We start from the raw sequence: 72,089 nt of genomic DNA, 5'->3' as shown, positions 1-72,089 counted from the left end.
ACTAATCAATCTTTATTAAGTTTGACCCACTGAATTCGAATATGACAAAAATTTTTGTTGGCTTGCTCTCATTAAAGACATATGAGCGTTTAAAAGATGTGCAATATTTACAGATTTTTGTTCAAAATCTAGTATTTCTGTGCAATAAGTGAGTATTGGAATTAATAGTCAGATGTTTATTCTATTGCTTTAAAATATGTAAAAATATCTAGTAAATTTTAAAAGTCACATAGATTTCAATTCTTACTTTTAGCACAAAAATACTAGATTTTGAATTGAAGACCGCAAAAGCCAAAAATCTGTAAAAATTATCATTTTTTTAAACACTCTTGTATATTTTTAAACATCTTTCATAAGAGAGCAAGCCAACCAAAAATATTGTAATATTCGAATTCAGTGGTTTACATTTAGTAAAGATTGATTTGTCTTTGATCCGGAAGTTTTTTTGTTGTTGCTCATTGTAATCATTAAATCTCAACTCAAATAATAGTACTCGTAGACAATGAAACATTTTCTGCCCTAAAATACAACAAGACAGATTTATATATTATATTATGTTTTACCGGATTTTTTTTAGCTAAGTTTCATATTCATGATCGTGTTCAATGGCGTTAACACCCCATTACGATGGCACTTTATATTCCCTTCCTTTCCCATGAGAATCACAAAAACTGAACATAACTTTCAAGTAATAGTCGCGTACAACCAATCCAATTCATAAAATCAGAACTCTAACAAAAAATACAGATCTTACCAAACATGTCAAAACTAAATATACCCTGGATAGCTCAATTATTGTATTTTTAAGTGTGTATCAACAAATGTACGTATCATACTAGACAAGTACTTGCGTATCAAACGACAATAACAATAATGGGTCAGTTTGTAACGAGACAGAGCCGTCTGCAAAGGACGTTTCAGGGCGGTGAAAGGGTCTGTGGCCGCCCACCTACCCGTGGTCCAGAAGGGGTGAGAACAAGGGTCGAAGAAGAAGTTGGGGTGGAAAGGGGGAGGCATGGGGTGAAACTCGCGCCCGCCATACATCATAGCCGTCCGCGGCCGCCGCCCCAAGGTAATCCTGCAGATTTCCACTTTAAGCAAGCATCACCCGACCGAACTTAAACCAACTTCACTACACTTTCTAAATAATAAGCAGGGGATGAGGGGGTGGTGCTGTGGACGAGCGGCGACAAAAATACCCCCACAGGGATGTCGCACTGCTGAAATCGACGGCTTCGAACGAAATCCTATTCCCAACGGAAGAAAATTCCTAAAATTAGAATTCAAACGACTAATTTTAGAAATAATCAGTCGTTTGAATTGTGAAGAAGATTTTAAACATTCATACATTCGATTTACTTCATATTACAATTCTTTATAATCGTTTCATTCATGATTGGGGAATTATTTCAATTTTTTTCTGGATTCATGCGATGCGTTTTTTTTACTTTATCAACACTTAATACAATATTCATATTCCAAATAACAACACGTACATTAAGTAGGAAAAACATTGCTCATACGAGTAGATTAACAATGTTGTCAGTTGATCTTTGCACCGTTCAGTAGTATAAAAAATAAAAATAGCTGAATGATAAGCAGTTTATTTGCCGATGTTTTAAAGATAATTTGCTGTTTCAAACTATTAGTTGACTTAATCGTTGTCTTACAATCACATTACCAAAGGGTCCAAGCGTCAACTCTATACTATTTAAGTTCACATTTATTTATAGACATGGAAGGAAATGCTCATTGAAATACTGAAAATTGAACTCATTGAAAGCTTATGTTTTTGATGAATGTTATCAATGTATTAAGTTTGACATATCTTAGTAGCAATTTATTTATATGTATGCTCATTTTCATGATATTGCTATGCTTATGTTTTTCACATATGTATATGTATGTACATAATACATATATTTAAGAATCGTATATTACGATATTTCGTCCCGTATCGATTTCGCACAATAGAAACAAAATTGTGAAATATGTATGCAGTGACGGGCGAGTCTTATTGCTCGCCGTCGAAACTTTCGCTAATGTAATATACACAAAAAAAAGTGGAAGGCAATACTCAAGTGTATTTCGAGAAAAATAAAGCAATTTCTTCAGCGTGAATCCCCACGCTTCGGAGGCTTCCGAAACTTTTTCCCGAAGAAGGCAGATAAAAAATTCGCCTGTCGCTATTTTTTCCTCCTTCCCGTCTTATTGTCTATAACGTATTTTCCTTTTAAGCCTCGGTATCGGAGGGAGGGGCGGCAAACGCTGTAGGGAGGACCCACACATACATACATACCCAAAAAAAATTGGGGAATTCGAGTTTGCGGCCCTCTCTCTCCCGCTGTAGAGATTATAACGAGTACCTAATACGTTCCTCAATCAAACCCCAGCAGCCGCGGTCCCTTCTGCGATCAATCACTGTACGAATCTGTCATGTTAGGTTTATGAGAAAAATTGTCTAGGGGTGGAGAGGACCCCGATTCTCTTCCGCAATGGGAGATGTCCCCCCCAAGTCCGATAGAAATCGGGGAAAAACCGTGTTTACCAATATCGTGATTATATGGTGGAAAGGGGGAGGGATGCTGAAGATTCCGACACGCTGCTAATTTTGATGTACTGCGTATAACTAAAATCACACAGAGTGAGAAGTCTTAGTTACTACATAAATACTGTCCTATATATTGAATCAAAAATAAAACTTTGGTATATAAACGTTAGACAGCGTATTTAAAGGCTCGGATTCATACGCTTCTTTGTAGCATGTTTTTGTACCGAAGTACCTTGATTTTAATATATTTTATTTTCATAATTCATACATACTATTATGATTAAAAATACGTCATATTTTAAAAAATAATGAAATTAAGATGGTAAAAGTTTTAGAATATAATGAAAACGCGTACATGCTTTCACACACATATATACGTGTATTTACATATGTAGATTTGTTTGATGCAAGAAATTCTACGTTAAAATAATAGTTACGATTATTTTAGTGATTTATACTCGGCAAAGTATTATTTAAAATATATTTATAATTTAGGTCGTCTACTATAATTAAAAATGAACACTTTGTATGATTAAAATATTAATAAAAAGTTGTTTTACTATAATGTGATAATCTTTTGAAGTAAATGTTAATTATTTAATTGGATTTGCTTTATGAAATATACATGTGTTGAAATCGTTTAATTTACAATAAAAATAAATAAATGTAATATATGAGTAACTACTTCACATTGTAATAAATTGCAATAATTATTTCAAATTATGAATTTTTAAGTGATAAATATTAGAGAACATTCAATAGAAAAATGAGAAATACTTAAATTTAGATACGCTCGATATATTAATTATTTCACTTATTTTTTTTTCTAACGATAACTCAAAAAAATAAAAACCGAGCTTCTGTTTGCCAGGTGTTACAATTCTCATTTCTTTTATGCGATGATTTTTTTCGCTCTTCTACATTCTGCAATCTGTTATTGCTAACAGTTGGCAGATATGAATGCTCGTATAGATGGTGAAGATATTAATTTCGCTCCGTCTTCTATTCACACACGTACTCCTGATATTTTTATTGTATTATTTTTAAATTTCGTTGATTACTTTTATTATTTTCTGTGGATTTTTTTTGAACGGCGAAAAAGGACTGTAGAAAGTACTTAGGCATACGTACAATGGAATATTTTTAAATTTAAGTTAGCGCCACGTCACTCATTCATTTCAGAACGGTCGGGAGGAGGCTGGGGTGGCTCTAGAGGAGGGGTAGTGGAACCCGAGAGACCAGGGGTAAGAGGAGGGTAGACCCAGAACTGAACTGAACACCAAGAAAAAAATATTATTAAAGAAGAGAGACAGTTTTGGACACATTTGTTACTGTCAGTGCGCGTATGATGAAAAATTAGAGGGACGTTCAACGCCAAGTCGAATCGAGACATCTTCCATCTCACTTTACATAGAAGCATATGTACGCGAGCGAGAAAGAGACGCGCATATCGTGTCTTTCGAATGTGTGTAAACTTCATAGAAATCGCAGCAACAAAACCGAGTTTTAATTAAATTTATTTCACTAGTGTTTGCATAAGAGTTTAGCACGTACAAAAATTTACAATACATTCAAATACGTTGTAGTATTATATATTCATTTATATGTGAGGCGATTTATATATAATGTAAGACCTGTGTTAGTTGAGGTTTTGCGTGTGGCTTTCGGATGTATTGTAAATTGTCGCGTTGCATAGAAACAGTTCAGTTCGATTTGTGAATCGAAAATCAATTGTATTTGTAGTAGAATGAGAAGAAGAAGCGTTCGTTATAGCGCGTTCGTAAGTTCGTGGCACAATGAGCCATTTGAATGACAAAAAGGCAGTCTAATGGGCACCACAATAATCGTTGTATGTTTGTCTGTAAATACCTGAGGCAAAACACAGATGCCATCACCCATTGTTAGGCAAATTTGGTTGCGCCTCTATTCAGCCGGGTAACCGAGAGCGCATACGTGGAAACATTACCAGCGTCCGGTCATCATTTAAATACATAGTATGTTTGTAAAAAATAAGTAAATAAATATAAACGCATTCATGAACACGCGCGTTAGTTTTGTCGTAAAAATAAGTACATATTTTCCAGGGTCGGAAAAGTCTGTGAGCGAAATGTGAAAATGCGGAAAAGCGCACGCTGAAACTACGTACCGACGAACGGACTGCTTCTTCTTCTCCTTCTTCTTCTTCTCATTTTGTTCTCGTGTATGTGAATGCGAGTGACGTTGATTCATGCTCCTTTTTATAGTGAACGTTGTGCAGCTTATTTGTTCTAAATTTAAAAAGGCAGGACTTTTACCTGTTACTCGTTGTAAAATAGTGAAATATTCCTGCACTATATTTTACAATGAAGATATTTGCAAAGTGCTATAGATATACATACATACATATATCACGTAGATTAATTCATATAATGTTGGAAATACATATACACAACGAAAATATTGCAGTTTAGTTTATAAAATATTCGTTTTATACATAGTTTATGGTTGAAAATGCATCAAAATTTCGAAAATCAGCAATTGCATAATTGTCCCAAACTATTCCTGTAATCACATTCAAAATGTTGACTGTTGTGATATGGGCTAAGTATATGTTTATGTAATGTATATTACATGATAATGCAATTAAGAAGTATGACAAAGGTGGTTGATATTAATGGTAAAGTTAAAAGATTGAAATGGCAATAGGTAGGTCACGTAGCTAGAATAACGGACGATAGATGGGCGAAAGAAGTGTTCAAATGCTACCCGAGAAAATTTAAAAGGGTTCAAGGAAGGGCACAGGGAAGATGAGTGGATGAAATCAGAAAAATGTATAGCATGAAATGGATGACAGTTGTCCAAAACAGAGACGAATGTAAACGTGCTGGAGAGACCTTTATCCAGCACGAATCCCTGTAAATGATGATGTGTATTTAAAATAAAAACAATACTTTAAATCTACTTATGTATGTACATATATTAGTAAAAAGTAAGAAGTTTTAATTTAAAAACCGAATAAACTTACATAGATTGAAACATTCATTTTTATACATTAATTTTGAATACATAGATATATAATAAAAAAAAATATATATATACACACATATATATATATATATATATATATATATATATATATATATATATATATCAGTGGCGGGCGGTGACTTTTCAAACAAGGGATGCTGTCCCTTGTTTGAAAAAAAAAACCGACCAATTTATTTTTTAAAATTTAATTTTATTCTTCGTTCCTTTTTACAAAATTCATCGATAACCGCATCATAGAATTTTTTATTGTTTTTTAAATTTGACATTATTTTCTTTTCGATTGCAATTAAAGCAAGACCAGAGAGTCTTTCTTCACTTTGACTACTTCTGGTGAACGTTTTAATTCTTTTCATAGTCGAAAATGATCGTTCAGCCGATGCGCTCGTGGAAGGTATCGTACAAATTAATTGTATTAAACTAAATACTTGTTCCAAAACGTCTATTAGATCATCTTTCACAATTAATTCCTTTACGTCATTTATAGATTTCAAATGAAGTACATGTAAATTAATTCGCTTTTTAATTTCATAAAATCAAAGTATTTTCCATAAGTTAGGTGGAGTGATTTAAATAGGAAATCTGGAAAATTATTTTCATATTCTTTAAATTTTTTGACGTTAAAAAATTCGAGAAATTTTAAATTTTCGATATCTCGAAATCGATTGGTTGTATTTACTGAAAGAGTTTCTAAAATTTCAGAATAGTGAAGTTTATACGTTGTTTTCACATCTTCTTCACATTCAGCATATTTTCTTTTTCTATTAAAATTTTTAGTTATTACTTTGTTCCACAATGAATCAAAATCGTCTTTTTTGTTATCTAAATATTTTACAAATTTTTTAATTTCACTTACGCAATACGATATGTCAAAGGTTTTTTTTTGTAAAATTTCAAATAAAAAATCTGCCGAATTAAATATTGCAGAAAATAAATGCAAATTGAAATTGAATTCAAACTCTTTTAAATAACGATGAAGGACTTCAGCATTTATGACAGCATCAGTATCCCATTCGTCTTCATCATTAATTATTTGATTAAATATTTCCATTAATTCTGTTTGATATTCTAATATCATATTTAAAATTTTGCTATTGTAGTTCCATCGTGTAGGGGCAGCAGTGGGAAATCGTTTTTTTATTTGACAATCGAGAAGGGAAATTCTTCTTGAAGACTTACAAAAAAAAGTTGAAAATGACAACATACGGCTGAAAAAACGTTTGCATCCGGATATATGTTTAACAGATTGCGACAAAACTAAATTCAATCTGTGAGCGTAACAATGGACAAATAAAGAATTAGGACAAATATCTCGAATTTTTCGTTGCACTCCATTATGCTCCCCGGACATTACAGCCGCTCCATCGTACGTTTGTGCAATTAATTTGTCCAAACAACCAAATTCTTCCAAGGTCTCACGTATGTGCTGAAAAAGAGCATTAGCTGTTCTATTGGGACTAACATCGACAAATCCAACAAATCTCTCCTGAATTTCATTGTTTTCATCTACATATCTAAAAATAGTAGATAGCTGAGCTTTGCGACTGATATCTGTAGATTCGTCCACAATTATGGAAACAAATTTTGATGCACGTATTTCAGTTTTAATCTCATCTAGCAAGACTTTTGATATTGCGGATACCAAGTCATTTTGTATATGGTTCGATAGTCCAGTAAACACCGTAGAGTTATCTAAATGAGTTTTCAATTTTATGTCTGATTCACTCAACAGATACAGCAATTCAATATAATTCCCTCTATTTTCCGATTCCTGGTGTTCAAAATGTCCTCGTAAAGGTTGTTCTTGTTTTGCTAAAAAACAGATCGCGCTTATTAATTTCGACAAAATGTATCTATTTGCAGTAACTTCTTTGTTGTGCATTTCAATATTTGCTTTAAATTGAGCACTTAAAAAATTTTCTATACGAGATCCCTTTCCAAATTTTTTAAATTGAGCAGCAGAACATATGTGAGCTTGAGAACATTCATGTCTCTTGCGCGATTTACTTAAATTGTTTAGGTCAGAAAATCCAAATTTACTCCAGACATTCACTTCTTGAGAAAATAAAATACATGGCCAACAGAATAATTTCGTTAAGTGAGCACATCCACAAATCCATGAAATTTTTTCGTATGTTTCTGTGTTAAAATACCTTTTAAATGTTTTTGTTTTAGACTGAATATTTAATATTGGTGTGGGTTTGGGGCTCTTAACAATAATCTCCTTTTCATTAAATGGGAGAGAAGCAAATCTTCTTTTCAGCACATTTTCAATTAAACAATTGCAATTATTATTGATCTCGACGACAAGTCCACTCTCATTGTTATTTTCGATATCCATATTAAAGGCAATAATGAAAACTCGTAAGTAGTGGAACAGTAAACTAAAAATAAAGTTAGACGAAACTAATTTAAATGAAAACTTAATTCAAAAGTAAAAAATAACCAACTTACAGTATAAATGATTAACTTCGTCTAAAGAAATGAATCGGCTAGCTTTTTGATAAATAACTTGGGGCGTAGCGTGCGGAAATATCGATCAACAGCGGCTTCCAAGTGAAACTCAATAGATAAGCAAACAGAGAAACCGAATCCACCGTAGAGGTTAAACAAGTGTCAACGCGTCCGCGCGAATAAGACAGCCTCATAGTGCGCATGCGCAAATGGGATCGGTATCGACTCCGAATCCATGACGCGGGCGCACTTCAGTCAGCGTCTACTCGCCAGCGTCACTCGCCTGTGGCCGCCCGGCCGCCCGCCTATGCGAATCCTTAATAAAAATTATCAAAAGATCATATATAATGCATCATGTAACAAAAAACACGTGATATGTGAAATATATATATACTCATATACTAAATCATAATCGAAGCGAAATTCAAATATTTATTAAAAATACTCTTGGCTTTTTAAAGTTATAGGGGATGCGCCGCATCCACCGCATCCATGGACCGCACGCCACTGATATATATATATATATATATATATATATATATATATATATATATATATATATATATATATATATATATATATATATATATATAACATAACATAAAAGGGTGCAAGAGAGGCCACAGGGTAAATTAGTGGATGAAATCAGAAAAAATGTGTGGGATGAGATGGTTGAGAGTTGCCGAAATCAGAGACAAATGGAAGTGTACTTGGAGAAGCTTTCATCCAGAAGTGGATGGTAAATGATGATGATGATTGAATGTAAATGATTGATGATGATGAAATTAAATAATAGTGGAACTTTATAATTATTAATTTAAATATAAATTTGAAATGTGATTGACATCTATGTATGTTCAAAATTTTGCACCCGATCATAAATTAGCACACGTCAATCGATACGACAAAAGACATTCATACATATTGATTTAGCGATTGTTTTAATGTCGTTCGCGAAATTATTGCTTTCGCCCGCCGAAACGGACGGGCGTTGATAATTCGAACGAATTTTTCACACGCAATTTTCGCAAATCTTTCACCGCGTACACTTTCTCTCGTTTGGTTTTTTTTTTCGTGGGCATGTTTTTCTCTCTCCTATTTTCCGCGTTCGTTCGAAAGTCGAAGCGCGCTCTTCAAAAAGTGTGTCTCGAGGTTTTTATCTGACGTCGCAAAAACAATGATAAAAAGTTGCCGAGCAGCCCCCACGAAAAGCCCCGCCATTATCCTTACGATCCCGCCTATCCTGGACGTCCCGACAAGATATTTATATATTGTGTACGTAACCGCCACCAAATGATATGGATTAAAGATAATAGCGAGCCCATTCTCCTTAACAACCATCCCTCCAGCGTTTGAACGAGAACGACAACGCTCTCCTTACACCGATTCTACCGTTTTCCAAACATCCACTTTCAACAAATTTACGAATTGGAAGAATCCTTTTATATAGTTTCAAACTATTTTAAAAAATATCAATAAATTCTATAAGACCTTAGTACATATTTTCACCATAAAAACATTTTTAATTATAATGGAATTATTCAGGTACATCCATTTATATATGTACGTACTTACGAATTCATTTTAATTTACGTTATTTTTTTCGTGCTAATTATCATTAATAAGATTTAAAAATTAAAAAACCTCTTTTGTTAAAAAAAAGTGAAGCTACATAATGTAAAAAAATGATTTTATTTAAAATTATTTTAGTATGAATTAGTAGAGTTCCTATAGTAATATGTTGAATTAATATCTACTTTAATTTATGGTATTTTAACCGTCTCCTTCTGGAGATGGGTTAGAACGGTAACCATGTTTTTGGACATTGGCATTTTATGACATAAGTGTGACACAAATTCGATTAATATGTATTAACGACCCAATTAAAACGAGTCTCGTAAATTGCCAAAGTCATAATACTAACTATATAGTTAGTATTACACTTTATTTATATTAAGCTTATATGCAAATGTTCTTTTAATAATAATATGATACTAAAATTGATTTTGAAAGTGCTTTAAAGCATTAAATATAAGTCAAAGATGGTGAATTTTGAAATGAATCACCATATGGGTGATTTATTTGTATGTAACGTATGAATTATGTTAGGTGAGCGTTACGAATGTTTTCTGCGTGGTTTTTAACATTTTTTTTAATATCACACGCTGTTCAAGCATGCAAAATACAAGTACAAAATCTGTTTTTTTATCAGTGTAAAAAAAGTCAAGAAAATATATAATGTGAAAGGGTTGAAAACCGCACGAAAGCGCTGCTGTGCAAAAATTCGACACGGCTCCACTCGAGATGATCTTCCACTTGTAAAAACGACCAATAACTTATCCAAAATGGCTACCTGTTGGTTTTTCCAACGCTCCGTATGCTGAGTGAAAGGATAAAGATGCCAAAACTGACATCCATCTGTCTGCAGTGGGAGCATCATGCCTTTTTTCCCGCCCTCCCGACACTTCGCGCCGATCGATTTCGACGCACGCACACGACTCTCGAGAAATAATCGATACTTATGGGATTTCTCGGGAAATATTAATAGGTGTTTGGCCGGAGGAAAACAGCGCTTATGGCTCGTAAGCATCCCTTTTCAGCGGGCAAGTTCGTGTCGATTAATTTCGGGGTGCGCCTTTCTTCCCCGTCGTCACAATGCCCCGGCTACAAAACAAATGGATGATTCATTAATTATTTTATACAACATTCGAACAATGGTTTTATACAATTAATCAGCTCCCCATTTAGCCGAGATCTGTGATGCGTATTCCGCGGACCACCCCCTTCAAACCCCCTCTCCTATCATCGTCTTATACAGTGTCGGAGCTTTCTTCGTTTGCTACTACTAGAGGTTTTTATCGTGTCTGTAGGGGGATCGAACAATGCGACCGTTCTGTTTGGATACCGGTGTATAATATTATATTATATAGGCTCCGATGAGCGAACCCGAGCCATTTGTCATCTTTTTCTTATTATTATTTCATCTTGCGATTGTTTGTGAATGCGCACGAAGGGGTTCGAAAGCGGCGACAATGGTCCACATCTCGACGATTGAGTCGTAAAAGTTTGAATACACACGATTTTGGATAAAATTTCGGGTAACAACGGAAAAGCATTGGAAGCAATGTCGAATGAGACTTTCGAAATTCGACTTGACTTTTTTCACTTATGGATAGAATATACCCAGCTTACTCAACTGAAACCTACATACATATGTATGTATATAATGAGAGATTTTATGCGATGATTTTCTATATCGGTAACCATTCGATGTCAATTCAATGCATAATATAAATTTAATCTCAACATATGTTCTTCTATACCTATATTATCACCCGTGCATGTTCGAAGCTTTATGTGATTGCTTTGAAGCCATTTAATTAACGCCATGAAAGTGCCGTTATTTATATTATTGATGAGTTTAAAAACTCATCACTGTATAGAATTGATATTAATTCCTAGCAATTTATTAATCCGTCAACGTATTTTTTTTACACGCATGCATTCATACATAATAATTATATTAAATTGTTATATTTAAATTCCATTCAGTATAATTGAGATATATGCAAATGAACCAGACATGTAAATACCTGTACAAAATCATTAATTTTGTCACCTGCTCTCGGGTGAATTTACAACATTTTTTAACATTTAAATTACTAACAAATAATACACTTCTTACCACCTTTTTTGAAGCTTAAATGGTTAATTTAACACTACAATATCTCCATCATTATTCTAACGAATTAATCATCTACCTTGATGCATCTACATTCTTCTCTGATGCATTAATTTGGATACCACTTGAGTATATATATATATATAACCAGCAGAATAGACTAGTTGTTTAGCATATAATGCTTTCGAACAAAGTGGTCACGGGATCCGTCCCACCGGTTTCTGCTGGCCAGACCTTGGATATATGACTCCAGGTTGATCGTTTCCTATCAGATTTGCCAATTTATCTTATTTTCATTGAAACGGTTTTAAAAAATTGCCAACCTTTATCTATTTTCTCGCAAAATTTCGAGTTTTTCAGCATCTCGAATTTCGTTGATTTGTATAAATGCTGCAAATTTGTCCATAGATGTCTCTGCGGATCGATGTTTGTATAATAGTTACAATACTTCTGTACAATGTTTGACCATAGATGTCGTGTTTAATGTAAATATATGTATATATCTAATAAATAATTCTTAATTTGTACAGCCCACTCATCGCTTTGTATGCATCTGTTAAGGCGAATGTGCATGATTGACATATCTTACCCCAATTTTTATCACAACACTGCCTTTTCAAACAATTTATTCGTATTCCTTTTCTTCATTATCTATGTTTTATATGCTCTGGATTTTATTCAGTATTCAACGACCACATTTCGGTCATCAATATAACATCTTAATGGATAGTATCATCCTTTTTACCAATAATGGTGTTTTTCGTTACGCAATTATTAAATAATTCTACATTTATTGGATGCTCAATCAAGTGGAAAATGTTTCAGAATCACCGAACATATAAATTGTAGTATTATATGAGTTAACGTACGTGTGCTTGTGCGTTAATCGTTAGACTTAACATTAGGTAGATATTAACACTCTGCGCGCGGGCGTCCGAACAAGGCGTTCTATGACGTTTTCCGGATTCCAAAAACGAGATGTATTACATCCGCGGTTCGACCTTCTCGATTCTGCGAATCGTAATTACTAGAAATCACGGCAGTGTGTTGCATTTTTTTTCATCCATCTTGACTCTCCTTTCGTTTTTCCTCTTTTATTTTTTCATTTTGTTTTCGCTCTCTCTCTCTCCGGTCGCGTAGGCCTGTATCCAACAAGTTTATAGACTAAGTAAGTACCTCGGCGTATAGGTAGACATCAACCTTGGTACCATCGGAGTGAGCAATGGCAGAGCATTAATCAAAATGCCCTGTCGCTGTCTCCCTCCAGCACCAGATCAGATACGCCCCGTAGTGGGTTCGTCCCTTTCCATACCCTGGGTTTCCAAGTCTTGTCCCCGGAGACAGTATCCGTTCGCTTTATTTTTTCTTTTTTGCCCTCCTCTCCGTGTAAGGTTTTTTTTTTATTATTCGAAGGGGAGCTTTTCGGTTCTCTATTTTTCGTTTCGCTTCTTTTCTCATCTGACGCTTGGACGATTGCGCCGATTGATTAATGTTGGAAATTTAATCAAAATATTGCTACCATGTACAGAAAGTTTACTTTGGGTATACACACACACACACACATACATACATACACACTCGCTCGAAGTCATTTATAATCGACGTTGAAAATTAAGCGGCGCGAATTCAATTACAATTCAATTCAGACTCGGTAGAAAAAATGCTTCAATGTATTAAATTTGCATATAATTATGTATGAGCGTTAAACCTGACGTCAGAGGAGTCAAACCGCGGAATAAATCATTATTTAGCACAACCTGAAAAAATCGAATGACAAAGACCATACTATCGTAAATCTTGTAATAAAATAAGTTAGTAGATATTTCTGAAGTTGGTATTAAAGTTAAAAGTCAGATGGAACGTGTTTCATTTGTAATATTATATTAACAGCATAAAAATATTAAACATATTCAAATCTACATAAGTGTGTATTAAAAAAATTTACAAACAAAAATATATTTTCAGTCTTAAAATTAAAGTAAAGGGAAAGGCAAAGAGTAAAGAAGCAGCAAATTTAAGCACTATTAACTTTATAAAACAAGATTGTCTTGTCCTACTTTGGAGAAATCCAGAACACCTGGTTACCCTAGACAAAAAAACGTATTGTTTTTCAAAATGTATTTGTTAAATGGAGCAAAAACATAGATTTCAGATACATATTCAGCTGATATTTATCGTTAAAAGTAGCAGTTTTTCATTTACATATTTAGTTTGAAAATTCATACACATATGTATACATATATGTATATTATAATATTATACGTAATATTAATTAGAATACATGCCAAATACAGTCCTGTACAATTACACACACACGCACAATCAGAGTAAAGTTATTTTAAGGGAAACATCTGTGACGACGACATACGGGAGCAAACTCACCCTCCCGCACAAACGCTATCACAATATTGCCGATCTTCGGCGAAATAAACAAACCATCCCTTAAATATATACTTTTTTAATCTACATCGTTTATTTTTAGGCCACCGAACGTGCTTCTAGAACGATCCCGTGATTTTTATTTACAGAAATCGGCAACGTATATGTTATATATGAATGTCGGTTAAGTGGTCTCATTTTCAGGGTTGGACGTCATAGCGGCTCGTGCCCAGTGTGAGACTATGGGGTGCCCACGGGGTGACAGGGGGACCCCATTAATCATCCATCAGCCCCTTTTGTCTAGCTACACGTCACCCTCGTCCTACCCCATCCACCCCCTCCCGTCAACCCTCCCTCGATCCTGCCCGTCCGCCCTTCGTTCCTTAAACCCGCTCTCGCGAGTGGAAGGTAAACCTATTTACTTTGTCATACAATTGAATTCTGAATAACGCCTTTCATCCGAAGGGCTGTAGATAATGGCGGGCATTATCTGTAATTGTATCTGAATGTCGCGGATTCGAGTGCAGAAAGTTCGTTTTCTTCGCGAGACGCGCGTCATCAACCGCCGGTGTAGTGTTAACCAAATGTGACGTATCGGTTTCACACCCAAAATGATATTTTTATTATTAGAAAATAAATTTTCCATCCTACACCAGATGAGAGATCTCATGTTGAGGGTTTTAATGACTTAAAGTTGATTTTTCTTTGCAAATGACAGTTTTTATTTTAATCTATTTATTTAAGAATACTTAAATGACAGACCCAAGGGGTTTGATAATTATATAGTAGTACAGAAGTGCAGATATCAAATAAGATAATAAAAAAAAGCAATTTGTGTAGTGTAGTATATAAGCTCAATGGTTCACTGTTCGAAGAAGAGTATCTTCAGTCTTCCCAAAGTCATACAATTTTTCTTATCTTCATCTTAGTTATTAAAATAAAAAGTAAATAAAAAAAAAAAAAATATATATATATATATATATATATATATATATATATATATATATATATATGTATATATATATATATATATATATATATATATATATATATATATATATATATATATATATATATATATATATATATATATATATGTATATATATATATATATATATATATATATATATATATACATATATATATATATATATATATATATATATATATATATATATATATATATATATATATATATATATATATATATATCATCATATGGAACAGATTGTCAAGATCAACTCTCAAAAACGTGTAGTCATATGTCGGTAGCATGATCCATTTCTGATATTAGTCAAAGGAATGCAGGACAATTTTACTCTACAGCTACAAATTAATCAACGATGTTACCACCATTGAAAACACTTCGAACAGATAGATAACAAGATTCTTTCCGAGAATTGTTTTTATTCATAACTTTATTTAAAATAAATGTTATCCTACTATAATTTACTGCCTGTAGGAATTACCTTACTTGCCTATGGTTTCAGGAAGTCACTGAACGTAACCATCCCTCTATACAGAAGAGATATGTCTCTGAAAAGTTGCCTGTGAATTGAAATTCTTCTTATATGATTCAAATGGGCAAATTTATAGGTAAGTACTTATGAAATATGATGCAAATTGTTATCCTCTATTCACATCAACTGACATCAAATGACTTATGTATTTGTACACATACATAGAACGTGCCAAAACCTTCCATTTTGTTTACATACTTTGAATGAATGTATTAATATAATGACTTTTCATATATTTTTTAGAATTCTGATGCCAATGCATGTACATATAAAATATATATATTTGTACAGTACATTTCATTTTGATAGTATTATATATCGTGAGCGTATTGAATTAGAAATATATTGAATTTATAATATTAAATTGCGGTTAATGTTTCAATCTCTTAAAAAATATTAAAAATTTAATAAGCACAGCGTTATAATCCTTTCAATAATATGTATTGTATTGAGGTCGACTACTAGGTACTTAAACCTCATACATTTCCAGTTATATCCAATTAATCGCCTTCGGATTCCAATGTAAAGTTACCCCACAAACATTTTATGAAATGCGCGAATATACATACATATATTTATGTGCATGTTATAATTCAATTAATTTCGCCTCTGCGAATGTGTCCCGCGTTGCTCTAAGAAAACCGGGAAGAGAGGTGCCCAAAGAAAATATTACGCAACGCTTCCCGCTGAGCCCCCGGGACCCCCGCCGACAAATGATCGCTATTTATTTATTATATTTTCCATGAACGAAGAAGAAAAAGGGCACGGGAGGAGAGTGTTTGGTCAAAATGCTGCAGAATCACATTACGACGGTAGCGAACGCGCGACACGTACCAAAACCTTATCACAGCATCAATAAAACGAAAATAATTTTCTTAAAATTGGGTCCCGAGTGTACGACGCAATCTGATTTTAATTATAAATTAAAATCGCTCGAAAATTTTCGCGTTCAATTACAACTTTCCGATGTTGAAACGTATGGTGAAATTATATGCGATAATATCAATACATAAATTACAGCAACAATGTATGAAAAATTATAGCTATTTTCAGATTAAATATTTTTAAACTTTATTTACACATTGTAAAAGTATGTAAGTAGCAATAAATGTACTAAAAAATTTGAAAATATCGCAAAATCGAGTATGAATAAATCATCACCAGAAAAATGCTAATTTTTATTCCTTTCATAATGAAAAGTGAATTTTGTTTTTTTTCAAAATTATTTTAACGCAGATTGTTAGCCAATATTACGTTTAATTTTTGTGGTAATCTTAATTTTAAAATAAATCATTTTTTTATAATCAAAAGTTTAATAAATCTAGAACACATGTAAATTGAACAAAACTGCAGATGTCATTGCAACGCTTCAATTATCGCCATTAATTTAATCATTTAAATTAAAATTTACAGAACTCGTTTTTCGTATGTACATATGTATACAATATAAAATACGCTTTTTATTCGATCGATACGTATAAGAATATAATAGAACAAAGTAAAAAGCCAAATGCAAGAAGTTGTTCACGGCACTCGAACAAGACCAGTCGTCGACCACCTGCGGTCTCAGAGCAACAACAACCCGTCAGTTAACGTCACCCCCGACCAGTGGTCGTGATGCTGTACAAAAACGATCACTTTTGACCGTGTAAGATATCCTCTGACGAAGAAGCGTGGGACGATCAAAAGTGAAGGATAAATAAAAAACCTCGAAAGCGCCGAACATGTGATTCATACTTTGGGCAAAGATCCCCAGCGGGTTTAATATGAATGAAATTGAAAAATAATAATATTAAACATCAGTAAAACGTACTACATTTTATATGCAATACGAAATCTATACGAAAACAAAAATAAAACAATATTTACAAAAAACGTTTCAACACCATCATGCGCGATATCTATGTATGTATACGAGTACGATATGAAATCGTAGATATGCACATCTGGAGAGGATCTGCCCATTCTTTTATTTATCAAACAAAATCATACAGCGGTCAAAACAGTCTGGGTTTATTATCTTCGTCCAAACACATCTTAAAAGTGTAAATTTAAACGGCGTTGAAATTTTACAAATAAACTTACACACATATATACAATAAACATCGACCGAATCGATTTCGTGCCGGCAGCGATCGAATCGCATTTATAGTCGCAGAGATCGAGTTAATTATAATAATCACGATGTTAATGCCAGTTTTGGTGTGAGAAATGATCGATTGATTAGATCGTAAATTTTATACCACTGTGCAATATATGTATGTATGTATATAAAAAAACTCGTTTTATGAGGTATTGAATTTCGGTGAATAATTGGATGATTATGTGATGTAAAAAATCGGAATATTGCTTCTGTTTAACATAATCAACTTTATTTTTATTTGTGAATATTTTCGTCATATTTATTTGTTCAATACCCAAAAGAATAATTGTAGTGAATTTGTACCAATTATATTTACCCCTTTTCATATATAAGACTCCTATTAAATATTTGATGAATTTATCTAATCCTTTGGAGATGATTGTATCAATAACTTATACCACCTTCAACATGCCCTCTTTTTTTCTTCTAAAAAAAATAAAAAAAAAAACCTACCGACTAAGTGCTTTTTCTAATTATCTGTATCTACATACAAAAAAAACTTTTCTTTTGTTACATGGGTTGGACTATCAAAAAGGTGGAATTTTGCCAATAGATTGTTGCGGAAAAGTGGTGAAATTTCGACGCGTGAATATTTGAAGGATTTTCATGTTCTTTCCGACAATTTAATGAAAGCTTAAATAACTAAAATAAAAGCCAAAATTCCTATTCTTTGACAGATTTCAGTCTCTCATAAAATCCAATGTTTTAAAAGTCGACGACTTTATCTACCTACATATGTATGTACATGTGCCTTGTTCTCAAGGGAAGGAAAATTCCGATCGGAATTCCACAGAAGAATAGGAATGGCGAAAACGGCGATGGTCAGTCTCATAGAGATATGGAAGAACCTATTATGAGAAGAACGAAAATCAGTCTACATAGTCCGATCGTTGGTGTTTTCCATTTCATTATATGGAGTCGAGACATGGACCCTAAAAATGAGAGAAAAGAACATGCTAGATGCATGTGGTCTTGCAGATGGATGCTGTGCATCTCATGGACTGCAAGTCGCAATAACATCTCCATCTTCAAAGACTGACAGTTTCAGAGAAACTCTCCACAACATGTAGGTAAGGATTCTTTCCTACTTTGGCCATATTGCCAGTGAGAATGTGGAGAGTCTGAAGAGGCTGGTAGTCACTGGAACTTTGGAGGGAAAACAAGCGAGAGGGTGGTCTCCCAAGAGATGGTCAGACCAAACCAAATAATTGACGGAATCATCCCATAATAAGGCACAGAACTGGGAGGATTCGAGGCGGATCGTACATCGAATTCCAGATGCCATCAATGACCACGACGCTCAGCATTAAGCAAACGAGGAAAAATAAGAAGAATGAAAGCTTGTAATTTCCTAATTGCTCAGTCCCTTTTTATAATACATACATACAAAGAATTATATAATATTTAACAAACGATGTCCACAGGAACCAATTAATCAGTGTAAAGTTTTCAAGTTTGCAAGAAATCTGCGACTGAATATAAAATGAATAATTCTACTCCAATCTACGTATTTATATTTACTGTTGTTAAATTGTAAGTTATTTTAGGTGTATTTTTTTTACTAACAATATTACAATGTCAATCGTGAACTTTACATATGAACATATAGGCATTATTGTGCTATATGGATGCGTGATATTCATGTAAGAGAACTTCGCGTGCAATCATCATAACTTTGAAGTCGATTTTCTCGAACTTCTTCCAAGCAGACTATGTCCACTTTAGCATGACATGAGACCGGATTTATCTCTGGAATAATGAATTCGAATCGAATTAAAATTTGCAAGATAATTCTCGGGTTATAATAGTAATTTTAATGGAGGCGTCGCGTCGGCGCATGTTCGCCCCGTCTAATTTGTATGTAGGCGAGCGACCACGGGGCGCGCTCCCCAACATCGGGTCTACAATCCACCTTCTCCACCATCCCGGGGGCTTGAGAAGCCCTGGAAGCTGCTCAGTATTCGGGGCGTCGCGTCAAACGGGCGTCGTGACACGTCATGGCCGCTGCCGCCCGCACGTGGTCCGTGTCCGAGATTGGCCCGCGGGTCGGATTGTCGGATTGGACCCCGACTACGATTCGGATTTAGGCGACGTCGAAATAAAAAAATACGTATGTGTGTAAGTCGGGGTGGCTGTGGGTGGGTGGGTGGTTGGAGAGGAAAAAAGAAATGCCATGTATGAAATGAAAATCCCACTCGAAATATGACATCGGCCCTAGAGCCGGCTCGCACTCGTGCTGAATTCGTTAGGACGCCGCACATATTACACACGTTGCTTCTTCTTCTCTTTCACCTCGAATCCTTTTCCGAATTCGACAACAATTACTAGGATTTAGGATGGGAATATATCCCCGACACGCTCCTCTAGTCCACGACGAGTTTATGTGTACGTGTGATGAAAGGATTCGGCTAAAATTTGGAATTGCATAGGTGAGGCTGGAGCCGTTTGTTAAAAGAATTTAGACTCGGAAATTAACAGAAATATATTTTTAAGTTTCCCTGCTATTGAAAAGGGTTGCGTCAATAAGCATGTAATGAAAAACGTATTGAAATATACATACATAGGTAAGGTCGATTTAAATAGGTAATAAGAATACGTAACCCAGTGAACTTTAAACCTATTCATATGAAATAAAACATTCAAGAATGTAATCGATGGAAAATATAGGTTGTAAAAGGTCAGAGGAATATAATTATTAAATAAAAATGTTAAATAGAGATTTTTGTTGAAAAAGTTTTAAGTAAAAATACAAGTAAAATGCACTACTACACAGTTTATGTATATGTAAAAATTATTAAAGTTTGATTTCATTATAATTTTTCAATAACACAGAAGTAAGTGACAATAAAAGTAAAATATATGTATATGTAAAATTTAACACGAAGGATTTCATTTCAGCTCAAATTGATAGAAACGATGAATATAAAAATATATTGAGAACAAAAAACGAATTCCTATTAATTTGTCGATAATTGTCGCACGAACGATCAAGTACACTGTTCCAGAGCAAACGAACCAAAATTCTTACTTTTATCTCAGTTAATAAGTCTCAAATTTTAACCAGAGCTGCTGGTAAGTTTTGGGAAACAAAAAGCCGGTGCGGAAAAGGTTAAGATTTCAAAAATCATTTTTCCAAAATACAGAAGTATACATATGTAAATCTATATGTAAGTATGTAGATATATGTAAGATATCGTTGCTTCAAAACTAGATATATCTATTTTAATGTGGATATAGTGTTGAAGATTGAAAATCTAATTTCGAAAAACCGAGATACATACATATGTAACTATTCATGTATCAAAAACTTCATTTCATTATACTTACCTGCTTCGGATATTTATAGATTTTCACACTTATATACAGATGCTTTATTATGATATTGAAGAAAAATTTTCATACAGAAAGTACAATAATGAAAGGTTTAATGATAACGGAAATGCTCGATTTTTTCATCGTTAGAATCTTAATCAACAGCAGAATTCACTGAAATAGATCGTTTCATAACTACAATTCCTAAACGGAAAAATTCTACCGGTGAACGTGAAAGCTTTCACCCGTTTGATAGGAGTTCGCGATAGGGTAACGGCTCTTCGCATTTGCACGTGTAATAAATACGTCTAGCATTATTATTTATAATGTCGTGGGTGTCATTTGTCAGTATGTATGCGTATGTATCGTTTGGATTATGTATGTTTTCGAAATCGCCAGTTATAAGCCCATAAAACCGACGCAGCGAACATTAATCTGCGCGCAGTCGTTGCGGCATTTCAATCACTGTCATCGAAACACACGTAAGCCTCCATTTCGGGACGATTGTTTCCGATTGTTTAAAAATACAACCGCTATGAATAAATAATAATAAATAAATAAATAAAATGTTTGATTAATCTGGACACGACGATCGATAGCGCACCGGCTAATCAATAATAATAGTTTCCATTCCGGATGACTTTCGTATTGATTATTATTATCGTGTGTGTGTAAGACGCCGTTTGCCCTTAACGTGTTAATTCGCAATGATTGATCGTTCGATTGTCGCATTTGCGAGAACAATATGCGTGCAAATTATTATGGATAGTCTGTTTATTACGTGTGAATTGTTCAATAAGGTTTGCGCAATCTATAAAATGTGAACTGTTTGCTTTAGACGTAAAATAGTACACTAAAACGTATGTACATATGTATTTGCAAAAAAAAAATAAAACACTGCATAAGACCATGAACTTTCATATAAATAATTTTACATTAAGAATAAAAAAAGGCAAGATACAATTCTCAATACATCATTAAGTAAATACTTAAATACAGCTTCAAAAAATGACCGATTTATTTTAAACCTGTCAAAAAAGTCTTGTTTTTAAATTCGCTAAGCTTAAACGAGTCTATTTATGTAGGTAAAATGTGTATCTCAAAGATAAGTAGATAAATATTAAACAATTTCATATTCTTAAGATAAAATTAGACCCATCATTCAACAGTATTTCTCTATCATGTAAATGCTTAAAATAATCTGAAATTTATTATTTTCTCAATAAAATGTATGTAGATTATGAAAACTGGGCTAACAAAGAACATCTCAAATACTATGCAATAATTTTGAATGATGAAGTCTTGGCGAAGTCGTCATTTTTTATAGTCAATTATACGCTCTGAAATAGGAATAGAGATGTCTTTCTCTATAATTGAAATAATAACAATCTGTATATGGTAAAAAACAAGCCTGAGGCTTATAATGATATCATATCGACATTTAAAATGCAATTTTCTTTAAAGCATATGTATCTACGTATTTATAGTATAAAATTGCCGTCGGAAGGCGAGCTCGATTTTTTCATACGAATCGTGCAAATAAAAAAAAATATCAAACGATCGATCAACGTCGAAGATCATTAACCGAAATTTATTATTATTTATTTATTTATATGTATATTTATGCGAGGGACAAATTTTCCTCCGTTTCAATGGTTGATATCTGATAACTCTGCACTTGCGATACGATACGAGTAGGAAAAAAATGGCGTTAATTAGTAGCGCATATATCACCTTTGTTGAAATTCGATTAATCATGAGATTCGACTATCGAAATAAATCAAGCTTCGATCATTTATCAATGCAAATTATGATATTATACGCGCAGACGCTTTTAAATTGCGTTGCGTAAGATGGCCGTAATCGCACTTTCGTATCGCGTTACTGCAACTACGTGTAAGTATTTATTTATTATATTTATATGCGAATTTATTAATTCGATCGTTTTGAATATGTGACAAAGAGAATGCATGCGAAATATGGTTTAAATGTTGTTGATTTTTAATAATGAAGGCTCGCCTGCGATTTGTTCTGTGATTGCTGTAATATTGGCATATAAATGCACATGTGTGCAGTTGATCTCCTGTTCGCATTATTTAAACTCATTTTTACCTGTACATGAATAAAATATGAGAAGGAGAAAGATTAATGCAGGGAAGCTCCCGTTTTGCCGCATTTGGTTCAAAGAAATAACGAACTTGCCACAGATTGAAAAGGGCATCTCGTATGAATGGTAATTTCTTATTGCACAGCCGGTGGTGCGATTTCGATCATTATTATTCAATACTTTTAATTTAAAATTGAAACAATTTATGCATCAGATAATTCACTTGTACTATAGACATGCAATAAAACGGTAAATAAGTCAACGTACTTTATAATTTCTACATAATTTGCAATTTTTTCTTAAAAGCATGGATCACATGATGGAAAATTATAAAATTAACATTATTAACTTTTTAATGGAGTTTTTATACCTTTTTAATTTAATTAAATAACACAAAATTACATAAGAACAATGTATAATACTCACCTTAAACACTCAGTGGTTGAAAAATAGTCAGTTTCACAGCACAGGTGACTGCACCAAAGGAATCATTGAACATGATGTTTGCCGCCGTCGGCACTCTTGACTGTGAAATATTCATATTTCTTTCACACAATAAATAAAAATTATTATGCATTTTAAAATGTAAGATAAAATCTTCGTTTTGTGTTTAGTTTTTTGTACATCATGAATAAACAAGGTGTGAAATACATACATGCGTTGAAAATAAATTGCTAAAAAATCATAAATAAAAAAATCATGTTTTTCCAAAAATATCTATGTGAAGTATTAGAATGACATTGTAACAATATTAAGTTCAAAATTACATTTTAAATCTAAAAATTTGAATCAATTCTAAAATAAATATTAAAAGGCTAAATTAAAAACATGCGAATTGATGTGTAACTAAAAATCAATTTTATAATATTAATAACACATTTAAATATCGTAAAATATTTCATATACAGTTTGCAATACATATGTCACAAATTACAAAGTTTAAGTCAAATTCATTATTAAATTTGAAGTACCTATTGTTAGATTTTAAATTAAAATTAACTGTGCAACTTTTGATGGATTGAATGGTAAAACATTGATATTATCTGAATGAGCAAAATTCATATAAAACATTCCACAGTGTCAATCTACACAGGGATCGTAAAATTAGGACAAGCCCCGACAATCAAACGTAGAACAGAATTCTACCCGTGTATTACAATTTATAAAACATACACACAAACGCATGATTTTCTCTATAATATATTGCGCTATGCGTCACGTTTAAAATGACCTGTCTTATTTCATATCTCGAAAAAGGATCAGCAGACAATTAATTAATTCGGCGGCGGCGACGAAGACGACGGTGTCTCTACGAATTTTTGTTTACAATTTAAATTAATAAGTTGGCAGTTAAGAGCGAAATAATTCCTTATGATTAATGGAAGAATCCGCTGGATTTTTCATTTGTATATATATATTTATATATATTATTATATAGGTGCTGTATTAGTTATATGTGTATTTTGCGGTGAATAATTTTGTATGTGGGGCATTTAGGCGTTTTGGGTGTTGTTGTTCGGCGGACATGTCTATCGCGTGCCCACACCAGGTATAGATCATCTCGCTTCAAGACCCGATTGAGATTGCCACTCAGACTGAACGAAGGCATGCAACAGAACGAGAAAGTTGTAGGTCAGGAAACTGCTGCTTCGAAATTAACAATTTTTGTACAGCGCGCCAAACAACTTCACGCGCGATTTAATAATAATTAAACTTTGTACGATAACTTATGTACACACTTGCATAACTTGTACTGATATATTGAAGTCAATGTGGTTAAAATGATATTATTTATCAGCGAGCTGTATCAAATTGACTTACTGCTTTTCTAAGCCAAATTATTTTATTTACGACAGTGATTTAATTTAAAAAAGAAAATGTCACACTGACATAAATGGTTTCCCCCAATGCGTCATTGTAATATATATATATATATATATATATATATATATATATATATATATATATATATATATATATATATATATATATAGAAGAAAAAGAAAATAGCAATCAAGTACATCGTTGAAAATATTATATAAGTATCAAGATAATCTAATAATAATAATAATAATGTATTTATTTATTTCAAGTTTGGACTAATGTAGCATTATAGGAATTCCTAATGGTCCTTTTGACCACGATGGTCAAAAATATAGCAGAAAGAAACAAAATAATAACTAAAGAAATTAGACATAACAAAAACAACATACATGTATGTATACACAAACAACACAATCATAAAAATAATAAGCTATATAATGGCGGATAATAATAATAATTACAAATTATAAAAATCAACAAAGAAGGGAATGTCTTATAAAAGAAAAAAGATAAAGAAAAATAAATATAAACATATATATGTACATATGTATAAAAATAATAATTCATTTATTTATAGTTTTGGATCAATGTGGCACTACAGGAAGAACCTTATGCATCACAATGGCCTTTATAAAAAAAAAACAAGAAAGAAACAAAAAAATATAATACATAGAATAATAGAAATAAAAAGCAAAAGTAAAAAAAAAGCACGACAAAAAACAAAAGAAAAATAGTACATAAAAATGAACATAAGGAAAATAATAAAATAAAATTTATAATATAATATATGACAAACCATCGCTACAAGGTCAAATAGAGGAGAGAAGATCAAAATTCCACTCACACATCACATTCAATTATGAAAATAATGATGAGCGCAAGCTACCAGACAAATGGGTTATAATAATATCCGATAATCTACTCTCACCACGGTGTACCAAGTACAACCATCAAATGATGATATCTACTACACAAAATAATATAATAATAATGATAACAATAATAATATCAATAATATAATAATAAAAATATTATTATATTATTAGTCATCATAATTGGTATTAAATAATGAGCCAGCATGTTGAGAGGGGGTGAGTTTACGAGTATATGTGTTCCAGCCTTAATAGACAGAAACGACTCACGATTGAGCATAACCCTGTGATATTCTGGTGCCATAAAATTGAACCCCTTCAGAATTGAGGGATGGTAAACGTTCCCCCTTCATATTAAGAACTGAGCTTTTTCGTTGTAAAACATTTCTTGATTGATTCAAGGATTCAAGTAAGATGATAATGTCTTCAAAACTATTGAAATTTGTAGTCAGTACATACAGTGAAGATCGTTCACGTCTTCTTGAACTTTATTCCTTATAAATTTTTGAACAAAGGTTTTCTATTTGAGTGTGAAATCAAACTTTGAAAAATCTTTATTTTGAAAGTTCAAACGTCCGTGAATGACCTTTACATTCAATTGAAATGAAAAATTTATATGAAATATTTTATACTAACCTTTTGATCCATTTTCACTGCAGGTACTTGAATCTTCACACTTTCAAGACGCCGGGTTGAATATATGTACATACATACATATATATGATGTAGAGATGATCCAAATAAGCGGTTTATACAACATCATTAATGGAAAAATATCGGCTGAAAGTAAATACATGGTTATATTATGAAAAAATTGTGGGATGTTTTGGTAATACTTGTGGTGAAAAATTTAGGAATTGATTCAGGATATGAGAAATAAAATGTTAATAAAATATATATTGTAGCACTTAAAATATTGTGATATTATGTATTATGAGCATTTATAAGAATTGTAAATAGGTTTTTGAGCTCTTTTTCCTATGATGCATTAGAATAATATAATACTATGATTACTAACAAAATTAAATTAAAATTGTAAAATAGAAAATGATCAGTAGATCAGTAGCTATTAAAATATATATAAGATGTATTGTGAACATAATTTAGTAATAATAAAAAGCATTTATAAATCAAAATATTGTAAAAATAAACAGTTTTTTTTTAAGTTGAAAATTTACTTTTAAATTAAGAGTAGGACAGTAACATTTTATACTTACCCAATTTGCATCATGTGTATACTTTTTGAAAGTGGTTTTTAGATTAATTTTAGCGAGTGTGTTAAAATGCGGTGACCGTCACCACATCGAAAAGTCGAAAAATCGAAAATATTCGTTCACCATTAATACATAAATATGAAAAGCGGGTAGAATATATATCAGTGGCGTGCGGTAAAACTCTCTTTCTCCACTTAATTTGCGCGAGCAGGATATAAGAGGAACAGGCTTTTCCTCACGTATCCTGCCCACGCACATTAAGCAAGGCTGTACGACAAAAAGAGAGATAATTTCACCGCAAGCCACTGTATACAATATATATATATATATATATATATATATATATATATATATATATATATATATATATATATATATATATATAGTAGCGTTTACCATGCATACTTTTCGATCTTTCGACTTAAGATCTTTCCGATATTTGCTATTTCGATATTTCGACTTTCGATCCAGTGATGTAGACCCGTTAAATTGATATATCGATATATTGGTTTACAGTGTATTGAATATTTAAAAATCCAAACATTCATAAATATGTCTTCAAGTGAAACAGAATCACTAATTTGCCATCAAATTGACCTGTGTCAATAGATCATTCTAAAGTTCAAGACCATTTCAATACCGTTCGAACTATGATATACATCAAGGAATCAATTAAACATAATTGTGTAGATAGATCAAGTCGTCGCCTCATCGAAAATATACGGGCATTGAAACGGTTGGAATGGTTGGACGGATTCATCGACGTTTTGACACGTCATCGGTGAAAAGGTGATGATGATACAAAAAGTGCATGTCAGAAATGTGATGGGGCCAGTGTATGTGGGGGCCGAGCCGTGTGACGGTGGGGCGGAGCCGCCGAGGCGGGGCCCGGGGGGCGCCGGCCCTAATCGCGATGGCCCCCATAGCGCGGGAACTGCACTATTTTTGAATATCAATCGGCCCAAACAGCAACGCAATGATGACCATAGTCGATGCGCAATACTCCAAAGGTCGCTGTAATGATGAAATGTGATGACTCCTTATGACTTGTCATCAACGTGTGTCCTTTTGTTTTTGTCGGTAAGACATTTGCAATGCTGTTTTTGTATGCAATCGCAATTGTGAGTGAAATCTGCACGCATTGTGTTAACAACACCTGTTGATATGTTTTTGGGATGTGTATTATTAATGTGTGATTATTTTGGCAAATTTGTGGAGATGGTATACAGTTGAAATTTTTTTATAATTATGTGAATTAGTTTTATTTTATTGATTGATGATTTAAAACACATTAACCCTTTGAGTGCTGACGTCTCTTCCGTTGAAAGCCCGCCACGCTGAGAATTTCGCCAAAATTTTGAACTAGAATTATTTAAAAATCCAATAGAAAGCAGGTATAAATATTGTAGCTAATCCAAACAAACTAGATTACTACTGATGAGGATTTTGAGTCTTGTAAAGGTGTGTTTAGACTCTCTAATATATCTTGCATCAATATAAAATAAACAAAATAAGTCTATTAATGAATGTATTTTTCCAAAACTATTATAGTTCCATCTTCTTCATTGATGTTAAAATGGAATGCTCACAATCTAAATGCCAAGCCACAATCTAAAATACTCATCAGTTAAGGATTTTCATCGAGAAATTCTGTTATGGTTTTAAATTTAGAAATTCCGGTGTAAACTAGTCTTTATAAACACTGACAAGGATTAGACAACCGATGTTCAATGAATTTTTTTTCGATGCTACCTGGAAAGGTTTAGCGGGTAGTATTCTTGTTTGTGTTTTACATACTCAAAAAAGAACGCCCATCGGCGTATTTCAGGCTGATGGACTTGTTGACAAAACGCCGATCGACGTTGGTCAGCGCTCAAAGGGTTAAGATTTATGTTTAATGGATAGATATACACATTAATGAAAATTTAATTCAATATATGTAGGTAACATTTTCCAATTTTATACTGTGTTTTTAAATCACATAGTACATATGTATATTAGTAGTAGTTTTAATAAATAAAATATAAATGGCTACATATTATAAGTGGTTAAAATTTTGTATGAAAATGTATGTTTTTAAATATGAATCCAATTAATAGGTAGTTCAATTATATAAAGTCGATATAAATGTACAAATGTATATCGACTATTTTATAATTAATTGAATTATTTTTATATGTTGAAATTTTAATTTAGTCAATTGATTTCAAGGTGTAAAAATTGTGCTATAATTTTATAGTTAGTCATAAATATATTAATATGTAATATATTTAGCAGTTTGATATATTAATATAAAGCGTCATTATAAACAGTATATTTCATAAATAGCATTACGTTAAAGTTAAGCGATCGTTTTAACGGCTAAAACATAAAACGTCCGTAAAAAAGGTCAAGGAAAACCAGTTTCGATAACGTTAGAAGATTGCTCAATGAAATCAAACGAACGCTACACATCCACAATAGACATTTCCGGCTTTGTCGAAATTCCAATCCTTGCATCACACAAGCACACGCACACACACACACACCCTTCAAGGAAACGAGTCGTCAAAGAAAGAGTTTTAATAATTCAATTGGGAACGTTTAAAAAATAAATACCATTTGAGCGACGCACGAACTAATTTATCAATACGGGCTGAAGTGGCATGCGACACGTAATCGTGCTACACGTTCAAGTTTAACGACTTCGAATTAAAAAAGCGCCACTTGTGTATATGTATTATTACATGCCGGCGATTAAAGTACACGGCTATATGGGTATGTGTATTATGAACGCTATATAGAAGTGCATACGAGTGCATACGTGCATACAGATAGAGATAGTACTAGAGCAGCGGTGTGATATATGAAAGTGTTAATGGCGCGAAAGAGAGAGATACCGGGTCGCGATGAAATGTTATTGATTTATGGACGGGGAGAGCTTTCGTTTTCCATAAAGCTTCCTCTGCAAAAGCTCACTTGCAACCCTCACTACCCCCCCAGACCACTCTCTCGTTCCAGACCACCCCTTTGTTTGGCGTAGACGACGACCAACTTCGGCTACGCCGATCCACTCCATACTCATACGTGTCTACGAGCGACGAAATTGAAAATGACGCCAATGTAATCAACCGGAGAGAGTTATTGCATAGGCCGAAGAATGGAAAAGTGAACCAAGGCACAACAAGATACACTAGCATTATTATTATAACTGAAAAATCGATCAACACCCAACAGAACAGAATTATTAAGTACGGCATAGAAACGGGCGATTATAATAAATTCATATATATTATAAAAAAAAAATTAAATATATAATAAATGCAATAATATAAAGTCAATACTTTGCAATTATATATAATTAATATATTCATTAAAAATATATGTTTTAGATTTAAAAAATTGAATTTGATACATTTTGCATATCAAAGCTTTATATGAAAAAATAATTTTCATTGCAATTTGTATTAACTTTTATATCATAAATTAAGTAAACTGTTATTAATTTGAATGTTTAAATAGTTATTTTTTTTTATTGTGTCAGTTTTATATAAAATTAATAATAAAAGAAAAAATCCTCAAGTTTCTTTGCCGCACTCGTTTAACACATTGATTCAGTGCAGTTCGATTTTAATCAATAAAAAAATAATTATTAACTTCAGACTCCGGTTTGACCCAAATAAAATTCGCACCCTTGAAGGGCCCTCTCGTTAAACGGCGTGCATAAATCCGATAAGACGACCGCTCAAATTGCAAAATTATTATTCAAAGGAACACGCTTATTATTAAAAAAGGCAAAAACGCCTCAGGAGATGATGCATACCGTCACAGCATTACGATTGCACCGGATTGTACATATTTAATGGCGCAAATTGTCCGAAGAACGCCCCCTAGTTAAGTGGAAATTTCGCACATTTTAACGTATCCATTAACATTCACACCAACGAAGAAAAAAAATGAAGATATCATCTCGAAGATGAAGCCATAAAAATAAATCTAATCATGCGGCACGCCTAGTAACCTTATAGGCGCAACCTGCCTTACGCCACATAATAAACAAATCGTTATTGCACTTTAAAAGCCTATTTAAACGCAATAAATTTATTTACCCCAGGTTCGGAACGAGGCGCACGCCGCTTGCGATTATGATCCCTATTCCAAAGCGGAATAGAGGCGACTTTTGCTTGGCGTCAAAGCAGTTTAGCCGGGGCTCGCGGTTCCCTCCAAACCCATAAACTATTTCACGAGCTGACACAGACCGATGCCGTCGAATGTATGCGCGTCTCTTTCTAGCAAATGCAATCGGAACGTAGTTAAAGCGAGACAGACGCATTAGCAAAAGCACGCAAGTCGCTCGCGTCTACAGTTTTATTGAAAGCTATAAACATTTTGGTAAGCACCTTGTACTGTATAATTTAAGTTTACGAGGCAAGGTCGCCGCGAATTGATACTTTATGGCCTGGGGGAGTTCAAATTCGGCAATTACATGCACATAGTTATTTTATTTCGTAATTTAAATTGTTTAATTCGGGGCCCGTCGACGACGGGATAAAATTGGTCCGGCAAGTGTTATATCCTGTTAATTGAAAGGTCAATTGGTATAAATCAAACCGGAGCGGTCGTCGGCTGTTGCCTCACACGTTTAAAGTTCAAATATACTATTAACTGTTTGTTTGCATTGGCACACATTGTGCGTGTGCACTTTGCAATATTTGTCCAAGACGCTAAATAGACTTTGTCTAGGATTAATCAGTGTGAGACGGTCCGAAATAGTCACCTATCATTTAAATGATTACAACATAAATCAAAGAGGATTCGTGCAGAGTGATTGTTCGGATGCATGCATGCATTTATGTAGGGCGCATACCTGTCCATTGAATTCAGATACAATGAATAGTGAGAAAGTGACGTTTTGTGCAGATCTTTTCACAGTTTTGCAATAAATTTTCTTGACGCATTTGTACAATCGAAAGTTTTTGCACTTTCTGTAGATGTGTCTAGCACAATGACGTCATCGAGTAGGTGCAGTAATAAATAATGGGTGCTGAATTCGTGAACCGAACTGTGTTATACATTTGAAATGTTGCCAAACTTTAGAGCATTCTTAATTAAACGGAAATTTATATTAAGTTTCTTCTCAGGTATGAAATTTCAGATGTAATCGTTAAATTACGACTTGAGATGTTTTTTAATCAATCTCAGTTTAAACATTGAGAATTGCTTGTCAAGTTCGAAGAGCATTTAAACATTAACCGAAGATTCATTCATGAACATTTATAGCATCAAAACTACAGGCCAGTTTTGTATGCTATTAAAGTTAAAATTTTATCTTTGATATTATTTCTTTCGTTATAAAAGGCCATAAGATATATTCGGTATATAAGATATTCTTCGGTTAAATACTTCAATGTGATACATATTTAATGTTCGAAAAATGAAAAAACATTTATAATCAATTAGATTAGAATTAATGAGACATATGTAGATGTGATTGGTGCCCTTATTTTTTCTTTTTTAATTATTAAATTGAAAAAAAATGGTTTTAATTGAACTTATAAAACATTTTATATTTAACATAATTTTTCTATTCGAAGTAAAATATTATAATTTACGAAGAATGCAGGAATTCGACTGTCAAATATCAAATTTTATTTAAAATTTTTTAATATTTCATTGTTATATAATATGTACTACGTCAATATTATATTATATTGGAAAAGTTTAAAATTCAAGATAAAATGGAATGAAATACAAATTTTCTAAATTTAATTTTATGTAGTTACATTTTAAAATATCGATGTTCCACAACATGTTCATTTTGCAAATTTTAATTAATATTATATATTGAATATAAAACGTGCCTATTTTGAATGAAATTTTTTTAATTTAATTAGATTTTTCTTAATTATAATATAACTTTTATAAAATTTATTGATTCAAAAAATTAAGGGTAGGGCTGAAACCAATCTACCTAGGGGTGCCATATACCCTCGGGCCGAGTCTGATTGAACCGTTCATATATTATTTTCATTTAATAAACGACTGAACAAGTTCAATAAATTACTGTTGGATGACAGTTCAGCGTTGATAAAAGGAGAAAAAAATGGTGTGAGAAAACAAGATGGAAGGGTAGAAGCATCCACTATTAATCCAATGCTTCGATATGCGACCGCCCTGAAGCGACTGAAGCGTCTTTAATTAATTTTCGCGAGTCACTCGGCTTCTCCATCTTTGTATCACCGGCGCCTCTCTTATTTTATTATTTATCACGGAGCGCTTCTCGGTGGATGGTCTCGCGGATGAGAGGGCGCCCCACAAAAAGTCGATGGCATGAATAAGAAGTCGAGAGGAGAAGAAGGAGAAGAAGCTGGCCTGGGGGCCGTCCGTCATACTCGGCGGCAAAGAGAGAAAGTGCTCCCTCGTCTGTTCTCGTATATAAATTTACAAGACAGCTGTTATTTTGAGTGAGCAAGCCAGCGTGGCGAGCCAGAGACCGTGAAATGAAATGGTGGGCCCGGCTCGTTCCCGTCTTTTCTCGTCTCGTCTCGTCTCGTCTCGCCGCCATGTGCTATCAGAGATGGCGAACGGGCGACCCGCGCCATTCTCGAGGGGACTTCCGGTCCAAAATTGGTGCCAGTTAGAAATTTCGCAAACCGCGCAAGAGCGCTGTGGAATCTGTCAAACGAAGCTTTAGATACTTTGACGACAAGTTAAGCCTGCTGTGTATTAAAATATCGAACAATTCAGTTTTTAAAAGCCTTAAGAACATAATAGCATAATAATATTACAGTAATATAAAAATAAATATATTAAGAAAACCACATTTCGTACGATAGAAAATCTATATCTATCAATCTTTTTACATAAATAATGTTTAATTGCTCTAATGAAGGTCAACATATAGACTATCTACATTTGAGTTATATTGCATGTTAATAACATTGTTCGACTCGAAAAATGGTTCAGAGACGAGATATGACTTTTCTTATAGATCTATGCTTTTCTTATAGTTTTTAGCTCGCAATTTTACTGATTTAAAATTCAGCACACTTCCAATTAATCCTTTTAAACGAAAATAAAAAATAGTATGGCTAGAATATTATCCCAACAAACATGTTTCAAAAGAAAATACTCAATATAAAATAGTATTAACAGTGGGAAAAAATCCTAAGTGAAAATACGTGCTTTTGATTTTTTATTTGAACTGGACGACTACTTAGAGAGATTTAAAAGCTGAAAAGTACTACAAATGAAAGATAAAATATCCGACTATAGATTCCAATATTCATTTAACGGGAAATTGACAGATTTTGAGACATCGACCGAACAACACCAAGATATAGAAAAATCGCGCGATTTATAAAACACATATATCTCCGAATCTCGAGCCAATCAACATTTTTTATTACCAGATTCATGTTCACTGGGCATATATCTATAAGAAAAGTCATATCTCGTCTCAGAACCAAAAAAAAAGTCGTCATTTGTCGATTGTATAGATATATTATTAATTATACTTGATTGAAACTAGAACTTCTTGACCTGTATCTACTTAATAATTAAGTCTACATTAATGCTAACCACCGAGAGGTTCCCGGGTTCAAGTCCTGGGTTGACCTACATTGAAAAAAAATACTCTACATTGAAATAAAATACTAATATAAAAATAAAGAGTATTTCTGTAGTGCAGGAGGTCAGGCTTGGATATTTGACTCCCAGTCGATCGTTTCCCATCAGAGTTTATCAATTTATCTGATTTCATTGTTGAAGAAGTTCCTCGTCAAATTGGCAAAAACCATCATATTCACTATGTCACCATATTTGAATTTTATTTCAAAATTTATAATCTATAAGATTTATATACAAGTTTAAAACCATTGATGTCACTCAGGAGTAGCCCGATAAGGGAATCATGGGTCAATATAAAATTGGGTCCATGGCTATGACCTCTTTCCCTAGTATTAAATAAAAATAGGAAAAAACCATGTTTCAATGAATTTGGCTTATTTATAAAGATCAAATAGTGATATGTATCTAGTTTTAAACTGTACTATGCGATGAAAATAATGAACCAAACAATTAAAAGATTTTGAACCAATTATAATATTTGGGACTAAAAATACAATATTGTTGTATTACGGTTGGTGAGAAGTATGGCAAGGGTAGTTGCTATAATGGATGAAGTAAACAGATTGAAATGGCAATGGACAGGTCACGTGGCTAGATTATCAGACGATAGATGGATGAAAGAGTGCTCGAATGGTACCCAAAATAATGTAAAAGGGTGCAAGGAAGGCTATAGGGCAGATAGGTGGATGAAATTATAAAAAAGTATGGGATGAAAAGGATGAAAGTCGCCTAAAACAGATACGAATTGAAGCGTGTTGGATAGGCTTTCATCCAGAAGTGAATGGCGAATGGCTTTAAATAACGATGATGACTTAACCATGTGAAAATTTGATGTCTGCAACATTTGATAATAACTAATAATATGTTGCAATTATTAAATTTATGCAATTCACATCAAATTGCATTAAAATGTATACTCAATGTTATTACTAAACTTTAACTAAAGAATTTGACATTTTAGTGAATACATACATACACACATATGTATGTAATACCAGTTTATATTTGGCATAAATTTAGCACCAACTCTCCCTCTCTTACATTAACACAATATTATAATTAAATTATTCATTAACAAAACGTTGACGATTCCTATGGTACAAATTGGCAGAACCACAAAGCTTTGTTTCTGTATGTAAAGTACGTATTATAATTATACGTTTCAACAATATGAGTAGGTATATACACAAATATGTGAATTTATTTTCACATAATATACAAATATATGTATGTATATGCATACATATGTATTTAATGTTTAAAGCTTCGCCAAAATAGTTTATTATACATATGTATGTATATTAGAGCGTGATTGTAGATCGGCGATAAAAGTTCGACGCGTGATCTGAAGCTCTCGTTTAATGAGCTTTTAGCGCTTAATTGCCTCAAAATGGCGCTTCGTCTCACACACGACGATCTCGCAAGACTTCACATATCGTACGTGCATATTATATTATATATATTATATATGTATGTACACGAGGGAATGAATTTTACGAAGGGCGTGACCGAGTCAAAACGCGGCCACTCCGATCTGGCCAGGTAACGCATTAGCCAATAAGAATTTCAATTTACAGGTGTATACCGGCTCGTCCCCGAGACGCGAGTAATCGATCATCTTGAGAGGTTCTACAGTCTCTCGAAAATTAATCCGTGAGCGCGAGCGAACAGGAAACACACGACCGGTAATTGCCTCGCGAGCTAAAACTCATTCGGAAAAAATAAATGTCTATAATATGTATTATGAATGTTGAGAAAGAGAGGAGGCTTCGAAGATGCTCGCGCATCCCGTTTTCACATGGTAATCATACGAGAATAATCAGGGTTGCCATTTGCATATAACCTCGTGTTAAAAATAATATGTGTAAATATGCAGTGATTGGTAAAAAAAAATTGTGTGTATATAATGAGATGTTATTTTCATTTTTCTGTTTATCGGATGCTGTTAGTGTACATATGTAGTGGTGTGATTCAGCGAAATAAAAATAAAAAGAGTGTGTTTCAATTTTTTACAATTATATTTTATTCATTATATTTTATGTATTTATTTATACGACAATATCATATAGGTATTTATAATCTTATTAAAATTAATTATTTATATATATAATATATATATACTGTATGTATAAATATTTAAATTTCAAATCGACAAGACATAATACAATAATAATAACAAACCGAAAGATTGAGGTAAATCAAAATTGTCATTCAATTAAATAATAATTATATATATTATGTATATTGACAAAACACGTATATTACAGCCTTACAGTGAATACACAGACTGGTTTTTTTTTGCATTTACAGCCTTACTTTGATTTAATTATTTATCCACAACATGAACACAAAACAATCAATAACACTTTCATTTTATATATATTTATATAAAAAAAGGATTAATTAATAATTTGATCTAAAAAGATGGATAGTTCAAAATCAAAACGAGACTCGCATGTACAATTGGTAAAAAATATTTTTTTTATTATTTTTAATATTAATCTTAAATCACATTTTGATTTTAATTTTAAATATACTGAAATCAAAGTAATAGACGAAGACAATATTGAAAAAAAACGCAATGAGTAAACGACAAGTAAAAGTGGTACAATCTATACAAAAATACATATTCATTTATTAACGCACTCTACATGAATAGTAAAGATAGTTGTTTATTTTTTAATTAAATAATTATTTATCTATTTTAACTGATTGGATGATTTTTTACGTATCTCAGTTTCCTTATTTTCATTAAAAAAAGACGAACAAATATTTTTTACAGTACAAGTATTCATCACACATGTTAATTTATCCCTAACTTTGGTATACATGTTTAACTGTGCACAACTTTGAAATTACGTATCTCGTTTTCCGATCGTGTTTATTATCATTTTTTTCCGGAATATGTATATAAAAATGTTTTTTTCCTTAATGTGTTCAAAAAATTATTACAACTACGTTTTTTTTTCATATATTTTCATATATATATAAATACTATATTTCATGATTACACAGCTCGGGCTCGTCCGTCCCTCGCATGTAATTCTCATCTAAATACTAGAAACAAATTTACATATACAATGTAGAAAAAGATTCAAATTCAGAACAAATCACTGACCTTTTTTTGGTTGTCTTTGAGTGAAAAAAGATGGCGGCAGACAGCATCCAAGATTCCGAATGTTTTCATCAGTTTTGTCTTTTAGCAATTAACTTGGTTATTATTCACTTTGTACGACAATTTTGTATTTGATTCATCGACGATAATGGCACGAAAGCACTGTGTATATCCCATGAAAACACTGTGTCCATATTTTATTTTTATTTTTTCATTTTTTTTTTTATTATTTTATATATTAAGCTCCGAATTCGTACACACATTGTTGATGTCATAAACTAGTAGTGTCCACGTTCGACTTGGGTTATTGTAATTTAAGATTCCCTAAATATCTTGACGATTACGTATTCAGGTATCGTATACATTGCACACGCACTGGCCTCTCTGTTTTTATTTATACATGTCATTTTTTTTTTAAATACAAACAAGAACAAAAAATAAAAACAGGAAAAACGTCAAACTTGTAGCAAAATACAAAAAAAAATAATTACAAATAGAATTTCGATTATTTTAAGTACAATTTTCCACATTTAAATTAATTTAAACTCAATCAAACGTTTAAGTTCAAATCCTAAAATTATAGATTAAAATAAAACAGAGCCAATGCATACAATATTTTCCCCAGAAATTAAATTAATAAAGTGTTGTTTACTACGATCACTATATAAAGAAAATTCCGAGCTTTCTTTCACTTATCAGAGACTTACACAATTAAATAATTTTTTAATATTACAAATATAAATATATATGCAAAAAACGAAATTTACGCGTCTTTAAATGTAATATTTTGTAAATCTAAGATAAATTACCAAATTTTCACAAAGTATGTACGTAATCTCACCGGTATTATAATTTAATGTATGAAATAATATATTACAATAGGAAATATAATTTAAATATAATTACTTTCTTTAATTTAATTACACTTAAAATAATTAACTATAATATTCAAGTGTGTAAATAAAATAATAATAAATTTTCAATTCTGTACAATGCTCATTCGATCAATAATAAAATAATGATAAATATATATTTAAAATGAATTTTCAAATAAACGTTTTATTTAAGAGGTCATTGTGGTTATTATTTACGGACTTAAAATATTTCATCGAACGATTATTTATTCAAAATAAGGTCATAAATTGAACACGCAAAACGATACGATTATTAAACAATAAAACGAAAAATAATATTATATAAATGTTGACACATTTCAAACGTTATTTACATAGCGTAGGAACATTATAATTTTTTTATATATTCAATTTTTTTTAATAAATATATTAAACTTTTAATTTCGTTGACAAATTGATATTCAAAAACAGACCTTATCTAAGAAATTAAAATAAAAAAAGCTGATTCGAACGCGCGCTAAATCATTTTTATGCGCGCACGTTACGTCACGTACAATCGATTCAATGAAATAATCGCATAATATAATATATAAATATGAATATAATTATAGTGAATTTGGTTTTTATTGGTATGTATTACTGGTACGGAGTAATAGGGAACCAGATTTTTTTTTGTATTTATTATTATATTATTATCATATAGTTTTGGGTCGTTGCGCGACAAACTTAATAGAAAATAAATAAATTGCTTAAAAATTGGGTTCCTATTGGGGCGATGTCGGTGGGGTCATATTGTCGGCGTCGTCTCCCGACCCTGGCTCTCCCTTCGTCTTGTTCTCCTTCTTCCACTTCATCCTCCTGTTCTGGAACCAGATCTTGATCTGGCGCTCTGTGAGGCAGAGTGCGTGCGCTATCTCGATACGCCTCCTCCTCGTCAGGTAGCGGTTGAAATGGAACTCCTTTTCCAGCTCCAGGGTCTGGTAGCGGGTGTACGTCTGCCGACCTCTCTTTCGTTCTGAAAACAAACCAAATATTAATAAATTTGAAAACAATCCAACAAAAAACACAAAAAAGAAACTGGTTAGCTCGGAAAATGCACGTGACAATGAAAATACGATGGGAAAATTCGAGGAAAAGCTAAATCTGACAACACAATTTCCCATCACTCCATCACATAAGCATTTACATATATTTTCAACCTTAACATTCCCTGTAGGTACTATGACCTACAGGACTATGCTACAGTCCAAATGTTGACTCTGGTTCGTTCATGAACATACTATTGTTCATACACGAATTAGTGGTTTTAGTTTAGATACTAACAGTCAAAATCTTCAAATACATAAACTCACCAGGTGTCACATGAAAGTTTAAGCTGTCAAAACCTTTGAGATGCCAAAACGACGTATTTAAAAGGATTGAAAACCACATTAAAGCGGAGCTATAATTCCTATTTTTTTTAAATATTGCAACTCAGAGTAAGCATATAAACATACATAGAGGATGGGAAAAACTATTGAAAATACTTAAACTTGTGCTTAATAGTTTGAGCATGAAATATCGTTTGTCAATTCGTTATTTTGTGTACAGTATACCTGGTCAGATCGGTTCGTGTATGAACAAACTAGTATGCTCATGAACAGATGGGACAAACGATTGAGAATACTTGATTGTTTGAGCATGAACAAACTAGTTCGTCTGTTAATTCGTTCTTTTGTGTACATTATGACTGGTCAGATTGGTTCGTGTATGAGCAAACTAGTATGTTCATGAATGAAAGAAATATACACTTGGACTGCGACATGTATATATACATATGCATATCACGATTGACACTGGTAAAAAAACGTATTTAATTCCATACATCGAAATATCAAACGTTGTTTAAGTTGCATTAATGAGTCGAGGAGACCTATGTACATATGTATTTGAATTCGAGAAGTGTTAGATTTAAACATAAATTCGAAACGCATACAATTTCTCACTTTATAGTATAGAATAAGATATAAAACGTCGACATCCAGTCATGAAGATTACATCACCTATATCGAGGCAAATTAGAATCAATCCAAGTCTCTCGAAAGCACCTAGTTTTCCTCGCAAACGAGCTTTCGCTATTAAGATTAAAATCAATTAAACGTATTCGGTATCGCGCTCGGCGATCTCGCACAAGTGAACCGCAATCGGCGAAATTAATATCGGTCGCAATTACAAAATACCCCACCGGGATAAGTAGGTCCAGTGGTTTTTCAATTAGGCCGATAAACTCGGCCCCCGGATAAACGGGAGTGCCGTTTGTTTGTCTCGCGACGAGATGATGGTGGAATCTATCCGGCGAGCCGGAGCCATTAGTCAAAGTCTCTTCGGTACACGCGGCGGGGCCTCATAAGCTCATTTCTCTTTATTTATACATTTTTGCTACCGAACCCAATTAAAATAATTTAATCCGCCCACGGCCATCGTTCAAACGGCTCCCAGTTAAAGGGCAAAGACGAACGGGTGCACTGCACTTTCGGTAATGTCAAACTCGATGGTCGGAAAATTCGCGATTATTGCACTGACATTATGCTCAATTTCGTACTTGCTGACATTTTCAGTATTCTATTGCATACCCTCAATTCATTGCTTATGCATGATGTTTATGTTTGAAAGTACATATACAACAAATAACTATGTTTGTATCAAAAGTTTTTCTTTGCCTACTTAGGAATTCAAACATCGAATAGCTCTTTCAAAATTCTAGTTGAAATTCTATTCGTCTCCCATTCGAATATCATTTGTAGTACAAATCAGTACTTTTAGTAAGGGAAAAGACATGTATAAATGTATGTGAACTGAAACCACTTAATAGGCTGAGAAAGTAATACGAAGATTGTAATAAAAATAAATGATTACATACAGAACTAATCCATCAAATCATTTTCTATAATTATTCAAGGTGTTAAGACGTCTTCTAAATTATATATTGATGGGCGAAATCGTGCCAAATATATATATGTACATATACATTATAACAGTACATATTGCTTACATTTTTATACAACGTTAAACATTTAAGATTCTTTGGGTAATGATCGCATGAAAAGAAGTCTTTGTTCCTGGTTTAAACTAATTAAAAAGCATGCAATAATAAACCTATGAAACAGAGACACTTTTAATTAAGCTTATCCAAAGATGAAATACGTCTTGAAAGCTTGCGTGAAAAGAAATGTGTATCTTTTACAATAATATTTATCGCAAATGCGATTTGGCATAACATTCAAAACACACGAAATGCAGGTCAAAAATCCATCAAAAGACAACGTTTTGCAAACAGTTGTTTTTTAAATGAAATGCACGAGCCAACAGTGTATATTTCATTTTCAGCACATACTTTAGCAAAACGGCACATTTTTCTTTTAAATATCGCATGATGAATTTTTTACACTTTTTAAATTTCACTCCGCTCTCCGCGTGAAAAATTATATAAATAAAAATAATAATCAGGAACAACTACCGATGTTTACGCCAAAGAGATGAAAAATGATAAAAACAGAAGCGATGGGACGATTTTTCTCCGCATTGTTAATTAATGTCTTCGAATTCGTGAAAAAATAATAATTCCCGGTTCGTACAACTAGGACCTCGATTTAAATAAAGGAGTTTCTTTGGATTATTAATCGCTGGTCTGCCTTTCGAGTGTGCGAGTGTATATATGCAATACATATGTGTACGTTTTTTTTTGTTCGAATCGTGTACGCGATTTATCAGTGCCGTGCGGCGATAGGGTTATTCGGAATCCAGGTAGTTGAAGCTGGGCGCTCTCGGCCTAATGAAAACTAATAACGTGTCATTTTGGACACGATATCTACAAGATGTTGCCAGGGGACGTCGTTAATGAACCCCTGCAACGTTGCACTTAGCTTGCACTGTCCATTTGCGAATATCAATATGTCGAGTTGTGCGAGAAAATCGGAATTTTCATTGCGCGTAACGGTCCGGAAAATTCAACCGAGTCGGTTTCGTAATCAGGATATTAATGTTCTGTAATTTTATTAAATATCTTAGTAGTATGGTTGAGTCATTAGATGCAGTTGACGGTACGTAAAGCAATCCAGTTTCGGTATAGAATTTTTTGAATTAATCACACTTGTTGGTAGTGTTACGCTCGGTCGCTTGTCGTTGATGGAAAATCATCTCTTCGTTGTGTTTACAATTTATGACTGTGGTTTATTGTGTTTTTCCTTGTGACAAATGCCTTACAGCTGTGCATTATGATGATTTTTTATGGCTAAAATTTGATCATTAAATAAATTCTTGTAAAAACCAATTAAAATTATATATCAAAAGACGTTGGGAGGAATGCGAAGGGTGACGTTCTCGTTTCAATCCAATTTACATGGGTTAAAGCGACACTCCTCAAACTTTTGTCTTCACAGTTAAATAAACCGCAACGACTAATGGTCGTTGAATCAAAATGGTTGGAAATAAATATACGTTCTAATATTTAAAATAATATGAAATATAAAAAAAAATTCAAACAATTTTTTATGTGATATTTTTTATTTAAGAACAAATCAATATTTTGATTTTAAAATTATATAAAAAATTATCATATATAGCAAGGTCTTTTTAAAAAAAAAACAACATTAGGCACAAGTGTAAAATATGATGTTATTGTTAGTGTGAAAACAAAAATGTATAAAAAATTTTCAATGTGTATCCGTATACTAAAATTTATATATATACATATGTACATATGTATGTAGGTATTTAGAAATTGATAAATTTAACGTATTTTTGTGATTGTAATATTTAAAATAATTTAATTATTAATTAAAATACAATGTAATGAAATACAGTTAAAGCGATTAGGGATTAACCGTCAACTTCCTCAATACATCGAACTGTATTGCGTTTAACGTTTTCGCAACAACCTTAACCCAGTCACAATTATAAATCACATTCGATTGCGAATTCGATATTAAAACGAACAAGGATTTCAAATGGTTAAGTGGAGTCTGCGGTTTATATAAGATAGAAAATCGTGATGAACGTCTTAAAAGTTCCAACTATAATACAACTAACGGTTCGGAAAAGTCGTTGTCGCCTAATCAATTTCCACTGCACTACTAGGAAAAGCACATCAAAGGAAAACGCGAAGGTTGTACGCACGGATTTAGTTCGAATGTTTACACGACGTCGGACAATTAATTCTGTAACAGTGATTTATATTAGTCTCGGGTCTACAATAAAAAATAGCTGGTACATTTATTTGCGTTGTTAACGATTATGGCGAATAGAACGGGTTACCGAGTTCGTTGCCCATTCATTGTCTCTTAAAATAATATGTACAATATTATACGTAGACATATAAAGAGGACCGGCCGTAAATGATGATCACAAGAGCTTTCATTAACGGTAAATTACGCTGTGTGAATTTTCAATATCGGTCAATTTAACGGGGAGGAAATTTAAGTGTATATTTTTCGATGAATATCAAGCGATAAACTTGTTTTAAAAGTTGATCGATTTCGACGTAAGTAGTAGGTACTGTGAATTTGTAATATACAATCATATTAATTACATATCTTGATATATCTTATATTCATATCTTGATACATACCGTAAGTACGATATTGAGAAAATTAAGTCCGAAAATTGTCATCAAATTTAACATGTATGTATGTCTGTAGATAAAATTTTCATATCAACATGAATAGCTTCAACATGATATATGTACATATAGCAAAATTGAACATCGAGTGACAACATTTCGAAACAAAGCCTTCATTTTTCAACGGTCGTGGAAAATAAAGCATTGGGAAAAAACAACAGATTTTCCGGAATTTCGATTCGTTTTCACGAAGATGACAGATGATGAATTATCGAGCCGAGAGCAGGGCCGTATTTTAATCTGGTTTGATGCGAGCTTAGCGGCCACCGACCAACCACCGTGGGGTAAAAAACGTATCCGTGGGTCCCGAATTCTTGGTCAGAGGTGTGTGTCAGCCGACCGGCCAGGCCATTAATCAAACGGTGACAGGCCAAAGGCGGCCGATGCGGCCACGAGAGCCGGCCACGCGGGCCGCATGCGATATTATCTCGACGCGGCCGGAGACATCGACGCCGGTTCGCGAAAAACCCCCGCGACGCCGACACGTGTTGCGCCCTTTTCCCACGGAGACGTCGCCCAAAATTTCACATTTAAAAATAGCCATAAATATCAACCATCGTATCGTCTATGACTCATGAAAAAATCGCTAAAATATTATCCGTAATTAAAGCGCTATAAATATTTAAACAAAATGACTTATACAGATGAGTTAGAACAATAAACCTTTTTAAAAGCTTGAATTTGTATTTATTTTTATTCTAAATGCATTCAATTTTGGACTATTTTCCATGTAGTTAGGCTAACTTGCTAAAGGTTTTCATCACCAATAGTTTCCCTTTTGGCTTCTATCGCGGTAGTGTAAAATGGAAATGGATAATTTAATAACAAAAGAAAAGTTGGATAATCAAGCGATGTCAATTTTGTATGTCAATTATTGTGAGACAAAATCTTCGATCTGGATTTTATAATCATCCAGATCGTGTAGGTGATAAACATACTTATACTCAACTCAAGCAAACTCAAGCAACTGTTAACTTCAACTGGTAAATAGTTGCTTGAGCAATGAGCTTCACGATGACTGAAATTAAAATGAGTTGCATATCTATGTAGACAGTTTAATGGGAATTTAAATATGTATATATATTAAAGTCAATGTTTTACAATACATGAACACCGTTCAAATTTCAAGTCAAAATAATGAATCTTTTAAATCTCGACTTAAATAATTTGATTCTAAATTGAAATCTTAAATTCAGTTAACATAAAGTCTATCATTCTAATGTTTACACTTATATTTTTTTTCATTACAAAATACATTAAAACCTTCAAAATAAAATATCATACCTATGTTACAAAAGTAATGCTATCTATAATAATTATTTTATGTTTGTTGATTAATGAATAGAGCCAAGTACAAAAGTATCAAATAAAATACGTAAATATTTAGGTGATATTATTCATGTTTAAACAATGTTGTAATAATATCATACATCCATTATATAATCTTGTTGCTCTGTTAAAATTAATCTATAAGTTGTATTTCGTTGTTTTGTAATTTGCCAGGAAGGCACATTGGGGTTTACCTGTTAGGCTTTCCTCGTATATACAAGTGTCTATAAAAATAAAAATAAATATACCATGTAAAATAAATAAGATGAATCATGATTTAAAAATTAATAATCAATTCCAATGATCAAGTTATATAAGGCCAATTACGCGACAATTTCAGCACGGCGTAAATAATAGCAAAGCACTGTTTTTCTTCGCAACACGTACACACCTAAACACGTGTATTGGGCAATGTTCGAGCATTTTTGTTAATTGCCAACAATTAATATTTAATGTGGAGCGGGCGGATGCGGCGGCACTGGACCAAAGCGCGCATAAATCAAACGGGGAACAAGTCGGACCGAAAATAATTATGTGTCTCTCAAAACTATACGCACCGATCAATTACGCCAGTGGCGGCGCGAGCTGCATTGGCCGCCGCCACTGATCGATAGCCAGCCTCTCCTTATCATACATACAAACTCAACCATAGTAATAATCACATAATCGAACCGAGCAATCACTACCGAATGGGAAAACAACTCGAACCGATCAAAAACTTATAATTTCATTATAAATATAAAAAAAAATAAATATACATATTACATAATACAATTCCGTACCCTTTATAGACCACAATAGAGACAACATCATCAGACAATAATTTATTGCGTCCATTGAAAAATGTTCTTATTCAAAATGGACCGGGGAGTTTACAAGATGATTCTATTATAGCGCGCCTACATACGGCGCGTTACAAACGATCGTTAAATCATAGTCAATTTGATCGTCAGGGAATGCCATTTTTATTTATTTTTGAAATTTAATATATTATACATATGTATATATACATAGGTTTATTAATAAATGTGAAAATTTTCAGTTGAATATTGTTGCAGGGATGGAGGCTGCCGCTTAGATTTCGCGACGCCATTTTGGACCGCAAACTTTTAATTAAAAACAGCTGCTATAAACAATGACGCCTCTATGAGGCCTTGCACGAAGTGCACACAGACCAAGTCGTGTTTATCGCCACCGGTTCTCAAACTGTATTTGCATATAATGAAAGTCAAATTAAAACGAATAAAATATATGTACATACATACAAGATACTGCAATTTTCTCATGTAAATATCATATTTATGTATTGTTTTTATATTCATAATGCATTAATTGCCGACTGATTTATAAATCATTTGAGAAGTACAACCGTATATTATATATTATAATTATCTATTTATTCATCCATACACTTTTTGTAAGAATTACTTTACTGCAGGAAGTTATATACAGCATTTTATGGAAAATCATTGAATCAGTAATTTATTTATTGAATTGATCTTTCATAAATATGTACGATTCAATTATTATCTTACACTCATATAAAAATATTGGAAAATAATTAATAATTCAAAAATTAATTATTAATGAAAAAATCTGTAAAAATTTTTTTTTAAACACTCAATATCTCTTAAATGATAGCAAGCCATCAAAAATCATTGTCATATTCGAATTTAGTGAAATAAATTTAGTAAAGATCGATTAGTCTCCGCTCTGGTATTTTTTTTGTTGCTCATTGTTATTAATTAATCAATTTTTGATTGCATTTTAACAGGTAAATATTATTTAACATTATTTTTATTAAATTAATATTTTTTTCCGAAATCTTGGTAAGATTTTAATCAAAACCAAATTTTTCAAAAGAAAATTTCTATACAAATTTTCTCAATTAGAAATTTTTAAACTTTATACTCAAAATTTACACACAGTTGCGTCCCTAGACTATATGCCACCTAGGCAATGTTCTAAAAATATGATGTATACGAAAAGATGCAATTAATAATATTATATTATACATTTTAGTTTAGTTTCATTTGTTTTAAATTAAAATAATTAGGATGATCTGAAATACTTATATACATATGTAGATCATTTGAGGAGTGTTGGTCATTCTTGAATGACACGTCATTATATAAATATAAACAGGGAATAATAATTTCAATTTGCAATTATTTTTTTGCCTCCTTCAATATGCCACTCCTCAAAATGTGCCGCCCTTAGGCGTCGCCTCACAAGCCTATGCCCACGTGACGTTCACGCTTACATACACAATTTTGACATGAAATTCCCACGACATCAAAAGCTCAAAAACAATAATACACTAACAATACTTTTCAAACCAAGATGCGAGATCAAATTCCAAATGATCCAAATAATTACAAGAACATCCGTCAAATTGAACTAAAACTTGCATCATCAACACAGATAAGAACCACCACATCCAAACACCGTTTACACGGGGAAACTCTCAAAGTTGCAGCTTCGGCTCGCCACAAGGCTTATGGGGGTGGACATGGGGGGGTCATAGGGGGGTGGGAGGGGGGTGCCGACGTCGCCAAAGTTTACGAAGCACAGTTCGATCCATAACGCATATACGAACGAACACGAAGTCATAACAAAGACATCAAAGCGGGGCTCGTGGAAACGACATAGACTTATTGCCGGGCATTGTATCCGACACGGCCCGGGAACAATAACTAACAAATGGGATCGTACTCCCCGGTACAACTGCATTAGGGAAAGAGCATTAATTTCGGGGCGCACCCACGGGCCCCTTCTATATATACATATGTATGTATATACCTATGTGTGTCACGATTGAGACTTTTCCCCAAAACGAACGTTAAAAAATGACCGAGAACCATTGTTTAGTTGCCACGGCGCGCGCAACACGACGCTGCATTTTCATAATACGCCCTTTGTCATTCCGATGTGCGTTTCGTTTTTTATTTTATCTTATTTTTTTATAACGTCCCGGTTCGTATCTATTTGTTCTTGTGCTGGCTGGAGACCTGCGGGGGTTCCCTGTATCGATTTTTTTTATTTGAAATTAAAATGCGTTAATATAGACGTTCGATTCGATTGAAACAATTCAATTTTCACCGTATAGGAAGGTGTAATTTATCATTTGTATTTACATACTGGTTGTTTGTATTGGTTCAAAATTCCCGACTACGCCCATGCAATAACTTTTAGAATTGAATTTGTGAAATACATATATGCAACGATATTAATAAATTATGATATATTTATAGACTGATCAATGAAATGGTGGTGATAAATTCATTTTGTATTACAGATACTCAAAATAAACAAGTTTCATGACTTTGTAAAACAATGTAAGACTAAGAAAATAATGTCCTGATTAATATTTAATTATTTATACAGTTTTGTATATACCCAATTTTTATTTTATTAACACGACATCTATGGTCAATATTATTCAAGGCCAATAACAAACATCGATGATAAAACATTATAATCATCATAGAGACATCTCTGGACAAATTTTTGCAGCATTTTAAATATCACCAAATTACATATGAGACGTTGTAAACTCAAATTTTGCGAGAAATAGGACAGGATTTCAAATTTATCTGATTTTCGGAACCTTTTTCAATGAAATCAGATACATTGGCAAACTTTATAAGCAAAAGATCGACCTAGGAGTTAAAAAAGCAGCAACAAAACCAGGAATAGAACTCATGACCACGCAATCGAAAACATTACATGCTACTCACTGATCTATGTTGTTGGTGTATAATATATGGTGTATAATTTTATATTGTATACAATCAGTAAGCACCTATATTAATTAAAATTGACTTTACATGAATTAATGAGTAAGGAGGTATACATGATGAGTTTATAGTTTTGTTTTGAAATACACCAAAATAAATAATATTGCACATTTTTAATGTATATTTTAAGAAGAAATAAATTGTGATAGTAAATTGAATAATTAATTTTATAAAATATTAAAAGTCAGTATTCTTTCATTGAAATATTTATATAAACATATAATAGACAGTTATAGAGCAATATAGAAACAAGTATGTTTCGGTATAGATAAACAATACAAATTAAAATTCTGTATGTAAATAAATGTTTATGTAAGCAATTTAAAAAAAAGTTTTCGATCGTAAGCAGTGATACGCAATTCAGTTAATCCTAGTATTATTTAATTAAAAATCAATTTCGTCAGTCCGTCCCTCATTCAACGAATCCTATCTATTAAATATGCATTAAAATCGCGCTCTAATACGGGGCGAGACGTAATTGAATTCAAATTAATGCGCTCACATAATTATAGGATATACACAGAGTATATTTCGACTTTGGACAAGAGGAAAAAAAATGTGAGTCGAGATGAGTTATCTCTAGTTTTTTTCGTACGTTGAGTTATTTGAGAAGGTAGAGAAGTGTCTGTTTATCATCAAAACGTGTAGGGCGCGTATAGATTAGAATCCGAAACGTCTGAGAGGCTGATTGGACAATGTCAGGTCTGCCCAACTCACTTCTGATGAGGGTATGATCCCGAAAATCCCCCTCTCTCCCACCTCGGCCTCCCACTTCAGTAACCTTCGTATCTTCAAAACCCACCATGTGCGCAGGAAACCATTTTTTAGGACTGCTCTATGTTTTTGCCTAACAATTTTTTGCTCGCTCTCATCTCTCGCTGGCTGCCGTAGATGTTCACGGGTGACTAATTTAAAAATCATTAACGACTTCTAAAAAACAATCCGACCATCATCAACGTCATTCGGATGGGCGAGTGTGTCGAGAGCGCATTTGGAAATGGCCGACATCAAAAGCAATTTAAAATATATTAAAATCCCATACGAGGAAGAAAACAATTCTACAGAGCAAAAAAAGAAAAGAAAAAAACAAGCACCGATTTCAATACGCCAGAAGGTATCTTTTTTGAAAGTTTCGGTTAAAAAAAGTGTCATAAAGTTTCAGCTTTTTCTTCACGTGTTTTTGAAGACGGAATTTAAAAGCTCATTCCGGGAAGAACTTTTTCCGGCGAGTTTCATCCCACTTCTCGCCGCGTTAGTAAACTTTCGACGATAAAATAATACTTTTTCGCCGTTACATATTGAATTGTTTTATGATGATGAAAGAAAGTTTAACGGAGCTTTTGTCTTGAGGTTTGTTCGATTCGACGAGGGTTGTGAAAAGTCGGGGCGAGGGAAGGGACGGAAAATTTCCGCGAAAAGCTCGAACAGTATAAAAGAAAACAAATAAACAAAGTTTCACTCAAAATACACAAAGTTTTTCCGGTGGGGTTTTCTCCGGTTCGAGTGGAAGACGATTACCATATTTTTTCTCCTTTATTTTTGAATGCGAAATCGCAAAGCTTTTGTGTGAATTCTCGTACGGAACTTCCAGACAGAAATTGAATGTGAAGCTTTTGCATACGATTAAAGCAACATTTCAAGATAGATATGACGTCACTTTAAAGAATAAAAATTTTCATATTACAAGCAAGGAAGGCACGTTAAGACGATACATCAAGATCGAACCAAGTTTCATAGACTATTAAAAAACACAAAATAAATTCATTTCACTGATTAGATTATTTATAATCAATATTAATTCATATGCATGTTTATGTTTGCAATTTTATAAAAAAGGTGATTTATCTGTAGTATTTAAACATGCAACTACATACATAGGTGCTCTAGTTTAGGATTTCACTCGTAAATAAAAATATCAAAGTTGCCATTATTTGGATTGTGATTATCATTGAAATTAATTTTACTATGATTATGGTTATTTACGAGACTTCATACGTCATAAATATCATATTGCGGATTGTCTGACAGTTACTAAACCAACTAATTGCTTTTATGTCATCCATGCTCTATTCAATAATATATTTCGGTAATATACAGGGCTATGGAGTCGGAGCCGGAGTCGCAAAAAATCAACCGACTCCGAATCCTTTTTATTATTTTCTTTATTATAGTATGTGTCGCTAGAGTCAGCAATTATATTGAAGTAAATCCATTAATAAATGAAAATTCAACCTCTTTATAAAAATCATGATTATAAATTACATTAATAAAATCATTGAATCGCTCGTATTTTGATGTGTTTATAGATATACTTTTTCATTTTTACTCTCAATTTTTTATTAAATTGATCTATTTGTGTATGAAATTCAGACACACACTATGAATGTACTTATTTTTTATTTAAACCTATTTAATTACCAATAATTCAATAAATTGGGTAACATGTAAATTTTTAGTGATTTTTTTGAATTCCTTTAATTTTTTATATACTGAATGTCGCTATTACTTTCATTACTAATAATTCTAAACGTTGGCAAGAAGAGTTGATCTTACTAAAACCATTCAAGCTGGAGTCGGAGTCGAGTCGAATCATTATAAAGATTAAATTTTGATCCGACTCCACAGCCCTAGTATATTATATTGGAATTTTTATAGATTTTAAGGGTGTTAAATTTTAAAAGCTACCAATAATATGAACCTCCATGAGTAGGTGTGTGTATACAATTTTCAATGAAAACATTCACTGCAATTACAAAACGCAATCACGTCTCAAGAGCGAACTTTCGCGCGTAGAATCCGTCCTCATCCGACAGCATCCTACTACGGACGTCTGGGATTAAATTACCATCTCGCAAGGATGAAATTACAATTTTCGCACGAAAGCACCGAGTTTACAACGTCGAAATCGCTTACAGCGAGTTTAATAATCCCGCGGTGACGTGGCAAACAGCGGCCGTTTCGCGTTAAGCGTGTTTCGTTTTACAACGAGCAATCATACGTCCCGCGGGACGCCGTGCATAAATGCGTCCCGGTCGAAAATCTTCTTCGGGACACGGATACGGGTATCCTTGCACGCAGGATCTCCTACCCATCCCGACGGTATAATCGCACACACCCCGGGGCCTAAGCCTAGATATACCTATACGAGTGTGTATAACGTAATACAACACGCGAAGGGGAAATTCCGTGTATAAACCGCGGCGAAACAACACGACCAAAAATAAAACGGGGATCAAAAACAGAAGAGAAAATATATTTATAAAAAAAAGTGTATATATATATATATATATATATATATATATATATATATGAAGAAGAGGAGAAGGAGAACACGTTTACAAGAGAGATGAATGATTTATGAGGCGTTTATATTCTCATTATATCTCTTAAAGCGGGCAACGGGCAGCGAGCGGCTATAAGAGAGCCGCTCACGAAGTGTACTTTTGCGACCGGCGGAATTACGCTCATCACATTGTTCGTATACATACATATATTCGTATATGTATGCAGTAAGTGAGCTGGAAATATAAGTGACTATCTGTAATGTGGTAGGTGTTAATTGGAATTGAAAGAAAGAGTGTAATCGTTTGTGAAAGCTACTTACCGTGAGTACCTACATATTGCGAGTCAAAACACTCCATTAAATTGATTGAATTTAATTTAAAATATTTTATACGTTGAAAGTCTCTTTTTGAATGACATATAAAAATTGACATACATATTTTAAAAAATAAGATTCATGATTTCCCATAAATAAATGGGTTTGTGTAGTTCTTCTTTTATTTTCGTCTATTTTGAGTTGTTAGTGTTTTCTTTTCGGTTTTCTTTTTTTTGTACTGCAATATATATTATCAAACCCCTTGGGTCCATCGACTTTACCGTATTTTTCAAATATTATTAATTAAATAATATAATACATTCAATTTTAAGAAGTGATTGCATTCGAATGAAAAAGCTGTAAGTAATCATTGCGATATTAAAACTTCATACCTACTCCAAATTAAGAACTATCTGTCAAAATAAACTGACCGTTAAATAAAAGTACTTACCTTTCATCTAATTAGCCGAATGTAATATTCGTTTATTTTATTTACTGACCATTTAATATAATCATAGGTAATTTATTATAATGTCTGATCAAAATCTGACCAATTGAATACAGGCATGGAAAAATACAACTTAAAAATATGTAGTCAAAAAATAAAAACAAATTGATTTAAACACTATTATTGACGGTACATAAGTAAGCATTTGGTTCAAGTTAAAGAAAAATAATTACACTATCAACTTGTAATATGTATATTTACATACATTGAGATAAGGGACTTAATTTTCGAAACTTAATCGCTTGTATGAATTTTAAACGAAGGAAATTATGATTTTTACTTATATATTGTATGTAGTTACAACCGGACAACTGCAATTTTGTCCACCTGTATGCTGGGGAAAATTAAAAGTACCAAGTCAAAAGTACGTACGCGTGGATAAAATACCTATATGTGTAGGTGTGTTGTTGAAAAACTCAAAAAAACAAAAAAAAATTGATTTTTTTTCCATCGGAAAGTTAAGCCGAGAGCTTGACGTGATTTTGAGAAGGGTCCGCGTGGAATTGTTTTATAATTTACCTTTACGGTTTTCGAATTAAAATTACGTGTATACCGTACCAAGCTTAATATAATAGGCTTTCGGACGCCCTCAGGTAACATGCAAGCATGCCTAAGTATTCGACGTCTAATAATGTTAAAATATCGAGATGGAGAACAGAAAAAAAATGTATATAAAAAAAAATACGCATACACACAAGCGTTTATCGAATTTCGCCTTACCGAAGCGAAACCGATTAATGCACTGAAAATTGCTCTAGCAATTTCGCAAGGAAAAAATCACGACATAATGACTTCATCATGTCGAAATAATCGCTATATTTTCTTGCAGACGAACACGAAAATAATGCAATTATAACTGTTGTTACAGATTATATTGTTTTATTTCGTGGACCATTTTTTAGGGCTATTAAACAACAGTAAGAATTTCGAGAGTGAGTTCACGACGCGACGTCTATTTTGTACTTAAATTTGACATTTTTTTCAACGATCGTTTGATTTGTATGCATATTTTAACTAAGCACCGCTTTGAAACGTGAATGTATTCTTTAGATTTATTGCAAAATAAATATCATTAAAGCAAATTATAGCAGTGCGATCGATATTGAAGTTTATTCTAAAACGTGAACGCTAGCGCTATCTGTGAGTTGATTCGTGAACTTTTATACGAACACAGGCAGTGGCGTACGTCAAACATGATATTATATTAAAATTTAAAATTATATAAACAGATTTTAATGTTCATAAATCTTAATATCGCCTGAAAATCAATCAAATATAATAAAGCAGTAGTAAATCCAGAAGTCGTTAAAGTTATTTCATATCATAATCAAGATGAATTCGTCTGAATTCGAATATGTAATAAATTCAATATCATTATATCCATTCTCATTATTTAAAACAATAGCAAAAAAAAAAGGTCAATTAAACAATGCGGTAATAAATTCGAATTTTTTATCCATATATGGATTTAATATCAATTTAAAATATTATACACAAAGCGTGAATTTATATGAAATTAATTAAATAAAATGGTACGAGACGCAACTGACATTAGGGACTTGCAGGACAAGGCAACTAGAGGGGAAGGGGATAGCGGACTCTGGCAGCCAAGGGGTTAGAGTGGGGAAGCAACAGGAAGTAAACTGATGTGAAACCATTTTTAACTTTTAACCTACACGAATGTCTATTAAAGTTCTTACAATCGTAAGCTCTGCGTTTTTTAATATAAAATATATTTTATAATCACATAAAGAAAAACTTCAGTGTTAATAAATAAGACGATATTTCAGAATGAAATTATTTAAATATATGAGTCCAATTTTCAGTTTGAAAACCCCATTTCTGTTTGACTTAATTCACAAATCACTTATTTTAATTCGATATGTCCAGAATCTCGGAAAAGCCGAATAAACGTATTACAGGCCACCAGTATTTATAAATATTGTGAAACGTAAAACATTATACAATTTAATGTTTTGCGAAATATTTCTCGAAATGAAGAAAAGTGGACGTTTGCCACTTTCAAATATAACGGATAATATGTATTATTTTATTTTATTTAATGTAAAGAATCGTTTTTATATTTTATTGATAGAGAAATTTGTTGATTTATATGCATATGTATTATACATGTACATACATATGTATTTGGTGAAGTTAAGAGAGAATTTTCAATCGTATCTATTGCAAGTGCAAACCGCTTGTCTAAAGTCTCTTTGTCTCTCTGGCATAGATTGATTGTCGCTGTATTTGAAGGTGCACTGGAAATCAAACGAAAATAAGCTTAAAAGACTCGGATTCCGTTTGACAAAGTTGCACAAACAGAACGATCACAATTAATCAAGTGCACTTTGAGACTTTTTTGAAATTAAGTAAAACTAAAACACATTTCCCGTATCTTAAAGGTGTTTTTCAACTATTCCAAGTAATGGATTATTTTTATTTTAGGAAGGAATTTCCCCGTGGGGATTTTCGTCGGGGAAGAATACGTGCAGTTTGTGCAGCACAATAGGTGAAATGCATTCGCATCGGCCGGAAGTGATAGAGTTTTCCTAACAATGGAGGAGTTTTCAACCTGACCGGAAGCTTTCCTACACAAAGCTTTCACAGCTACTACTGTGTACACACATATTATATATTCTTACGTATGTATTATAAAAGCACTGCAGAAAACTCGATTCGAAAGCGAGTGAGGTAGGTAGTACGAACGAGAACGGAGAGGTGGTGGAGGTTGCGATGGGAGGAGGAAAATAGGGGTGCTTTTCATAAGAGAAATTCTTCACTAAATGAAAAATCGCAAAGTTTTCGCATTACTAAACGTCACGAACAATCCTTCAAGTTTGCGCATTCGTATGCAAAGAATACTTTTATAGCGAAGCCATCCATATCGTACACATGATTTAAATTTGATTATATGCTTCGTATATGTGATAATATATGTAATTAAATCATTCAAAAAATAACGATAAATATAAATTTGCATCAAATAAATGCAGATGGAAAGAAAAACGTCAGCATAGAATGTATTTAAAAAGATCAACAATACACTATACACTGTTTCCTTGTTTATATAATCAAAAAAAGAAATCGAGCGACAAGAAGATAGATAAACTTAGAAAGAAAGAATAGTGAATATAGATATATTCATACATTTTGACATTTGATTTGATTTGATTTGGAACATTTGACTCTAAAGAAATGCAACTGAACAACATCTTACTTACATATTGTTTGTATGTACATATGTATATTCTAAAATATCCTAACTGTAATATTAAAACAATTTTATAATCTTACTTCCTTATTTTTATATAATTATAATTCAAATAAAAAAAAAACCAACGAATTTTCAAATCTGGCTGTAAAATTAAAATTGACCTCAAAGTGATATATGTACATATGTATGTATGTATGTATGTATATATAGGTACTAACGATACCGTTAATGCATTAATAATTGAAACAAACCAATGAATTTTAGACACAAAACATTAAATCAATTTGTCTTTCAATTTGTCAATCAAAGTATTTTATCTTATTGATTGATGTGTGCTTTTTTACGAACAAATGCAAAATATTGCATTTGAATTTAAAAAAATACATACATACATACATACACAGTTGTCATATAAAATCACTATAAAATTGACTTGAAAATGTTAAACTTGCAAAGGAAAATCATTTATTTCATTTATCATCATCATTTACAGAAATTCGCCATCCGCTGCTAGATGAAGGTTTTCCAATACAATTTCATTCGTCTCTGTTTTGGGCAACTCTCATACATTTCATCCCACATATTTTTATAATCTTATCCACCCATCTTCCCTGTGAACTTCCTTGCACCCATTTACATTCTCTCGGGTACCATTCGAGCACTTCTTTCACCCATCTATCGTCCGTTTTTCTAGCTACGTGACCCACTCCATTGACATTTAAATATTTTTACTCATAACATTATATTATCTTCAAATAAACATAAAATATTAGGTATATAAAAATAATTTGTATGAATAGCCATAGTTTTATAGTATGTAAGTATACGATCAGAGTATTAATATGTACTACTATAATGTAATCGATTGCAGTGTATTGCGTCTATTACATAACTATACACTTAATACTGAAATAAATTTACAAAATACAACAATTTATTTTTATTTTCTTCAGCATGGGAAGACATGCGAAATTGAGTGTGAACGTCAACGAAAACACACACACACACTAGGCCTACTGCCTACAGGCAAACGCCAGGCATTAACCGGAGAGTGATTGCGTACAAAGGAATAACGCTTTCACTTATCTGGAATAACAAAGCCGTCAGTCTGCAAATTCGCCACCTAAATACCCTCCACTCAATAAAGCATTGTGCGCCCTGTCGGCGTATATATCCGCGCTGCTGGTTATCTGCGAACCGGCTTTTTCGCTCTTTTTCACCCGTTTCAATTCACGGAGCTTTCAGAGCTTTTTCGTTTCGGCGATAAGTATCGCTCGCCTACGACGAGCCCTCCCCAAAGCCACCCCCGCCACCCCCACAGAAAGCTCCCGACCAGACCAAATAATAGGGAAGGAAAATGGGTTTTAGTTTTTCGCTGATTGAGCCGTCATTCGCCATATTTTTATTCCCTTTTCATGCGCGCGAGAGTTAAAAGGGAAGACAGAGCGGCTGCCTGCGGAAGATATTTGGAAAGAGATTTAAGGAATCCATTTTTTACCACCCCCGACTCCCGGGACATTGTTGCGAGAATAAACCGACGGCGACGGGAGGGGGGTGGGTGGGATTCTGGAAGGTGGGGGAGACGCCTAATGGCGTTCGAGATTGCGCCTATGTGTTCGCGTATAGGTAGGTATAGGAGCCACTCAAGGCGGTGCCTCTTGTCTGCTGATGTCCCGGATGATTAATGATCGCTGATGACTCCAGGGCCGGCTCCCGTGCAGAAGGAGGGCTCAGGGATGGGGGGACGTATGACCGACTTAAGCTATATTTCTTAGCCTGGATCGCACCGTGTGCATATTCTATAATGTAATGTGATTACTGATGATCCCTATCGAAGTAATGACATGCATTTATTAATTAGACACTGGATTGAAATTCAAATTTAATATTATTTTAGTCTTTGACCAATTGAGGAAGTTTGTAGTACATAATAATATGTACATAAATAATTTTTCAAGTTATGGCGTATTATGTAATTATTGACATATAAAAGCTTAGCAACAAAAATATAATAAACAGTTCAATATTTTGTTTGACCCTGTATATTTTAACAGTCCTATCTAATGGTGACAAAACGTGAAGCACCAAAGAGTCTTGGTTAGTTTAATTACACATATTCAACCTTTACAGCTAACTTTATGAAGTTTAAAGTTTAATCTAAATTGTATATTATACCCAAAGGAATACTAGTTAAATGTTCAAGTTTATTTATCTTTGTATATATAATACATGCATATATACTTTTTTTTAAACACACATCAATAGTCAGTATTCTGAGAATAAGTCTAAGATTTTTACATGTGTAACTTTGAGTAGGCATCACGAGTTTTGCCAATATAAACATTCCAATGAAAAAAATGACAGATTTATTTATTAAGCAATGAATTTTAAATTGCTTAATAAATAATTCGTAATTGTTATTTTGTTCGTACAACATATCGCTGTGTGAAAGTTGAACCGTTGAACAATTGCTGTAATACAATTTTCGCACTCGCGAAAGCAAACATCGTGTCGAGTTCAAACATTCATCTATTCGTTAATTAACGATCATTATACAATGTATACCTAATTCTCTATAAATACGGCATAATTTAAAACCAGACAAGCTATTGGCCGAGTCGAATCGGCCACATGATTAATGGATAAAACCGTTGTTGCGATCGTTATCTTCGTGCCAAGATGCTTTGTAATAGAACCGCGCGTTCGTGCTCACGACACAACTGAATAAATAACACGTCTTTTTCTAAAAAGAAAAAAAAAATTAAATAAAATAAACCACCACGAGAACTACATAAAAAATAAATAAAACGAGGAAGAGTTGGAGAGAGGAAAAAACGCATGTAAATATAATTAGGAACGCGTGTGTCACATGCACACTGTAATTTTGCACTTTTCAGTAATGAATTCAGTATTTTTACAATTTTTCGTCCACTGCCATTACACTGGCATTAAAATCGCGTAAGATACCTCGATGGGTATACGTCGTAAACCATGCAAATTGTATAACGATCGCTTGCAAGTTGATAGTATGCAATTTTCGTTATTTATCGAAACGCACGAAACGTGTCCATTATGCATGTTGCAAATTTTAAATAAAAAAATCGCGGTAAACCTGGACTTTATATATCTATTATTAAACTGTAGAATGCGCATTAGCCAAATTGTACACTCGGTTTACATATTTAAATAATGACAGTTCTGTATGCATAAATTTATGGTTAAATATTGGGAAAAGTACACGCGCGTTCAGATCTTTCAACCGTTCGACTTGGTTATTTAATATTAAATTTAATATACTTGCGAATCAAATAAAAGTGTTACGGGTGTAATTTTAGAACATCAACACTTGTCCTAGGCTAAACAATGAACGTTTATATATAGATAATATAGGGTTCAGGGTCGTTTGTTTCTACCCTCTCGGCTCCTTCGCCCCTTTTGTGTGCACTTGTTGATTCTGAATTTATGGTCGGTAGCCTCTCGCGCTAAGTACGCACGTTCAACCGGATATAAAGCCTTAATAATGACACACACATTGCCGAGTATGATAGCTATCTCAGCGTAAACAGTGATTTATAAATAAAAAAAAATGAAAAAAACCGGGGTCAAAGTTGAGCGCCGCTCGGTGTACGATTGAGCGATATCGATAGTAACGGTAAACTTTCACTGTATTATAAACTGCACGATGAGTTAAATTTAACGACTCACCATTAGTTTCTAGTATCTAATTTTGATTCCAACTGAATCAGTGGTAAGTTACGCGTAGAACGGTAGCCGTTTACGCACTGGCGAAGATATTGGTAAAATTTTGCATATTGTAAGAGTTTCGAACAAACAATGCAATCCTTGAACAATACACGGCTAAAGGTGAGTTCTTAAATGCGAGTTCATACAATGTGGTCGGTTTCGAAAATTAGTCTCGCTTCGCTTCCCTTTCATTCGGCAACAATGGGAAAGCCAAACAGAAGGTGAAACTGTGTTGTTTCAGATTTTGCAAAATTTTTGCATAACTCAATAGGTAGGGTATGGGATTGCTTTCAATACGATTGCAGCGGGGGAGAAAAAATTGGGCACAAATAAACAATGGGATCTCGCCGTATGAGTTCTGTGCGGTCCCGGAAGCCCGAGATTGTCGTATTGACAAATTTATGGCTGCGTAGATTTATTGTGCGAATTTAAGATAAGCAAAAAAAGGACTCTTATTTTCTTTGAAAATATTCAAATGAAAGGAATGGCGAGGAATATTTTTGTCGTATAGAAACGTTTCGCAACATTGACAGGACAAGGTCAACCGATTTGGTAAAATATGCGAAGTAAAACTTACGTATGAATTTCTCCAATTTATATTGTATGCAATATCATAGCTATAGAAATTATAAAAATATAAAAAAAATAAATATATATATATACATATATAATTAACTTTTGTATACGAAATGTAATTAAAATGCGTCAATTTTGACAGGTGATATATTTTATGAAAGAAACTACATGACAATTGCGTTATCACGTCATCTAACTAAACGCTTTGAAAACAAAATTGATGTTTCATATCATAAATATTATCCATATAACTTGGATTGGTTCAATCTTAATTATTTTGATCTATGTAATTGAGGGATTGTTTAATTTGAGATCGTAACGTGTTATATGTTTTATATTTAATGTATTTGTTTTATATTTAAGCTACATAATTATGTTTTATTTTATTTTCTTCTCATTGTATTCTTTTTTTTTTGTTTAGCCATAGTAACGACTTGGAACTACTCTGTAATTTCACTATGGCAAAATTACAACGCTAAAAATACAACGAAGTGTTTACAATTCTAATTCGGCAACATACAATGAATGGATTTGTTATTTAAATGGAAATTCGATCGAATATACCCGTATTATGAATCTACATATGTTAATGATTCAAACTTCACAGCGAACCAACAAGATTCCTATAAGAATTATTCTGATACTATGCAAATAAAATTCCATTGACATAAAGTTATCATATTTTTTCGGGTAATGTTTCAAAATAATCCCTAAATTTGAAACGTTCTCCTTACAAGAAGTAAGTGCAAAATTTTTAGAAAATCGTTTTCTAATACACCTGTTAAAAACTATCAGCGCTATATTTTATTCTATCAACGACTAATTTCATATAAAATGTACATATTTTATTTGAAATAATGGAAATTTCTTTCAGGATCTTTCTAACAGCAAATATTCATTTTAATTGCTTTAAAATGGATTTTAGTATACTCAGTATTGTATATAAATATTATAAGCTTTATTGATGGTTGTTTTCGTCTATTTTTCTTTCAATAAAGTATTGCGATCGTGAGAAAATTCAACTTTTTCGACAGATTTTCACTCAATATTGATCTCTCGCCTCAAGATTTTTGTCTGATTAGCTCTCAGTATCGATTACTGATTTTTAGTTTAATTTTATCCTTATTCAATAACGATTTTTATAAGTATTTAAGACTCACCAAATTGGCTTCTCATCCAGGGGTAAAGGGGGCTGGGCAGTGAAGCAGCAGCGGCAGGGGGTGCAGGGGCTTGGTGCAGCGTGCCCTGATGCAGCGGCATCTGGGTCTGCTGCTGCGGGCTCAACTCCTCCACCCCACCATACATCATATGCTGCTGATGCTGCATCTGATGGGGCGGCACACCGCCCATGTGGTGTGGCACCTGACCCTGGTGCCCCTGGTGTCCAGGATGCCCCTGGTGCCCAGGGTGCCCTTGGTGCCCTTGGTGTCCGGGGTGTCCTTGGTGCGCCAGGTGATGGTTTCCCATTGAAGCCTGCTGGCTTTGGTCTAAGGGCGGACTGCCAGATAGGACTCCACCGTGCGCTGCTGCAGCCGCCTGCAACTTGCAACTCGCATACACGACCGGAGCCTGGTGACCGTTCGGTGGACCGTAAGCATCCGCTTTTTGACCCATGTGACCCATCTGACTGGGGCTGTCCGGTCGGTAGCCGCCGTTCTGCTCCATCTGCTGGTTGTAGTAGGGCGCATTCCTGATATCCATGCGGTCGTAGGGCGGGAATCGAGGATACGGCACTCCTTGGGCGGGTTGGGCTGGTGGTCCATAGTGATGAGGGGCGGCAGGGCGGAGGGCGGCAGGATCGCAGCCGCCCTCTGGTATTTCCCCGCCGGCCTGCGCCACCCCTCCATACTGTTGGGGATGCTCGTGTCTCATGTCCGGCATGTACGAGTTGGCGAAATAAGATGACATGCTGTCGCAATTGTTCGCACTCATCTTTAATTATTTCCTAATTACTTTTTGTAATTAAATATATATATATATAAAAAACTTGTACTTAATATATTATTTTTTAATATACGAAATCTCACTCTCTAGGACTCTTAGCGGTGGTCGGCACGCATAAATGCCGTTTACGTAATACACTTCTGCAAGTTTCTACTTTGGATCAAGACCGATCGCAAAAATGCACTATACACTTTTTATTAAAAAAACTTTCACTTATCACAAAAAAGCTCTTCACTGCAATATATCCAATTACTTAAGGGTACTCCTGTAACAAATAAAAAACAAAGATTAATACAGTGTACATAAATATAGAAAAAAAGCGTAACAAAAGTTAATAATTATTTTCATAATATAAGATAAATATATTATTAAATATTTTGATATAATCTTATACTGCATACTCTTAAAATTAAATGATATTTATTTCAGGTGCTAAAATTAGGCAGTTTCTGTGTTACGATATTATAAGCAAATACAAAATGTTTGTATCAATTAAGGCCTTGCTATAATATGTTTGAATTAATCAAATTTAAATCCATGCATGTAGATCAAAACATATTCGATGTAACTGTTCTCGAATATAAAAATTATAGTGATTAAGAAAGTAACTCATGTACATATATATTTATGTATAACATATTTGAGATGAAGTTGAACCATCACCTGATCCCCACATGTTTGATTTATTAAACGGCGAATAGCATCCACATCCTTGCGAAACTTTCTCCACACATTACACGTAAGCAACACTATAAAATAACCGTGTACAAAATCGAAAAGGCGACTGTAACATATCTGCGACATGGCTTGCATGACACTGAAGTGGAAAATATATCCTCACAAGGAGAAATTACAAACAAGCGCACATTTGTACGGTCGTAACCTGGCCGGTGGAGCATGAGAACGTCGTTGAATTTAACGAAAATTTTCAGACTAATTTTCGCATTGTGTCTCTGTCTTTCGTCGAAGATTCGTCGTCGATAGACAGGGACAATGGCAGAAATCCTGTCCTGCAATTAAAAGCACGTGGTGGGTAGGTACCCGTCATATTGCCGGAGAGGAGTTCCCTACAAATGCAACAGTTGATGAAGCGTGAGCGACAGCGTCGACACCGCCAACTTGATACGTTTGTTACTTTATTTTTTACTTGGGAAATTAATTATTTCCTGTCGGAAAATAAACATTGACATTTCAGCTAAGTGTGCAATCAAATTTAAAATAAATATGACGACCAGAAGTATTATTTATATCGAATCTATTAAAAAATAAATACATTGTATTGTTAATCATTCTATGCACTGCTACAGCATTGGTACAATTTAATTTGTGACTTAATAAAATATGTATGTACCTATATATATAAAATAGATAGTCAATTTATATTTAAGGTCCTTTATAATCGTGGACAAACTTTTTACCCACACTTATATGTATTAATATAATCTAACAACCATAATACTCGTACTATGTACTCACTTATCAAGACACCTACATTTATTCTATGAAATATTAGTTATTACAAAAATTTTTGTATAAAGTTTAATTTATTTGACACTATTATACGTTTAATTTTATACAGAAAAACATATAATTTTTTTCTGTTTTTTTTTCTGTTTCTATTTTAGCCAGTAGGTATACGTATTACATAATCAAGCTACAATCTTTTACCAAAAGCTTTTGCCTGGACAGATCCAGACACTTTAATCTATCACATTTATATTTTTAAGAATTCAGCTGAATTTTAAATTAATTAAGTTCAATTTGATGGTATTTTTAAGTAAATATAAATTTAAAACTGTCCAAAAATTTAACTCATCATAGATACAATTTAAAATATAATAACTAACTAACAATGTATTTGCTCTCATAATAAACATAAGAAATAGTAAAATATTCGATTGACGCATTTTCAATGTTATATCCTCGAAACTTTTCCCCAAATCTGAAGTATTCAAATCGTGTGTGGTTTCGCGTGCATTTTTGTGCAACACTAGGTACTTCAGGACGTTCATAAAAAAAGTCAACAAGAATTCGTCTCTGGATACGTCGATCCTTTTTAATAAGACCACTTCGCCTTTAAGCTTCATTAGCGTCAGTTAATGAACGTCTGTGACACGTCGAAAGTTTCAAATAACGCTCGTTTTCGAAAAATCACTTCGAATTCGAAGTAAAAATAAAGCGTGCGAGAGTTCATCGCGACGATGAGACAAGTGTTTCTTGCTTTATTTATTTAAAAACGCTTCCTCTTTGAGCGTAATATATAAGCTGTACTAAATAATAAATGAGGTCACATTTTTTCGTATTTTTTGACACAAAGGACGCCGCGCACTCGCAACATTAGTCAATTCACGGTACAGTCCGGGAATACACATGTGAATTTTCGCCTCACATCTTCAAAACGACCTCTCTCACATAAAAGAAGAACACAATACGCATTCTTTCAATGTTAGAAAAATACTATGCGACTTCTGAAATATAATGCATTGAAAAAATCCGTACGTTCGCATTGAAACTATGCAGTGAAAATGTAAAAAAGAAAATGAAACCTAAGTATCGGAGCTCGCGTCAGCTGCTAATAAATATAAACTGTTAGTATTTTTGCCGTCTATTCGCCATGTGCCGTAATTAATTTTCATAATATTTTAATGAAAATCTCCCGGACGTTTATTTGACAGCTTCCGCGTTTTTCCATTTTATATGTGTCAACGGTATTTATATCAATTTCATGCAGAATGTGCGATATTATGCACAATGCAGCATGAAGCCCAATCGATCATCCGACTTTGAGACGAAGTTTAATATCAAAAATTGAGACATAATTTAACATTACCGCATTATTTATACACACGTATGAAAACTTAGACTACATACAAATATGTAGAGTGGCTTAAAAAATCATTAGACAATCAATACTACGTACATACATATAATCTCTATCTGGCGAAATTAATACTACTTTTCTACGAAACTTTTCAATTCATTAATTCAAATAAATATTCACACTCTCTATTAGACTCATACTACAACTTATATGAAAACTAAAGAAAATAAAATGTTTTTGAATGATTACTGTTACTTTTTATCTTCTCTCTAGTAAGGTATACTTTATATATTTATATTCAGAAAGGCTAAAACTTATTTAAGAAGTAGTAAATAGGGTCATCTTTAAATATTGAACATACCTTATTAACAGTTTTATTAATCATTTAAATACGTGTTCATATAGCAAATACTGTGAAACTCACTTTTAATAATGCATTGTTCAAGTATCTATTATAAAATGCTATTGACTTCTTTTATTAGTGTATAATAAATAAATAATGATGAAGATTCATACTGTATATAAGTATTTTGATATACATATACCTAATATGTATGTAGAGATAGTGATTTAATTAGGTATACAGAAGTTTGCTCGAAAATCAACTAGGAAATGCAAATAAGGTTTGAATATTGCGATGCGTAAACTAGCATATTCCTCTGGCCGAAAGTTTTCCGAGGAAAAGGGGTGAAAAGCTCCACAAAGTAGGTAACGGTGTAACCGCCGTTATCATGTCACCGCGGGGAGTCCAACTTTTTAATTTAATCAACCAAGTTTAACAGCTCCAACGCATTTTTAGCATTATTCCACCCCCTAGCCGGCGGCTGAGGGATTATAATATACATTTCGGGGCGGAAAATTTCTATTAAATAATTATGTTTGTCTTCGCAATCCGGCCGGATAATCGATTCGGGAATTAATCGAATATGCAAATTGTGTGCTCGGTCTGCGGGACTTGGACGGATGGACAAAGGGCGTCGGAATGCTTTAATGTTGGTTGTGTACTATTCAAAGATGTGCACGCCACTGCCCGTGACGGCCATTGTGCATTGGCCGCATTATTTGCAGTGCGATCCTCATTGGCGTACGCGCTCGTGGCAATTAATTAAATAATTAATTAAAAATCGATCTTTTTTTCTTGCGACATTGCATCTCATTCATTAAAGCTTATTGGAATCTAATCCGAATAAAAATTTACCCAAGGAAAATCATCGGAAAGTTTTATCGTAAAAATAGAAAGATGGAACTGAAAAGTAAGTTTTAAAATACGCAAAATTATTTATCACTTATTATGGTCTATTTTATAAGACAAACATAGGTACATTCCAGTCTTGTTATTTAATTAATAAGGATTTATCAAATTGTTTTGTAGTACTGAATATTTAGAATTATGAAATTGTTGGTAATGTTGTTAAAGAACGCAAAAATATTTCATTATACTGGATGTTTCGCTATATCAAAATTTCAATACAAATAATATGATGTATTAACAATTATTTACACGTCATTTATGTACATTATTAATCCGGAGCGAATAATTCGAATTTTAGATTTCCCACAATGATCCTAGCAGAAAACTATAGATCGTTAAATAAAATATGTAATCGACCTGTGGCTTCAACCAATCGATTTATCTAGTTGTTTTTCCATATATTATAAATAAATGCTTTAACGAACTGATTAACGAGAATTCAACGTCTCGTGTTGCTATACATGCTCACAATTGAACAGTTCATATTGTAAATAGGTTTTTGGGCTTTCTTCCTATTGTGTTGTACATATGTACATATACATATATACTTATAAAATTAAGATAATTCTATAATTACTAACGAAAAAATAAAATTGTAAAATAGAAAACAATCAGTAGATCAGTAGCTATTAAAATAGGTATAAGTTATATTATGAACATAATTAATGAACAATAATCAAATCATTAAAATAAGATATTTTTTCTTTTCTATAATCCGACAGATCATCACCAATGATATTCTTGTTCTTCCGGTCATGTAAGGACACTACGGAATCAACACTTCGTCTGCCAAGATTGTGAAATGGTCTTCCAAATCTCTCACATTCAGACTAACAATTCGAAAAATAAGATAACACTATACATAAATACTAACAATAAATATATTTTTAAAATAGAAAAGGATCACTAGACCAGTAACTATTTTAATAGACCTAATGTATTGTGAACATATGTTATTTAAAAACAACAAAATCAACTCCAATATTTTGAATATAAAATTTGTTGAAGTTTTCTTGAGTATCTACATATATTTACTTTAAACACAAAAGTAAAAATATAAGCAGGGCAAAATGGCATATTTTGATGCGAAATTCGTGAACCTTTTTAATTAAAAAAATATGAAAGTCTATAATATAAAAAGAGATATCTACATTTAATTGGAAGTCATAGCACAAAAAGATTTTAATCGTACATCAATCTTTGGCAGCCGTCGCGAAGACTTTACACCTACACGAATCCATCAAACAATACAAAAACACGCATTGATTTCGATGAAATCGAATCATAAAATCACTTGAGAAACATTAGGTCGAATTTACGATGATTTTTCAGCACGTCAGTGGCGTGCCATAGTATTTGCAGAGGGGAAGGCCTCCGTTGTCGCCGCGGCCGCTTTATAGTCGTTTAATTAACATTGCAGTGATACCAGCTAATTGTTATATCGCTCGGCAACTGATTTATTGGTGCATTAATCTACCAACACCTTTGTAATTGGCCCGTCCCGGCTAGCTATGCGGCCCGTCAGCGGTCGCCAAATAATTGGCGCTCGAGCGCCATAATAGCGCTGACACCCCGGCTGCGATTCGATATTTATGCGAACTCCAATACCCCTTCACATCCATAGTATAGACGCCTAGATAGTGTCGGGATGGCCGCTTCTCAAACTGCAGGCGAATTATCGAGCGTGGAATTTTGAACGTCGGAGATTTGTATGCTGCGAAGGTGAAAACGCGCGGTGAAAAATGTGACCCTCTTGAGATTCACGCGTCGTTTGGAAACGAAATCTAAAATATCTAGATGTTCGTGTATGTAGGTGTAATCAAATGAAAAATACGCAGACGCCTATTGTGTAACGACATATCGATTCGGGTCGAGGACGACCTTCGATAGAATCCGAAAAAAGTGTGTTTCGATATTGAAAATTTGTATTGTTGTATGGACGGTTTAAGCTTAAAGGTCGTGGTGTGTGTTATATACAATGTGATGAATATTAGTTGGTATAATTTGGGTTTCAATCGAAAAGCTTTATACACTTACTATGTATTATACTTTCGATCAATGCCAGTGATGACGTATGGATGTGAAACATGGACTTTGAACGCTAAGGTGTTACAAAAAGTCACTCAATGCACTCGAATGAGTATGGAATGCTGTATACTCGGCATTAGGAGGAGCGATAGAAAACGGAATAAGTGGGTAAGAAGTATGACAAGGCCAGTGGATGTAGTGGAGAGAGTGAAGAGTGAAATTGCAATGGGCGGGTCACGTATCTAGAAAAATGGATGAAAGTTGGACAAAATAAATGTTGGAATGGTACCCGAAAGAATTTAATAGGTTGAAAGAAAGCTACAAGGAAGATGGGTGGACGAAATTTAAAAAAAATGTGTGGGGTGATATGGATAAGAGTTGTGCAAAATAGAGACGAATGGAGGAGGTCTTCATCTATGTAACAGTGGATGGTGAGGCTGTAAATTATGATGATAGCAGGATGAAATACCATAGAATGTGATGTTGCATCAATATATATTAATGATTCGTTGGAAACATTAACGCTTCCTCAATCTTGTATTTTGGGATTTTAAATAAAGACACTATTTTAAAGTCGCCTAAATCAAGTTATTCTTTGATCATTTATTATGGATATTTTATTTTATTTGATACCAAATTTCTTATTGTGAATTGGTTTTTGAGCTCTTTTTCCTATTATGCTGTACATTAACATTCAAATAATATAATACTATAATTATTAACAAAAAAAATTAATTGTAAAATAGAAAACGATCAGTAGATATTAAAATATATAATAGATGTAGTGTGAACATAATTTTGTAATTATAAAAAGGCATTTAAAAATACCAAATTTTTTTGTGTGTATTTCTTATGGTGCTTATCTGTACTTATTTCGAATGTACTTTTTTCAGCTAAATATAATATTAATATCTTTAATGTATGTACTATTTTATGAACATACATAAGTGGAGTGCAAAAACCATTCTAATTCTAAGCAAAAATATTTAAGAACTTATTCTTTTCAAACGTTAATGTACATTTTATTATATATGATAGAGAAGATTTTTATGTAAAACATTCAGTATGTAAAAGGCTTACTGTTAGTTTTATGACAAGAATATGGCGTGTAATATTTCAATTAGGTACATAATATTTATTTAATCAAATTTAACTTTTATGTTATTCTTTCGTTCTAAAGTACTTGAATTAGGTCTGGTCCATTTTTGCTGGGTGCGAAATATGCATATATACAGCGGAATGTTGGCGTTTGAGATAAAACAGCATTCGATACGATACTACGACCGATAGCAAAACCAGAGCGACTCTGTGTGTATGGAGAGGCGCACCCGCGGGGGGCGGATTCCCGCCCGGCGCCGATCCGGGGGCGCCCGGAAGGAAGCTGGAGGGGTAGGGGGTGAGAGAGGGTCCTGGGGGAGGTCGCAGATTGTTTTACCTACCGCTCGATTAAAATTCCGTCCACAGCTTTGTGCGTACAGCCCGTTAAATAATTTCGCAGACAGTAGGGCTGCGGGGGTGGGATTGATAGAGGCTCACCCACCCTTCGAAACCACCTTCAAGCCACCCAGTAACAGGGGCGGATCGCCCTTTTCAATTTGAGGGGGTCCACAATTTGTTTGAGAGGGTCACGATCTGTGGTCAGATATGAGATTCGATGACCATCTTCCATAGAAACAGAGATACGCGCAATACAAACACAAAATTCGATCACCCTTTCTTCCAATACGGAGATATATAAATCCAACTTTTATGTTGACAAAAAATAGTCAATATAATACAGTTACTATGTGGGGGATAAATTATTAAATTATGCGGTTTCGGTGTGCTTTTTTGGGTGGTTGAAATAATCGTTCGGTCGAAGTTCGACGTAATTATCGGTGAAATTCAAGTGAGTAAAACACCACCCCATCCCTTCTATGGTTGTTCGTGCATCGACAGGATAGGCGGGCCCACCCTTCGACACCCAAAACCACCCCCTCAAACATCCCCAAACCACCGAGGCCAACATTGATCTATTGTTTTCATCATGTTACATTAAACTCGGGCGAGGCCCGGCCCCGATCATGATCTATGCTCAACTACGCGAAATTCTTCGATGATTGGAAATGCCGACAGTTAGACTCAACTATTTTAATCTATTTGCGATACAATTTCTTTCAGTCAACCCAACATATTCGATCGTGGCTTTATATGCCAAAAGTCTATCGCTATTGCAGTGCCTGAAGCGTGGTTTTCATATGAAAATAATTCCAGTACGGTTCCTGTTGAATAGGTATATTGTATGTGTATGATTTCAATTCGTTGTTCGCAAATGATAAACGAGTTTCGACAGTGTGCATATGTGCAACATAGTATATACAAGTAGTGTATGCGCATTCGAAACGCGAATGTTTCAATGGCGAACTGGCCGATACCCCCGGTTTCATACATTCAGGCTCGATATCAAAAGCCTATAAATCTATTTTTCACCAACGAAACCTACGTAACTGCCAGAATCCGGGTGTGAGGACGACGGGGAGGGTTTTTCCCGCACTCTCGCTCGGGGAGAGGTTTCCTTTCGGGGACGATTTTCTTTTTGAATTTGAAATCTATTTTTTTCCCGAGGAAAAATCGCGTTTGACTGCGTCCTTCGTGTCCCGCTCGCTTGATTTATGACGCCAGATTTTCGCGAGAGAAGGAGAAAGAGAGTTTCGCACATTTTGAAATTTTTATCAATATTTGATGTCGCACGCTTGTGAATATCAAAATCAATTTTTTTTTCTTCACATCGAAATCCAATTAATACAACCATATTGTGTAAGCATCGTATAGATACATACATACATTTAACGCGATAAAACACAGTAGATACTACATACATATATATACATATGTACATCTTATATAATAATCAAAACAGCAGCATAGACTTGTGGTTATATTTATACAATACTATAGATAAAATAATTTTTTTATA

At 33.3% G+C, this 72,089-nt stretch overlaps 1 protein-coding gene across 1 annotated transcript; it reads right to left on the bottom strand.

Annotated features, from left to right (window-relative positions):
- Positions 1 to 39,424: 39,424 nt before the first annotated feature.
- LOC143918820 (homeotic protein antennapedia-like) lies at positions 39,425 to 62,996 on the bottom strand. The gene is made up of 3 exons (XM_077440890.1): positions 62,512 to 62,996; positions 62,249 to 62,433; positions 39,425 to 39,675 (listed from the first exon to the last, which is right to left on the bottom strand). Exons 1-3 carry the CDS (start codon positions 62,994 to 62,996, stop codon positions 39,425 to 39,427), a joined length of 921 nt encoding a protein of 306 aa, XP_077297016.1.
- Positions 62,997 to 72,089: the final 9,093 nt, after the last annotated feature.

Source organism: Arctopsyche grandis, chromosome 11, assembly GCF_051622035.1.
Source record: "Arctopsyche grandis isolate Sample6627 chromosome 11, ASM5162203v2, whole genome shotgun sequence".
NCBI lineage: Eukaryota > Metazoa > Arthropoda > Insecta > Trichoptera > Hydropsychidae > Arctopsyche > Arctopsyche grandis.
This window is presented reverse-complemented; position numbering and strand designations above follow the sequence as displayed.

What these genes read in the sequence shown, in the direction of transcription:
- LOC143918820 (XM_077440890.1), bottom strand. Translation starts at nt 62,996, where the DNA reads ATGTCATCTTATTTCGCCAACTCGTACATGCCGGACATGAGACACGAG. An exon ending in CAAGGACACCCCGGACACCA is followed by an intron (nt 62,434 to 62,511) that starts AGGGCACCAAGG and finishes ACACCACATGGG; the next exon opens with CGGTGTGCCGCCCCATCAGA. An exon ending in CTGGATGAGAAGCCAATTTG is followed by an intron (nt 39,676 to 62,248) that starts GTGAGTCTTAAA and finishes GTTTGTTTTCAG; the next exon opens with AACGAAAGAGAGGTCGGCAG.